At 36.7% G+C, this 67784-nt stretch overlaps 6 protein-coding genes across 9 annotated transcripts; 1 reads left to right on the forward strand and 5 right to left on the reverse strand.

Annotated features, from left to right (window-relative positions):
* On the forward strand, positions 7843 to 8710 carry LOC109725138 (putative ripening-related protein 4). The gene has a single exon (XM_020254223.1). The coding sequence runs from the start codon at positions 7916 to 7918 to the stop codon at positions 8522 to 8524; it is 609 nt and encodes a 202-aa protein (XP_020109812.1). The 5' UTR covers positions 7843 to 7915; the 3' UTR covers positions 8525 to 8710.
* Positions 26402 to 29197, reverse strand: LOC109724779 (wall-associated receptor kinase-like 20). Its single transcript, XM_020253709.1, has 2 exons — positions 28303 to 29197; positions 26402 to 26457 (listed from the first exon to the last, which is right to left on the reverse strand). The coding sequence occupies exons 1-2, from the start codon at positions 29177 to 29179 to the stop codon at positions 26402 to 26404; spliced, it is 933 nt and encodes a 310-aa protein (XP_020109298.1). The 5' UTR covers positions 29180 to 29197.
* LOC109724780 (probable prolyl 4-hydroxylase 6) lies at positions 32195 to 35081 on the reverse strand. The gene is made up of 8 exons (XM_020253710.1): positions 34969 to 35081; positions 34805 to 34879; positions 34044 to 34101; positions 33675 to 33779; positions 33186 to 33243; positions 32926 to 33098; positions 32776 to 32833; positions 32195 to 32613 (listed from the first exon to the last, which is right to left on the reverse strand). The coding sequence occupies exons 1-8, from the start codon at positions 35079 to 35081 to the stop codon at positions 32309 to 32311; spliced, it is 945 nt and encodes a 314-aa protein (XP_020109299.1). The 3' UTR covers positions 32195 to 32308.
* On the reverse strand, positions 35891 to 39272 carry LOC109724659 (protein UPSTREAM OF FLC-like). Of its 3 annotated transcripts, none has more exons than XM_020253546.1 (6): positions 38904 to 39272; positions 38734 to 38803; positions 38536 to 38651; positions 37582 to 38410; positions 36613 to 36903; positions 35891 to 36280 (listed from the first exon to the last, which is right to left on the reverse strand). In XM_020253546.1, exons 1-6 carry the CDS (start codon positions 39055 to 39057, stop codon positions 36205 to 36207), a joined length of 1536 nt encoding a protein of 511 aa, XP_020109135.1. In that variant the 5' UTR covers positions 39058 to 39272; the 3' UTR covers positions 35891 to 36204. The 3 variants fall into 3 exon arrangements, with proteins under 3 accessions (XP_020109135.1, XP_020109134.1, XP_020109136.1); XM_020253545.1 differs by having other exon boundaries at positions 36613 to 36912; positions 38904 to 39267; XM_020253547.1 differs by having other exon boundaries at positions 36613 to 36912; positions 38941 to 38962.
* LOC109724781 (hydroxyproline O-galactosyltransferase GALT6-like) lies at positions 45838 to 51922 on the reverse strand. Its single transcript, XM_020253711.1, has 8 exons — positions 51640 to 51922; positions 49948 to 50616; positions 49560 to 49792; positions 49155 to 49442; positions 48942 to 49070; positions 48647 to 48820; positions 46875 to 46982; positions 45838 to 46530 (listed from the first exon to the last, which is right to left on the reverse strand). The coding sequence occupies exons 1-8, from the start codon at positions 51920 to 51922 to the stop codon at positions 46324 to 46326; spliced, it is 2091 nt and encodes a 696-aa protein (XP_020109300.1). The 3' UTR covers positions 45838 to 46323.
* Positions 53007 to 59974, reverse strand: LOC109725168 (signal peptidase complex subunit 3B-like). Of its 2 annotated transcripts, XM_020254257.1 has the most exons (6): positions 59652 to 59970; positions 58114 to 58161; positions 56961 to 57023; positions 54782 to 54835; positions 53568 to 53654; positions 53007 to 53481 (listed from the first exon to the last, which is right to left on the reverse strand). In XM_020254257.1, the coding sequence occupies exons 1-6, from the start codon at positions 59775 to 59777 to the stop codon at positions 53356 to 53358; spliced, it is 504 nt and encodes a 167-aa protein (XP_020109846.1). In that variant the 5' UTR covers positions 59778 to 59970; the 3' UTR covers positions 53007 to 53355. The 2 variants fall into 2 exon arrangements, with proteins under 2 accessions (XP_020109846.1, XP_020109847.1); XM_020254258.1 differs by lacking the exon at positions 54782 to 54835 and having other exon boundaries at positions 59652 to 59974.

Here is a 67784-nt window from a genome sequence, read left to right on the forward strand (position 1 = left end):
TCTCGGATAAAATCATATAAACTTGATGTGAATTATGGTTAATTTTAATTTGGCCCAATCTTTTAAAATATTGATTATACAATCAAAATTTTAATTTGTTTAATTTGAGTAAATCAACAGTATCCTCACTTCAAAATTCAAAGGGGCTATTTATTTTTATAGTTTTAATTGGTATATTTTATATAACTGGCGCAATAACAAAATTATTAAAATAAATAAATAATTTCAATTTTAAAACTAAAATGCTTATTCAAAAATTTATATAGCTCACTCAAAATGGACCATAACCATAAGTAAATCCCTTACATTATTGTTAATTATTATTAATACTACTACTGGTTACCCTATATTACTGGTAGCATTTGTTAAAAACAGTTGTGAATCATATGTTCCATTCACTCTAAGGCTGAAAAAATAAATTTTGAAAAATTTTATTTATTCTTTTCCGAAAAAGTTCTAGAGCTTCTCATAATCTGGTACACACAAAAAAAAAAAAAAAAAAACTTCAAATACTGCTTTTGTGTTTTTATGCTTTCTCATTTTATATCTTGTGATTTTAAGTTATATCAATTTAGTATATGTGTTTTTTTTTTGAATTTTCTTCTATTAATCAATGAAAACTTAAATACTAAACAAGTATTAAACTAAATATTGGATAAGTTCTCGGTGGGTATTGAGCAGTTTTTACTATGAACTTAAGATGCTAACGGAGAAAGTTTGACGAAAAGAAAAAAAATCATAGAAAACTAAATGATACACTTTAACCATAGAGGCTACTAACAGCTGAAAAAGTGTGAAATTATATAATGATATTAAAGTTTACAAAACAAAAAAATATAAAAAAAACATTTCTAGAGGATAATTATGCCGGTCTTGCAGCCTTCCAGATCGCGTCTCCAAATTCCTCGATGCCTGTCGGCCCAAGATCGTCTCCGAATCGTCGAGCGGCCCGGACGCTCCCGAGGTCGGCCGCCGCCGCCGCGCCACCGCCGTCGTCACACAAATTCGCTCTCGCTCTCGCTCTGCTTGCCGCCGCTTCTTCTTCCCCTGCGAGGGGGACGCCTTCCTGTCCGCGGCCACGGCCTCTGCAGCGCTCGCAGGACGTCCGACCCTCAAACCCCCGTCCGTCGTCCACCCTCGCCTCGGCCTCGGCTGGCGCGGGCGAGGGCGGGGCAGCGGCGACGCGCAAAGTCCTCCTCGTCGGAGTGCCGCGTCGTGCGGCGGTTGAGGTGATACGCAGAGGAGGGATTTGCCGGCCGCCGCGCCGGATGTGGTGTGGTGGTGGTGGGAGCGGATCTCGCGGCGGCCGTAGTGCGACGCGGAGGGGCGCGGAGCGGAAGGCGCAGAAGGGAGACGTTCGGGAGGAGGAGGGAGAAGAGGGCGGTGTGGTTGGCGCCCCGCCGCCCGGGCAAGCATCTTTGCCTTAATTAGTGACGGGATTGAAGAGCAGTCCTCATTTGTTGCTTTCTTTCCTTTTTTTTTTTTTTTTCTTCTTTTTATTGTGTGTTTTCCAGGACCGTCGTCGAAAATAAATAATTATATTCAAAATTAAAAATTGGCTAAATTATATAAAATCTCCGGTCAAAATTTGATTTTTCACTTCCCTTTCCTGTCATTTAAAAATCTACATTTTGTTTCCTTATAAAATAAAAAATATTCGGTGTGTAAAATGATCATTTTGTCACTCACTATTGTTGTCTCCTTTATCATCTTCCTCAACCGCCGCCTCGATCGGCCACGATTCACACTTCGATCGGCTGCGATTTCTCTCCATTTTTTTTTCCATCTGCTCTTCCTGCACCTTCGCCGCCCCTCGATTTCGGCGATAGTATGGAGGAAATCGAGATGGGCGTTGATGGAGAGGTAGGAAAGAGCAACGAGGGCGAAGGCGAGGCGGCGGAGGAGGGCGAACGGATGTGGGCGAGTGCAGGGCGGTGGAGGAGGGCGAGGCGGCGAGGCGGCGGTAGGCGAAGCAACAGGGAAGAGGACGAAGGGGTATTTTTGGCATAAAAAAATATTTTATAACGGAACCCTAATGGTAGGGGGTGAAGTGCACATTTTTTATTTTACTAGTTAAGTGCACGTGCCACGCACGTCACACAAATACTAAAAAAAAAAATTTATAAATAAATATTATAGATTCGATAAATAATATTTAATCATTACTAAAATAAAATGATAGAAATAAAAAATAGAATTACAATATCATAAAAGAAAGAACACAAAATCTATCATGGTATCATTAAAAAAAAATACAAAATTCGTCACTAAACTAATTGAAAATGTCACCATTAGTTCCCCTTCCGTACAAATTGCATTGTAAGTAAGAAAAACAATAAAATAAATATTAGTAAATCATCAGAATAGATAAAATTAAAAAAAATGTAAATTTAATAAGAATTCATATAAGTAAAAAATTTAGCTTAATTTTATTTCTTGAGTTTTTGGAATAGGTGGATTAAGCACAATTTTACTTATAAAATTTTGCTAAATTGATCCTGATAAATAAATTTAAAATACCACAAAAAAATAAAATATTAAAAAGTACATTTATCCTAATTATCGATATTAAAGTGCACTATTTTTATACAACAACTGAATTGTTTACAATAGTGTCTCTCCAAATGCCAATGTGTGTTATAGCACTATCTTGTTCTAGAGTATGAATCTAATTCGATTCATGCTTCAATCCATCCAAATAATTAGTTATTAATAATTTTTTCATGCCAATGTGTGTTAGCATTATCTTGTCCTAGAAAATCAATCTAATTCAATTCATACTTCAATCCATCCAAATAATTAGTTCTTAATAATTTTATTCATGTGAAATGATAAAAAGAGAAATATTTTAAATTAAAATTCAAATTATCAAATTCGCGGGTATTAAATTTTGGCGGGCATTACAAATTTAAAATTTAATTTTGGTACTTAGATTGGTAGGTATTACGTTTGAGAAAAAAAATATTTGAGAAAATGTTTGGATATGTAATAAATTTAATTTTACATATTATGTGATTAGCGGAGATATTACGTGATTGGCGGGTAGGGCGTTAGATAAGAGATAAATTTAGTTTTACGTATTACATGATTGTTCGGTAGAAAAAAAATTTGAAAAAAGGATATTTTTGCCAACAAAAATAACAGATACTTTTATTTTTATTCGTTGGATGAGATCCAATGGCGAAAACTTAAGATCTATATTTGAGAATAAATTATTATTTGAAGATTTATTTAAAATAGATAAAATATATTTTATATTTGAGAACACGGAGAATATTTTGGTGTTGAATATTTTGGTAAAAATATTTAAAATTATATTTAATTAACGATTTTGTTTTGATTGGGCGGGTATTAATTTTTTTAAAAAATATTCTATGCTTTTACGACGCATTATTTAAATATTGAATATTTTGTTAAAAATATTTAAAATTATATTTAATTAACGATTTAGTTTTGATTTGGGGTATTAAAATATTTTTAACAATATTTAACGCTTTTATGGCGCGCCAAATTTTAATACTCGTCAAAATTAAATCTACTATTTTATTTAAGGAAAAACCTACTATCATAAATTAAAATTCAAATTATCAAATTCGCGGGTATTAAATTTATGCGGGCATTACAAATTTAAATTTTAATTTTGAATACTACATGTTGGCAGCAAATAAATTTAATTTTACGTATTACGTGATTAGCGAAGGTATTGCATGATTGGCGGGTATTACGTTAGATAAGAGATAAATTTAGTTTTACGTATGGTGGGTAGAAAAAAAAATATATGAGAAACGCGGCGTAGATAGGAGATAACGGATATAAAGGGTATTTTTGTCAACAAAAATGACAGATATTTTTATTTTTATTCGTTGGATGAGATCTAATGGCGAAAACTTAAGATTTATATTTAAGAATAAATTATTATTTAAAGATTTATTTAAAATGAGTGGTTGAAATTTACTGGACATGACAATATTAGTAAAAAAGATAGAGATATTTTTGGAAAGGAAAAAATTTCAAAACTCACGCTTTTATAAGTAGTATAGATAAGGAGGCAAAGTGTATGTTTTTAAATGACAGGGGAAAAGTGAAAAATTGGGTCTTGACAGAAGGGTTTTCTGTAATTTGGCCTTAAAAATTTATCAAAATATTATTATTTTTTTATTGTAGGATAAAAATGAGACGACAAATAATAGTAGAATACAAATTATACATATATAAAATATAAAAAAATTAATTTATCCCTTCATTATATATTTATGGTTAAAATTTTAAATATTATTTATATGATTTTGCACTTCTTATTTTATTGTCCTATGATTTAAAGTGTATTCATTTAATACCCTGTAATTTTATTTTATTTTATTTTTTTATTATTCATTCTATTATTTTTTTTCGTTAAATTAATAACAAAATTAAAACTAAAAAAATACTAAAAAGTAAATATTTAATAACCCTAGATAGAGTATCTGAAATTTTTTTTATATAATAATGAAGGAACTGAGGTAAAGAGAAAAATAAAACTATAGGATACTAACTTGATACATTTTAAATCACAGTATACAAAAGTGAGAAAATATAAAACCACAGAAATGATATTTGAAGTTTACTTATTTTTTTTAAAGCATAATTATCTAACTTTTGAAAGAAAATAATTTTTTAAATAATAAATTTAATAATTTAAATTTGGCCAATTTGTAGAAAAAATTCACAAGTTTTGAGCTTTTGCAAAACTATGTCGACTTTTTCGATTTTGCAAATTCAGTCAAAATTTTTAGTAAACTGACCAAAATATCATTATACCTTTTTCTCTCTCTTTTTTTTTTCTCGCGCTCTTTTTTTTTTTCAGTTGAAGAAGGCGACAGAGGCGAAGGCAAAAACGGTCCCCATCGTCTCTGCACTTCACGCCCTCACCCTCACCCGTGCACCCCTCGCCCTACTCAACTCCAACCTCGCTGAGACCGTGTTGCGACCCTCTTTTTTTTTTCTTTCCGACCCTCCTCCACCGCCTCCACGGCCATCTACAACGATAACAAAAATGGTAATGCGTTCTCTTCCTCCGCCTTGCCCTCTACCTCCACTGTAGCGGATTTTGCACCCACCAAACCCACTTCTGGGAACTTGCGTTCCCACCACCGCCACCGACGATAAAGAGAAAGTATTTCTCGGTGTCGAGAAGCTCGCCGGCGAGGGAGGGGGCACATAGCCCACCCGCCTGAGAGGGTGGCAGCGAGCGCGGCCTTGACTGTATCAGAGGCGAAAAGAGTGAGAAATGCATGGGATCATCTCTGTATTAGCAATTTTGTTTGTTTAAAACAAAAAAAAAAACTGAAAGACTAAAAAGTAGAGAATAATAAAGAAAACCAGAGAAAAAAAGAAGAAGAAGATGAATTTGCACTGTTAAGATTAAATTGCACTGTTTGAAAAGAACGTTGTACTATTATGGATGTAAGTTGTACTATTTTAAATGTAAACTGCACCATTTGAGATAAAAATTATATATACTTTTTAAACGAAATTTGCACTCTTTAAGAAATATTTACACTGTTCTTCTCTTGTTACACTCTTTGATGTGTAAACCGTACTTTTTAAAATAAAAGTTACACTCTTTAAACGAAAGTTGCACTCTTTAAGAGATATTTACACTATTTCTCATATTAAAGGGTGCAGTTTACACATCAATACATTAATGGTGCGTTTGCGTTTGGTTTGAGTTATCTTGGCAGGATTACAAGCAATCCTGCCAGGATTATTGTGTTTGGTTCATCTGTTATGTAATATAGTCGTTAATGTAGCATTACAAATCGAGCAGGATTATACCGAAAATATTAACGAGAGGGCGGTCGTGTATTTTGCATTACTAAAAATCGGCAATAATACATATTATATAAAATGACAAATTTATCCTCCAACACCCCTAAATCCAATTAACAATATTGTTTTCATCTCTCTCTCACGCCCTCCCCCTTCTCTCTCGCACGCCGCTCTCTCTCTCTCGCACGAACACCTATCATCTTCTGTTATTGTATGATTTTTAATTATGTATAATGATCTTTTTTTTATTTATTCTTTTATGGGTTGAAATTAATTTTTTGCAACATTAATTTTTTTTCATGTTTGATCTTTTTATTTTATTACTTATTAATATAATTAATTTACTAATGCAAATTATATTTTTAAAAAATATTATTCAAATGACCACAATAAGAGCAATTTTGGAAAAAACTATATTTTTATGTCAGAATTACTAAATTTTATAGACTGAACCAAACGTAGTAATACTATAAATACTGCAATCTAGTATTACATTACTGCATTAAACCAAACGCGATCAGCAACATCAGTAGTATCTCACACCGAAATTTAAGATACCTAGATATGTTGAGATACTCTGTAATATTACATAACTCGAACCAAACGCGCCATAAAGGGGAAATAGTTCAACAAGAGAAAAAATAGTGTAAATATCTCCTCATAAAGAGTACAACAAGAGTAGAAATAGTGTAAATATCTCTCAAAGAGTATAACTTTCGTTTAAAAAATGTAACTTTCATTTTAAAGGTGCAGTTTACATCTCAAAGAGTGCAACAAGAGTAGAAACAGTGTAAATATCTCTAAAAGGGTGCAACTTTCATTTAAAGAGTGTAATTTTCATCTTAACGGGTGCAGTTTACATTTAAAAGAGTGCAACTTACATCCATAATAGTGCAACGTTCTTTTAAAATAATGTAATTTAATTTTAATAGTGCAATTTCATCTTGTTCTTCTTTCTTCTTTAGTTTTCTTTATTATTCTCTAATTTTTGGATTTTTAGTTTTTTTTTTTGTTTTAAACAAACTGTTAATCCAGAGATGCTCCCATGCATTCCTCGCCCTCCTGGCCTTCGACACTGTCAAGGCCGCGTTGGCCGCCGCTCTCTGGGGTAGGCGTATGGGCCGCGTGCCCCCTCCTTCGCCGGCGAGTTTCTCTGTGTCGAGAAGTGCTTTCTCTTTATCGTCGGCGGCAGCGGTGGGGACGCGGGTTCCGAAAAGTGAGTTTGGTGCTTGCAAATCCGCTATCGCCGAAGTGTAACTATTTTTCTCCCTATTCCTTGCCGGCGTGCTTCTCGGCCTCGAGAAACACTTCCTCTTTGTCGCCGGCGGCGGCAGTGGAGACGGTGGGTTTATTTGGCGGGTAAAAAATTCACTGTAGTGGAGATGGAGGGCGAAGGCGGAGGAAAATGACGCGTTACCGTACTCGTTATCATCGCAGAGGGCCGCGGAGGTGGTGGAGAAGGATCGAAGAGAAAAAAAAAGAGGATCGTAGCGCGGCTTCGGCGGAATCGGAGGCGAGTAGGGCGAGGGGTGCGCTTGCGAGGGTGAGGGCGTGAGGTGCAGAGACAATGGGGGCCGTTTCTGTCTTCGCCTCCGTCGCCTTCTTCGGTGAGAAAAAAAAAACGCGAGAAAAAAAAGTAAAGAGAAAAATATATAAGGATATTTTCATCAGTTTACTAAAAATTTGGACTGAATCTGTAAAATCAAAAAAGACGGTTCAGTTTTGCAAAAGCTCAAAATTTATGAATTTTTTATACAAATTAACCTTTGTATTTTATAAATATATATATATATATATATTATTTAATATTTTTATACAGCGCCATATAAAATCATCCATCAATTATAATACTTTACATAGTTCCAAAGGGGCGCTTAGTAGCGAGTGGCAAAGGTGGCCCAGCCACTTCCAAATTTCCAATGCCGTGGCACAACACACTCAAAAAAAAAAAAAAAAAAACTTCGCTTTCACCCGCCTCGGTTCACACCAAACTGTGTCTATAAATTGATCCAAACAACACACAAAAAAAAAAAAAAAAAAACTTCGCTTTCACCCGCCTCGGTTCACACCAAACTGTGTCTATAAATTGATCCAAACAACACACACTATGCGTACGCACAGCTTGATCGATCGATCGATCGATCGATTAGCCATGGCGAATTCTTTTCTTGCATTCGCCACCACCCTACTACTTCTTCTATCTGCTGCTGCTGCCGTCGCGTCAGGACATCGGACCAGATCCTGCCGCGTGAGCGGCCGCTTACACGGCAAGTCCGGCAAGTGCAACCGCGAAAACTACTCGGACTGCTGCGTGCCGGGCAAGCTCTACCCGCAGTACCGCTGCTCCCCTCCGGTCACCGCGCGGACCCCCGCGACCATGACGCTGAACAGCTTCGCCAGGGGCGGGGACGGCGGGGGCCCGTCGGAGTGCGACAACAAGTACCACCCCGACCACGAGATGGTGGTCGCGCTGTCGACCGGCTGGTTCGACCGCTCCAGCCGCTGCCTCAAGAACATCCGCATCGCCGCCGCCAACGGCCGCTCCGTGCTCGCGAAGGTCGTCGACGAGTGCGACTCCGTGCACGGCTGCGACGAGGAGCACGACTTCCAGCCGCCGTGCCCGAACAACGTCGTGGACGCCTCGCCGGCTGTGTGGAAGGCGCTCGGGATCCCCAAGAAGGTCGGCGAGCATCGCATCACCTGGTCGGACGTTTGATCTCCCATTTGAAGTACATCGATCGACCGACGATAAGATTAATAATTGAAAAATAAAAAAAATGGGGAACGTTTACGTACGAGTTTAATATGCGCTATGTGTATGAGTGTGTCGCATGGATGCAAGATCAACGTCTGTGTTGTCACGTATGTGCATGCCGCAATTTAGTCTACCTTTCGAGGGCCAAATTACAATAAAAAGAATATTAATTAAGTGATAAATTGGCGGTTAATTAGAGTTTTTCTTTTTTTTTTTTTTTTGTTGCGCTGTTCAAATTCTACAACTTAAATTGAATCAATTGGTGATCAATTATCAAAAATTTATATGTTTATTAAAAAATTGAGCTTTTGTATTTTTAAACGTACCAAGCGGCATTCTAAAGTAGATTAGCGCTCACTAATAAATTTGCTGCAGCAATATTAAAGTGGAAGAAATAAAAATTTTCATTCAAAATTTGATTAATTACAAACTTATAATCAAATGACTTAAATAGAAAAAGAAAATTTAAGGTTTAGAAAAATCCAGCTCAAATACATATTCTCCCGCACATTCACCGGACATGTGCTCTTAAAAACTGGTTAGTATGAACTCCACAATATAACTCACTACTTACATAAATTAAGCTACAATATATTATTTACGTGACTTAGTCAATTTAGCCACTATTAGCACTACTTGACCCACCGCTGGCATAATAATAAAGACCACACTAAAATTATAAACAAATTTGCATCATTTTCCAACAAAACTGGCTCTCTCTTTTTTTTTCATAAGAATATGACTTTTTGGTGTTATTTTATCTAGTAAAATATTATTTCAATCAATTAACTATATTCCTTTCCAACTCATTGACTTATCGCAAGAAGAGATATATACACTTGATCTAAATTGTAAACATTTTTTAAGTGAAGTATATATGTTGATTTAGTAAACTTGGAAAGGGTTTTGTGGTGCCCCTCAATAGAATCGACAGGAATTATTCACTGGAGAATTTCTTGGACCAATGAAGGCCCAGATATGAGATTCAGCTTGTTGGTATCCCACTTGCCAGTTTAGAGAAGTGTCTGATACTTTGCTTTGTTAATGCCACCTAACTCTTTTATATCAACACGTTACGGTCACCATCAACATCTATTACATCTATTACATAATATGAATTCTCAATACTTTTGCCACGTGGCACCCCCGCCCTCACCCTTCTACTCCCATTCCCTTCTTTTCCCATTATTGCTAATTGTCACATCCAATAAATAAATAAATTTATTAATTTTTTAATTAAAATTAATAATCCTTCACTATCTATTTGGGGCATTTAGGGGGTGTTTGGCCTAGCTTTTAAAAAGCGCTTTTGGGCTGAAAAGTGATTTTCGGCTCAATAGAGCGTTTGGTAATTCACTTTTAAAATCTGATTCTGCTTTTTAGAATCAGAAAACTGATTTTGAAGGCCTCAGAATCAGAAGCAGAAAAAAACTGCTTCTTGAAAACTGATTCTGATTTTGGATTTAAACTTCAAAATTTTATTTTTATTTTAGTTTTAATATTTAAATTTAAATTTAATTTTAAATTTTAAATTTTAATTTTCAGATTCATTTTAAAATTTTTAAATTTTAACTTTTAAATTTTAAAATTTGAAATATAGATTTTAAATTTTAAATTTTAATTTTAAATTTCAAATCTCAAATTTTAGATTTTAAAATTTCACAAATTTATTTCAAATTTCAAATTTCGAATTCAAATTCAGATTTTAAAATTTCATATTTCAAATTTCAAATTTTAAATTTCAAATTTCAAATTTAAAATTTAAAATTTAAAATTTTAAATTTAAATTTCAATTTTAAATTTCAAATTTTAAATTTAAATTTCAAATTTGACAATTTAGATTTTAAATTTAAATGTAAAAATTTAAAATTTTTAAATTTTAAATTATAAATTTTAATCTTCAAATTATAAATTTCAAATTTTAAAATTAAAAATTTATAAATTTTAATCTTCAAATTATAAATTTAAAATTTTATAATTTAAAATTTAAATTTTAAGTTTAAATTTTAAATATTCAATTTTTAATTTTTAATTTTAAATATTCAAATTTTAAATTTTATATTTTAAATTCAAATTTTATATTTTTATTTTAAATTCATAATTATTTTAAATTTTAAATTTTAATTTTAAATTTTAAATTTAAATTTAAATTTTAAAGTTTAAAATTAAATATATTTTTAAATTAATATGCTTCAATAGCTTTCAAAATTTTAATTTTACAAACAGCTTTTAAAATCACTTCAGAAAAAATCACTTTATCTAAACTCCGCCAACGCTCTATAGCTTTTAAACAAAATCACTTCTCCAAACCAAAATCACTTTTTCAGAAATCACTTTTTTCAGAAGCTAGGCCAAACAGGCCTTATTTCCCTCATTTTTACCTCTTACGTTACATCCCTCCACTACCTATAATAAATAATTTACTAATTTTTTAATTAAAATTAACAATCCTCCACTACATATTTGAGACATTCATTTTCCTTCATTTTTACCCTTACCGTTACATCCCTCCACTACTTATTTGAGGCATTTATTTTCTTTCATTTTTATGCCTATATAATTAATTAAATGCCTACTTTCAATGAATGATCCTTCAATGTAATTGACACTTCTTCTCATATCTTGGTGATCCTTTTACTGTCTACAATTAGTTAGTATTTTGGGTTTCTTTTTAAGACTTCTAAAATTGAGTTTTTATTATTGTTGTAGTATGATAGTTGTTTATTAATTTACTTCTTTGTTATGTGAAATAACATATCTTCTATATATTGTTCTATTTTTGTTTATTGCTTCTGCTAATTTATAAAGGCAAATTTGTGACTTTATTATTTCCAGCATACCTAAATTTGAAATGTGTAGCTGTTATAGTATTGAGTTTAATCTTTAAGTAGTCTGGTTTTTCATTGTTATAAATTGAGATCTCTATATATTAGTTCAAATAGATTTACAATAATTACAAATTAATTCAAATTCCGCTTAGTTAGAGTCTTTTCTTATTTTTTGCGTCAGATTTGTTTCAGTGAAATTTCTTATTTAATAGGGACAACAGTTAAATTAGAGTTTTTCTTTATTTTTTGCAATAGAGTCTTTCCTTACAACTGAAAAATTAAAAAATTTTGAATTTCTTTAGTTAGTATCTTTCCTTAATTTTTGCATTAAAATTTCTTCAGTGGCATTTTTTATTTAGTATGGAAAATAATTTACTCTTGAGTGAAATATGAGGTTTATATCGTCTGTCCTTATAGACCATATACATCAGAAATATCTTTCTTAGAAAAACTGTCCCATAAAAATTTTGCCATATATTATATGATTAAGTGTATAGCATAAATGTTTGTTTAAATTTTTTTGAGATGTCAACATTTTATATTTTTCCACTGAGATGCTATATTAAATAAGATTTGATCTTCACATTTTTCAGTTTTTTTCACAAATAATTCAGAATATGAACTTCTCAAATGATTTTCAAGTTAGTGATATTTGGCTTGGTTTCTAAATAGTTTCTCTATTCATATATAGAAAGAAGAACAACATGTATCAAAAGATGTATAGTCAAATGAGATAATAAATCAGTACATATTTTACTCTATTAGTATATTATTCATTCTTTATTCTGCTGTAGCTGATAATATAATTAGATATGTAAAACTTTAATTGATTAATTTATACAGTTATATTGTAAGTAGTAAGTATAGAAAAATATTTGTTTTCTTATTGTAGAGACACAATAATTTGTAACAGAAAAGACTAAGAAAAATAATACTCTAGAGCTTACTAAGGAAAAAAAGAATAAATAAAAACTATAATTTTACTACAACAATAGCTACTCGCTACAACGTGCGAGTACCTGCACTATCTTAATTAATTTGGCGTTTCAAAGATTAATTAGCAGAGGATTTAGTTCTTGGAAAAATACCAGAAAGAAAAGACGGATATATCTATATAGGCATATAAAACTAAATAAATATCAATATCCAGAATCATTAATATATAGAATAGAAGTTAACTTATTATGGAACACTATATAGAAGAAATTTTTGATCAATTCGTGAAATTCTTGATTAATCTGCGGAAGCGAGAACCCCAGTAACAATATGAATGTTACCACCTTTTGTCTCATACACTTTTCTATATAATGCATATGAGAATGTGCCTAAACCAATATCTCTTTATATAGAGTCTGGATCGACTTTCCATAAAAGTCTGATTAAGATTCTAGCTAATTTAAATAGATGGGAAGGAGTTATGATATACCATATCAAGCAATTTTATATCTGCGAGCATTGACATTCTATTTATAGTAAATTTGGATTTGAATATAATTAACTGTGCCATATTCATGAAAATCCTAACAAAGACTACATAGTAAATAAAAAAGCATGGCTTCAAATTTTGTAAATCTCAGGTTGTTGTTTTCAAGTTAGGAAAAAACCTACAGAAGTTTTATTAAGGGTATTTTTTTGCATTTAGTCCCTTAATTAACAATTTTTTTTTTACAAATAGTCTTATAAAATTTATATTTGCAAAATTAATTGATTCTGTCTTTGCTATGTAAGCACCATGCAAGCGCCATATTGGTAGTCAAGTTTAAGTTAAATACGGCGAATCATTTACCATATTTAAACACAGTGAATAGTTTTTCGTGTTGAAGCATTATGTATAACTGCCCTTTCGCACGATCTCTCTGGACTAATTTTATAAATATAAATTTTATGAAGCTATTTGTTAAAATAAAAAATTTGTTAAGTACGTAGCTAAAGGCAAAAAAAACCTTTTTGTGAAGATACAAATTAATTAATAATAGTTATTATAGAGAATGACGAACAACTGTCAAAAAATAATAGGGAATAATATATATTGTGATAGAACTTACTGTAAAGTTTTTAAATTTACAAATTACAAATAAACACTTGGTATGACAAAATTTTGTACGTTATTTGGTTTATAGCTGTGGTTTTAAATTAGCTTAAACCAGTTCGGAATATTAGCGTCAAGTGCACATAAACTATATATAGTCATGATCCTTCTAATCTAATTTGTAACATTCTAATAAAACAAAAAATATATAACAATAAATAACAAAATAATAGGACAAATCAAATCAAATTAACTAATATGGATAAAAACCTGTATAACATAATTCTACTATTATGGATTCATATATACTTGTCTCCAAAATAACGAGACGCATATTTGGTTCAGCTCAGTTAACCAGTACCAAAAATTAGTTTTTCAAAATCAAATACAGGTGTGTTTTTTTTTTGGTTCAGTTAATCAATTTTTTGGCTCGATTTTCGTTTAGCGCGGTTTAATATTTGATTTTTTTTTTTTTTGATGCAGATTAACACCCCAATTAATGTAAAAATATAAGAGAAATGCTACTAGGAGTAAATTTTATATTTAACCCATTCAAAAGTTTAGAATTTTTTGGGGGGGATTTTGAGTATTAAAAGAAATAAAAATGTGATAAGATTAGATTAGTGTGGAAAAATAGTCCTTTGGATCGAGAGATGTAAAAGCTTCAAATACCGGATCCTATATTCTTTTTTCAATCCCAATTAACTCAAATGTAAATTAATTTAAAATAATTATTTTTCTCTAAAAATTTAAGTTGTTATAAGCTCCCAAAGTGTCATGTGATCACCATTTGGACAATCCCAAATTTAATTTTTATGTAGCTTAAAGCCAACTTTCCAGTAATGATTGTTTATAGTCAAATTCAAAAAATCTACGACAACTCATTAATTTAGGCTTCGTTTGATTCGGGATTAAATAAGAACTGTTTATTTCAGGAATATGTACAAATTCACGTATAAGCAAGAACTATGCTAATTTTACGTTTGTGTAAAAATTAAATTGTTTCCGAAAATAAAAATATAGCGTTAGGATAGTTAAAGCGGAATAGTGAAAATAAGAATAATTATAGTTTTAAAATAATAATATTTTATCTAATTAATTAACATAAAATATTAAATAAAAATATTTGATAAATTAGTAAATTTATTAGCTATGAATATTGCAATAAATTAATAAATATAAATATTAGTTAATTAATACATTAATTAATTAATTATAAAAAATAAGTTAGCTTCTTAATTAGTTAGTAAATTACTTTAGTAAGGTAATTAGTTAATAAGTTATGTAATTAATTAATATAAAATATTAATTAACTAATTAATTAATTAATAGTTAGATAGTTAGTTAATAAAATAATTAGATTGGTCAAATATTATTAGATTAATTAAAGAGCTAATACAATAATTAAAATTATATTTACTTTAATTAGCTTATTCTCAAGTTGGAACAAGCTTGTTCTTCAAAACGACCGGAACAATTTCTAATCTTATACCAGCTTATACCAACTTATTCTTTGAAATCGAGAACTGTTGTTCTCGAACTCTCCACATAGTATTTGGTTACAAGTGGGAGAATAAGAAGCTATTGGCCCACCTATTTTTCAACCAAATGCCCCAGTGTAATGTATTTTTTGACTTCACTTGATCCAAATTGGATCTAATTGGTCTTATCAGATCAAATCGAGAACTCAAACTCAATCCATACAAATATATAATTTGATGGTTTTTGAGAGCTTACGTGTCGGGCTCTTCTTAATTTCACTCCTCTGTTAAGCCTCTCTCTTTCCTAACTATATCTTTACCTTTTCACCTCTTCAAGAAGCCTTTTCACATTTTCAAGATGTAATAATTCTTCTCACCTTTCTAAGAGGTCTTTTCATCTTTCCAAAAATAATAATTCTTCTCTCATTCCCAATGAGCCTTTTTACCTTCCCAAGAGACTTCTTTATCTTCCCAAGATGTAATAATTCTTATCACTTTCCCAAGAGGCATTTTCACCTTTCTAAAGGTAATATTTCTTCTCACCTTTCTAAGAAGCTTTTTTACCTTCCCAAAAGACTTCTTCACCTTCCCAAGAGATAATAATTTTTCTCTTTGTATAACTCTCTCTTAGGCAATGACATTCTACATCTTCTTATAAACAATAATCCTATACCACACAGAATAATTACTGAGCTTTTAGAGTTTGGAGAAAGCTATTTCAAAAGCTTTGCTCAAGTTCTCTTCCTCCTTCTCCTTAGGTTAGCTGTCATGTTCCTTCCAGCTCTGATCGATTCAAAGTGTTGGTCATGGCTGGCCCAATCTACAACCACAGCACTGCAATCCTGTCCTACGATCAATTTATTTTTATTTAAATTAATATCCTTCCACATATTTCACTTAGTTTTTTTTTTTCCAGTTCATGGCAAAATGTCCAACAAAAATGCTTCAGAATATTATCTTTTTTTTTAATCTATATTTTTGATTCAAACAGTTAATTATTTTCTAAATGTATAAATATCTAATTGTTAGTATATTTATTTTATATTGATTTGTATAAAAAAAAAATTTATAGAGAATAAGAGTTGAACTACCTCATACTTACCTTTGCATTTATTATCGAAATGTTGATGAAATGCGGATTTTTATTTGACTTGAGAGATCCTTTCCGCTATAATATTTAACTATCATTTATTTAACTACCATGTAATTGATTACTAATGTGTAGTTTATGCAAAATTTTCAATAAAATATAATGTGAGATCCCTGGTGTTCAGCTGTAGAGGCTTGTCGGCAGCTCTGGAGAGTGTCGGGACAAGTTCGAGTCGCGTTGGCGTCAAATAGACGTAAAACGGACTCCGTGCGACGCGAGGGCAGCTTATAGCGAAGAAATTTGCAAAACTGCAGGTTTCTCTGCTTGCTGTACCGGTACAACCAGCGTGGCTGTACCGGTACAACCATCGCGCAGAGGCTTAACAGCTCTCGGGTTGGCTCTTGTATCGGTACAAGAGCCCGTGTACCGGTACTAGGAGGTAGGTAGAGGGCTAATTTAGTAATTCTCTCCCTCGTTTGTATCACCACTCCACCTACTTCTTTATATAGGCATAGAGAGCTTGAGAGGGAGTTCTATTGCTGCTCCTTCTTCCCCTCTCCCTCTCTAGCTTGGTTCGACCGTGGAGGAGTTCGGTTGGAGCTCGGATTCGACACCGACGTCGCGCCGCGAAACCGTTCGGGGATACGGTTGGGATCGTAGCGCTGCGAGGAAGCTAGGCGAGGGTGCGTTTTCGCCGTTCTCGACGCCGTGTCGCTGACCGATTAGCCGTTGAGGTGAGCGTTCCGTTGCGTTGCTTCAAGTATTGACATTTCGAGCTAGGTGCTGTTTGCTGATTCCTATCGTCGACCGTTAGTATTTCAGCTCGTTCTCGATGTAGGAGCATCGGATTGCGACGAGACTTGGTGCGTTGGATTCGGGACTCCGAGAGAAATCCACGAAGCCCTTACTTGCGAATTTTGGTGAAGGTTAGCTTGGTCGAAATCCTTCTCTTCTCTACTGCTGTGGATTTTGGACTGAATTGAGGAATTTTGATGTTTTTAGTTGAAGTTAGCTCGATTTCGAGGCTCGGGTGTTTTTGGTCGATCCAGCAGGTGGTGTCGCAGCCGAGGGGGTTCAGTGCTGCCAGGGATTAGCGTGCGAGGTGGGTTACATCGGTTTTGACTCCTAAGCTCATAATCGTCAACATGTATAGATCTCGATTTTGATAATTTAGTCTAGCTCGAATTCATGGATTATATGATAGAATGCAAATCTGAATTTGGAGCATGTGGTAATAAATTAAGTAGATTATATATGTTGGACTTGGAAACTGAATTAGGAGAAAACCTGCGATTTGGACCTGTCACTTGATTAAACTGTCTGATTTAGCTCTAGGAGCTGTTATTAAATTGTACTGTCGCAATATCTTCGAGACGAGTACTCCAGATAGTTTAGAATATATCTACACTCGTGCTGGTTCGCCGAGAGGATTTTACAGGGTCGTTCAGGCTGTTCCGGACTGTAGGGTGCCGCTGAGGTTGACGGTGGACCCGTATCGCCTTTTTGGCGTCTGATTGTGCCGAGGGCACGTTACTTGTTGGTTGTTAGACCAGTTAGAGTCGATTTCTTGACTTTGGCTTTTCAGAGCCTGTTTGAGCTCGACAGAGATACGCTGCATACTTGGTTGGGTAGCGCCCACGAGTGCCACTCCGGAGTCAGGCTTTGTGCTTTCGCGTTGGTGTCGCTCATGCCAGTTGGACATGCTCTCCACGGACCAGTTAGTGTGGATAGAGCTTGATAGTCGCAACGGGGCAGGGACGGGTGTATTCACAGTCCCGGGAACGGGTATGCTTACAGTCCCGAGTTGATTGGGTCAGAGTTGACATTTCCTACAGTTGGTTAGTGTAAAGCATGATAGTGTAGTGATCGATAGCGGTAGAGTTTATTTCCTGCTTTTCTGACTACTCTTGCTCCCTTCTGTAGACTTAGTGGGTGGACCGATGTTGTTTTGGGCGGTACCCACTGAGGACTACTTGCTTTTGCAGTAGTTCTCACGCCCAGTTGTTACCTATGTTTTTGCAGAGCCACAGGTTCCGGCTGCTGCACGGTCCGCGGACCAGGGTCGAGGTAAGGGCGTCGCGGGTTAGAGCCCTACCCGACGTGCTGAGCTAGAGGTGCCCCTACTACAGGTAGATGTTTTGTTTCGAGTCTATGTACATAGTTGACTTAACTCGCCAGTGCGAGTAGCTCAGTATTTTGGATTTGAACTATGTATATGAAACTCTGTTTGTTTAGCTTCTGTTTTCTCTAGCAGCTCTCTACTGCTGTTCGTAGTAGTGTTTGATTTACAGGTATAGCTGTCGCTTCGTATACAGGAAAAAATTTTTTGTATACTGCGGATTTGTCGGCGTGCCCGGGGAACGTGTAATCCGGGGCGTGACAATATAGTTATTTAATTTTATGGCGAATTTTTTTTTAGTGTAAACTTTTAATATTGAATTGATAAATGTTATGATATTGAAAAGAACAATATTAATATTTTTTCTAAATGGAACATGCGTTAAATTTTTAATTTTTAATTTTTAATAATTATATATTTTAATTTTTATTATCATTTTAAAATATATATTAAAATATTTCGTAATCATTTAAGGTAAAAATTACATATTGTCATTCCATATTTTTTTTCTCTTCTTTTCCTCCTTTTTCGTAATTATATATAATAATTCACATCAAAATATTAGCGTCAAAACTGGTTTAAAGTTTATATTAGAATATTAGCATCAAAATTGACCGCAACAAAGCGCGGTTGAACACTAGTTTGTGTTAATACTACACTACCAACACTACTTAAAAAGAGTTACTGATGTACAGTTAAAACTAATTATATAGAGGTGAGGATATTTGATAGATGACTCCTATAAGTTTTTTGAGAAGCATTGATATTCAGTTTCCTTCTAATATCTAAATTTTGTTCAAAACTAATAGTAGTTGGAAAATTAATTAACTCTATAGGAACAAAATATTTGCCTTTTCTACTGTGGAAATAGGCAGCAGAAAGCTTCCCCCATATGAATAGCTTTCAAAGCACAATGTGTAGAGATCTTCCCCTATATCAATAGCTTTCAAAAGCACAATGTGTTTCATGTCTGTCCTGTGATAACGTTTTGTATATAGTGTTCATAATTGTTGTGTGCACAAAATAACACAAAATGTGTGACTAAACCGCCAAGGACAAAAACTTGTTCTAGCCCTTTTTTTTAATTATTTTTATAAATTTTAAATTATTGTCCAATTACATTGACTGAGTTAAAACTTGACCCAAATCAATACATTGGGTCCATTCCAGTCCAAGTAATTGCTTGCAAATCAATTTGAGACATTATATCCTGTTCAAACAAAGTTAATCCAACCACACTCAAATACCATGCATATTTCACATGAGCTGTTTCTCCAACCCACTGTAAAGTTCAGAACAACAGTCAAAAAAAAAGAAAAAAAGAAAAATTATTGTGATAGAACTCACTGTAAAGTTCAGAACCGATAGTGAATTTACAAATTACAAATAAACACTTGGTATGACAAAATTTTGTTCATTATTCGGTTTATAGTTTGTGGTTTTAAATTAGTTTAAATCAGTTCAAAATATTAGTTAACTAGTTTTAGCGTCAAGTGCACGTAAACTATAGTAATGATCCTTTTAATCTAATTTATAACATTCTAATAAAAAGTTATATATATATAATAACAATAAATAACGAAATAATAAGACAAATCAAATCATACTATCTAATATGGATTAAAACATGTACAACATAATTCTATTATTAGATGGATCATATTTGACTCCAGAATATAATTCTATTATAAATGGATCATATTTGACTCCAGAATAAGGGCCTGATTGGCGTAACTTTTAGAAAAGTGATTTTTTCAGAAGTGATTTTAGTTTTGAGAATTGATTTTGGTGAAAAGCTATAGACTGTTTGGCTGACTTTAGATAAAAGTGATTTTTTTGAAGTGATTTTCTAAAACTGTTTGGCAAAAATTTTTTGAAGCTTACATATATTAATATTTTTACTAAAATTCATTTTAAAATAATTTAAATTTAAATTTGAATTTAAATTAAAATTTTAAATTTGAATTAAAGTACAATTTTTAAATTTCAAATTTGTAAAAAAATAAATTTGAAATTTTTCAAAATTTTTTTAAATTTAAAAATTGAATTTTTAAATCTAAATTTAAATATTTAATTTTCCAATCTAAAATTAAATTTTGAATTTGAAATTTAAAATTTAAAATTTGAATTTCAAATTTTAAATTTAAATTTTGAATTTCAAATTTCAAATATTAATTTAAAATTTAAAATTTAATATTTGGAATTTGAATTTCAAATTTCAAAATTTAAAATTTAATTTCAAAACTCAAATTTAAAATTTAAAATTTGAAATTCAAAATTTAAAATTAAATTTTGAATTTTGAATTTTAAAATTTAAATGTAAAATTAAAAATTTAAATATCAAATTTCAAATTTTAAAATTTGAAATTTAAAATTATAAGTTTGTAATTTGAAAATTAAAACTTGTAATTTTAAATTTTAAATTTTCAAAATTTTAAATTTAAGTTTTTAAAATCTGAAATGTCAAAATTTAAATTTTATCTTAAATTTAAAATTTTAAAATTTTAAAATTTTAAATTTTAAAATTTGAGATTTGAAACTTAAATTGAAAATTTAAAATCTAAATTTTAAATTTTAAATTTGAAAAGTTGAGGTTTAAAAAATCAAATATGAATTTAAAATTTTAAAATTTAAATTTAATATTAAATTTATACTTTGAATCTAAAATAAAAATAAAAATTTGAAGTTTCAGTCAAAAATCAGAATCAGTTTTGGAGAAGCAGTTTTTTTGTACTTCTGATTCTGGAGCCTTCAAAATCAATTTTTCTGATTCTGTAATACAGAATCAAAATTTTCATCTGTCGTTCCCAAACGCTATACTGAGCTCAAAAGTGATTTTGGGCTTAAAATTACTTCTGAGAAGCCTGGCCAAACACCCCCGCTCAATTAGCTGGTTTTTTTTTTTTTTTTTTTTTTTTGGTAGGTCAAAACTGTTACTGTACCAAAAAAGTGTTTTTCAACATCAATGAAAGGCCTCACCTACCTTTATCGTGGTGTCAACTGGCTGGGGTTATTCACACTTTTCGAAGAGCCAAGGCCCGATTGGAGGAGAGACTGGGCCCATTAATGGTTATTTATATTTTTTTAAGATCCAAGGTCCGGTTGGAGGAGAGATTAGGCCCGTTAATGATTCTCAGGGAGGGCCCGTCAGCCGCATGATGACAACTCCCTTTGGCCCGGGGCATGTTTGGAAGGTCCTTGCACGCATTGAAGGAGGGTGTCAACCTGGCCCACTCTGTTGGGTGCCCAGTGCTGGTTCGCTGCGGGGGCCCACCGACCTGAACCCATGCTGTGCTTGCAGATCGGGCCCCCTCGGATCTGACCAGTATTGGGGTCCCCATGTTCACGGCCCGATTGAAGGAGGCGAAGATCCAGGGCCCGACGCGACGTGGGCTGATGCTAACACCGAGAGGGGTTCGGGAGAAACCACTCTGGGGCCCTTCTTTTGCATCAATTCAGCCAACGAAGGCCCTGGCGGACCTCTTCGTTGTGCAGGCCATCCTCGGGTTTCCAACCGTCTCCTCGCGGACGGCGTGGAGCGCATCGCGATGAACCCCGGCGGACCTTTTCGTTGTGCTGGTCATCCTGGGGTTTTCAACCATCTCCTCGTGGACGACGTCGAGCTCAACGCGATGACCCTAGGACCCACTCACCAAGGCTCGCTCAACGGCTCAGGCCCCCATGAACCGTATCTGCACTCGGGACTCCCAGAGGGCCTCATGGGTCCAGATTTGTTTGTTGAAGGTGACGGCTGGGGGCCAGAGTCTCCATTGGCCGGTGCACCTCTCGGATCAGCTTCGAACGCCATACACAGTGGCCCCGGGAACATCCCAACCGTGGTCGGGGAAGCAGTGTTATCCCCGTGCGAGTTGAGGGGGCCGACTAGATTAAGTGCGCGCCTGCTGTCGTCGACAAAGGTCTCGGTGCTTGAGCGGGCGAAGCGCAGGAAAGCAACCCTCTTGGAAGGACAGGTATCTAGTTCGACGACCCTTGCTCGTAAATGGGATAGCAATAAGGTCAGGTCGAAAAGCGCTCGTTGTGGGGTGAAGCTCACGGCTACTGATGCCGAAGAACTTCACAAGTTCATGTTGCGTGGATGATCGGTTGTCCGACTGGTGTCGAGTTAATGTCGGCTTTTGTGTGTGTCGATTTAGCTCATGTTTAAGATATTTACTTGGAATGTTAGGGGTCTGAACGACCCGGTCAAGCGTCGTGGGGTCAAGTCTGTTGTTTCTAAACTTTTTGGTTCGATCGTATGTATCCAAGAATCGAAAGTAGACTCTGTTTCTCGTTCTTTCCTACGATCGTGTTGCGGTTCAAGTTTCGACAGATGCCACTTCATTCCTGCTATTGGGGCTTCTGGTGGTTTAATTACCTGTTGGAACTCCAAAAGTTTCTTATGTATGGAAGCCATTTTTCGTGAATACTCGCTCACCCTAAATATGAAGCATTCAGACAGCGGAAAGTGTTTTTACCTTACAAATGTTTACGGGCCACCGACATGGGACGGAAAAGAAGAGTTCTGTTCGGAAATCCTCTCTCTGAGCGAGATGTGTTCTAACAACTGGGTCATTTGCGGGGATTTCAATCTAACTAGGAATCAAGCTGAACGAGCTGAAAATCCGTGGAGTTCTAGAGCGATGTCAATGTTCGTAGACCTAATCTCGAACCTCGAAGTTATTGACCTGCCTATCTCCAACCAAAATTTCACCTGGTCAAATATGCAGCGTACACCGACCCAGGCCAAATTAGATAGATTTCTGGTATCAACGGAATGGGATCAAAACTACCCGCACTGCAAGGTCTCTGCGTTGCCAAGGATTACATCGGATCATACCCCATTAGTTCTTTCTACTGGGATCCGTCCCACTCCGAGGAGATTTCGGTTCGAGAGGGTCTGGCTCACTAAAGAGGATTTCTCTAACAAAGTACCAATTTGGTGGAATGAGGTCAATAATAAGAATTCGGCTATCCTCACTTTGACGGCAAAACTGAGACACTGTAGAGTCAGGATGAAGGAATGGTGTAAGACGAATTTCTATAGTATAGCCAACGCAATAAAGTGTATTCAGGAGGAAATCCAAAGGATTGATATTCAAGAGGAACGAAGCATCCTATCGCAGGAAATACGAGATAAACGGATAGACCTCAAATCTCAACTGCAGCTCATACTCAAAGAGGAAGAAATTCTTTGGAAAACGAGAGCGAAACAACACTGGCTGAAAGAAGGTGACAGAAATACGAAATTTTTCCACGCAGTGGCAAATGGACGGAAGCGGAGTAATATGATAGAGTTTATTGAAGACGATTCAGGTAGACAAATCTTCAACGACATTCAAAAGAGATCATATTTTTTTCAGTCCTACAAACGACAGTTTGGAAGGGAGAATGAAGGTCCTCCATCAAGGGGGGATTGGGGCGATCTATTTCGGCCGGACGTCTTATCAGACCCGGATGCCCTTACTGGTCCGTTTACAATAGAAGAGGTTAAGAAAGCCACCTTCCAACTGGGAGGTGATAAGGCACCTGGACCTGATGGATTTCCTATGATCTTTTTCCAACAGTTCTGGGAGACGGTTAAGGAGAGCATTTTTAATATATTCACAGACCTTTACAATAACGCGCTCCAAACGGCCCCGTCAGATTATACATACATTTGTCTCATTCCAAAAAAAGAAGAAGCGCGTAAAGTTAACGACTTCCGGCCAATTTGTCTCATTAATGGAATACAAAAGATCATATCTAAAGTGCTGGTGAACAGACTTGCATCCATTTTGCCGACGATAATATCTCCATCGCAATCGGCCTTTCTGAAAGGCCGTCTTCTAGCTGACTCTTTCGTTACTGCAAGTGAACTCCTCAATTGGTGCGTAAAAGTCGGTAAAGAGTGTGTAAGCATTAAGGTTGACTTCGAGAAAGCTTACGACAATGTGAGCTGGAACTTCCTACATAATGTTTTCAGATGGCTGGGTTTTAGTGAGAAGTGGTGGAACTGGATTGAACAGTGTATATGTAACACAAAAGTCGCCGTATTGGTAAACGGATCGCCGACGACGTGGATAAAAACAAGAAAGGGGCTCAGGCAGGGAGACCCACTTTCCCCCTACCTATTCATCTTGGTGGCTGACTGCCTTGCCAGGATAACGGAAGCAGCAAGGAACAATAACTTGATTCAGGGGATTGGCCCAACCACAAACTGTCAGGCAGTACTTCTTCAGTATGCGGATGACACTTTATTCTTCTCAGAGCCTAAGAAGTCTGCAATGCGAAATATGCTGTTCCTCTGGAAGATGTTTGAATGGGCTTCAGGACTTAAGATAAATACGAATAAAACGGAATTACTCTACTTGGGCCCTAACGTAGGTAGAGCTAACAGACTTGCTGATATTTTGGGTTGTAAAGTGGGTAGGCTTCCATTTCGATACCTTGGGTTGACACTCCACACCAGAGCACTGCGGAAGGAAGATTGGGCTCCGATTGTGAACCATATTGAGGCATGCATTGAAGGTTGGAAGGCAAAACTACTCTCTCAGGGGGGTAGACTTACTCTGGTAAACTCGGTGCTGTCGAATATACCGTTATTCTACTTTGCAATATTCAAGGCGCCGCAATGGGTTCTGAACCGTATAGAAGCCTTGAGAAGATCCTTCTTCTGGAAAGGATGGCCCAAAATTTCAGGGGGTTCATGTCTAGTCGGATGGAAATCGATATGTAAAAGCAAAAAGGAAGGGGGATTGGGGATCAAGGAGATGGAAGCAATGAATACGGCTCTATTAACCAAATGGTGGTGGCGTTTCTTCAAAGAGCCGCAGCTGCTTTGGGGGAGGTTGATTAAATCGTTATACTATACTAGAAGACGGCCGTTACACGAGGGAAGAGCCTTCAGACCATATTCCCAGTGGTGGAGAAGTGTGATGAGATGTCGAGAGGTATTCAAATGTGGCGTTTCGTATGTGCTCGGTGACGGGAAAAACATCAAACTGTGGTCAGATATTTGGATTGAAGAAACCCCACTGAGTACTCAGTTCCCTGAACTCCATTCCAATATTGTCAATAAGGAGCTCACAATTTCACAAAGCTGGAATGAAAAAGGGTGGAGATGGCGATTGATAACCAGAAGCCTCGATATAAATACCGCTAGGGACAATCGCCACCAAATGATGTTGTTCAAAAACCTACTCCCTCGATATTGTCCATCGGACACACCAGACACAATCAAATGGAGATGGACTGCGAATCAAATGTTTACGGTTAAATCCCTTTACGATTTCATCACCGATGCAGGTCAGAGAGACTCTATGTACGTCCACCTCTGGAAGCTCAAGATTCCGGACAAAATCAGAATATTCATTTGGATCCTCCTTCGTAAGAGATTGCTTACCGCGGACAGATTAATCCGACAAGGCCGCAATGTCGAACAGTATTGTAACTTTTGTGCACTATTAGCTGAAACATGTGATCACCTATTTCGGGATTGTGTTTTCGTCAGATACCTTTTATTCAGTACGGGATTGGCAGATATAAGCGATTCGGAATCAGGGGATGTCCGCCGGCTTTGGTCAGAGATAGGGTACATCCGCAATGCCGTGCTGCGAGAGAAAAATCTAATCCGTTTGGTGGCAATCTGGTGGGTGGTCTGGACGGAGCGAAACAACATTATCTTTCGGGACGTGAGTCCCAACGCTACCAAGGCGCTCGAACGAGTCAACTCCTTGAATAGAGACTGGACTAGAGACTGGACTGAGATTCCTTGAATAGAGACTGAACGCTTTTTTTTTTTTTTTTTTTTTTTTTTTTTTTCAGTTTATCGGTCTTTCTTGTATCCATTCGGACCTTTTAGGAGACCCTAGCTGTCTCCAACTTGTACGCTTAGTTCATTTCACTTAATGAATGAAGCAGGTAGCTTGCTACCTTATTCTCAAAAAAAAAAAAAAAAAAAAAAAGATTTGCATTTATGGATCATGGAACCTTGATTCCCTATTTTAAGCAAAAGCAAAGATGGTGGCTAATAACAGCATGGAACTTTATTCTATTATTATTCTTTTACTTTTGAGCTTATAACTAAATTATTTATGAACATAACTTTTGGCCTAACTACAAAAAGGATCACTGTTTATAATTAATCTTCTCATTATGAGAAAATCAAATTAACTAAACAACAATAATATGCTCATAAAAGAACATAAAGTAGATGAAAGAGAATATATAGGAGAGAAATTAAAGAAAAGCCAAATGAATTAATTACCTGAAATTTTTTTAAAAGTTATCTGGTTTATAATACACATTATGATTTAGAATTGCAATTGGGTCCATGCTATTGCCAACCATATACATGTCAACCAAAGCCCTGCATGAAATAGATTATAAAAAAATCATTTATTAGCTACAATTTATGATAGAATTTTGGTAAAAATGTATGAAGACCCATCAACTTTATGCCGTTCTGAAATGGCCCCTTGAACTATGATTTTCTGATTGAACCCCCTCTCAACTTTTGATTTTTTTTTACCAAGTTAATTAACAAGAACTGTGATTTTTTTATTGAGACCCCCTCAATAGAATCGAGTGATTTTAGCTAAATAAATTAAAAATTTACGAAAGTGATCGCTAATTTTATCAAATTTAATAGTTTAAACTAATTTGTAGCGAATAAAACTAGATTATATAATGCTTATAACTAATTCAGTCATGAAATTCAACAAAAATGTTTAACTAAATTGACTATAGAAGCTCAAACTAAAATGACCCAGAAATTAAAGTGTCAATCAAAACAATTAAACTTGGAAGCTGTATTTCAGATTGCCATATAGTTGAGGGGTCTCCAAACATTTCCACTGAGAATTTAATAAAATAAAATGCTGAAAAGCCATTTTAAGGCTATTAGTATTTAACCCAATTTTGTCAGATTCTGAGTCTGGAAAGTTCTGAAAATAAAATAAAAAATATCTTAAAAAATATTAAAAAGGCCAAAATGGTTTTAAGTGTGTGTGTGTATATATATATATATATATATAGAGAGAGAGAGAGAGAGAGAGAGAGAGAGAGAGAGAGCGCTAGGCTGCTATAGTATCGATAGTACGGACGCTTCCGTGCTACCAAATTGTTTTCAATGATGCCGCTTCCAAATCGACGATCGGCTTCGTTAGACTTGATCTACACTATTGAAAGTATTTGGAAACTAAATTTCATAATTTTTCGGTATCATTTACCTATCAAACGAGTAGTCTAAAAATGAACGGCTGAAAATAAAAATTTCATAAAAATGATGATAAAAGACTTGAATTTAAGATTAGAGCTACTGATCTTACTCTAAATAGTAAAAAAAAATTTCTATAAAAATTTCATCTGATTTGGATTGTTTTACACCGTTAAATTTACAAATGCATCACATCTACCATTAAAATTGTCAATTTTGAGATCTTTTGATCACTAGCCAAATAATGTCGAAAAATTTTGAGATTTAGTTTCCAAATACTTTCAATAATGTAGATCAAGTCTAACGGAGCCGATCATTGATTTGGAAGCCACATCATGAAAAACAACTTAATAGCACGGAAGGCTCAATTTGAAGTCCAGCTCAAAGGAAGGCTCAATTTGAAGTGATCAAGAATTAGCAAATAAGAGCTAATATAGAGAAATATGCCACGAGTTATACACATATAATAGATTAGAAATTTGACATGGCTCAAAAGTTTAGAGTCCCAAAAAAAAATATTGGAAAATTCAGTTAATAAAATAAAATTAGAATGAACTAATTAAGAGCATATAAAAGTACAAAATTAATTCTCAGACGCAATTATTCAGATTTTTATTAAATTAAGTACGAATGTGAAATTGGTAGGTAAAACATGATATGAAATGGTGATTTAACCCATGTGAAATGTGACACCACCTTACAGTCGGTTGGGGATTAAGAATTTATGACTTCAGTACAAGAAATATTTATTAGTAATTAAGTATTGATAACTAATTTATGTAACTATTCTGGATAATCAAATATTTGCGAACTATTTGTGAATTTTAATTTTTGTTAAAAAAAAATTGAAAAAATTTTGTTACTATAGTATATCTTGAATATAAAATATAAAAATACTATTATTTAATAACAGCATAAATTATTAAAATATAATAATTATTTTACATAATTTAATGTAATATCGGAGTAGAAAGTTCTGAATTAGTAAGCTCTTACCGAGCGGCAAAATACGGCGGCGAGCGCCACCGCTGCTCCACGAGGCGGCGGAGGCGGCGAAGTAGCAATTCGTGGACGAGTTCATGCCGTTGCCGCAGCTGCAGGCGAACGAGTTGTACACCGCGGCGGTGGCGGTGGCGGTGGCGGTGGCGGCGGTGGCGTAGCCGCACATGCCGCCGCTCTTCTCGCAGTCGGCGCAGGCGCTGGGGAAGCCGTCGTCGGCGCTGAACCTGTACTTGAGCGCGATCCCGAAGTCCCACTCGTCCGGCCTCGTCTCGGCGCCGTTGAAGCCGCGCACGGCCGCGTAGGACGCGCAGCGGAGCTGGGTCAGGTCGACGTCGAACGCGGGGCCGAGGCTCGCGGGCGCGTAGACGCAGCAGGTGGACACGGGGGCGCCGAGCGCGGCGACGGCGGGGCACGTGTAGAGGAGCCCGCATATGGAGGAGGAGGAGGAGGTGTCGCAGAGGGTGGCGTTGAGGGTGGGGGTAGGGAAGCAGTCGAGGAGGGCGAAGACGTTGCGGGCGTCGGCGAAGGCGAAGGGGGCGTCCCAGTCGAGGGAGAAGCCGCGGGAGGGGTTGGTAGCGGAGCAGGTGGACATGGAGGGGTCGGAGACGTAGAGGATTTGGTTGGCGTAGTCGACGGCGTCGACGGGGTAGGAGCCGGAGCGGGTGGTGAAGGTGAGCTGGTCCTGGTGGCCGCCGCCGGCGCAGGCGACGTGGGGGTGGAAGAGGGGGCTGCCGCAGCCGGGGCCGGTGCCGAAGGGGTAGTGGATCGGGATGGCGCCGCAGGAGGGCTTGCACGCGTAGTCGGCGGACGAAGAGGAGGCGGCGCCGAGCAGGACAAGGAGGAGGAATTTGGTGAGAGAGGGTGGAGCCATGGCAGTGTTTCTTTTTTGCATGGGGGGGTGACAAGAGGGATATATATGCATTATGAAGGGGAAGGGGAAGGGGAAGGGGAGAGGGGAGTATGTTATATGTATGCGCTTGTGTAATAGTTTGATGTGCATTTGTTTGCTATTTTTCTCTACGTGCTAAAATACAGAAACTTTTATAGAAAAACTTCAAAATATTACTCTTGTAGTTTAGCATTTCTCCGCTTTACTATTTTGTGATTTAAAGTGTGTCATTTTAGTACTTGTGATTTTATTTTTTTCTTTCCATCAACACATTAACTCTTTATTAAAATATATATAAAAAACTTCAGAAATGCTTACCAAATATTAACTTTAATACTTTGTGATTTACGAAATTTTTACTTTACTATCTTATAATTTTAACTTTCTCACTAATTTAAAAAAAAAAAATTAACAGAGTGGATAAAAACAAAACAACATAATACTAATTAAAATAATACAATTTAAACCATAGGGTAACAAAGAAAGAAAGTACCGAACCACAAGGATGGTATTTGAAGTTTTTGCATACTCCCCTTTCCCTTCCCTATGTAATATATACATTTGAAGTATGTTCTTTTTGCATGTGGATTATCAAATATTCACTTTAATACTCTGTAATTTACGAAATTTTTATTTACTATCCTATAATTTTAACTTTCCCACTAATTTAAGAAAAAAATTAACAGAGTGGATAAAAACAAAACAGCATAGTACTAATTAAAGTAATACAGTTTAAACCATAGGATAACAAAGGAAGAAAGTGCTGAACCACAAGGATGGTATTTGAAGTTTTTTTTTTTTTTAACAAATATTCGTGTTTTCACTTTTTTTTACTTTCAAGAATTTATATTTTTTATTTAAAAGTTTATAAATGCTTTCATAAGATTACAGTGTTAATGGAGGGCGTGAAATAATCAAATTAATTACCCTTACTTATTCTATAAAAGAATAAATGATTTTTTAATATATTTTTGTTATTTATTAGAATATTAATTTTTGGTATAAATTATAAGAAATGTATATAATAGTAACATAATTATGAAGAGGGGGGGAGCTAAATGCATTATTTTAAAATTTTGAGGGAATAAAATATAAAATTTTGAAAGTGAGAGAGAAAAAGTAAGAGAATGTGAGAGAATGTGAGGAATTCATGGATGGATTTTTATTTTTTAGGCTAAATTACATAAAATTTTTCTGTCAAAATTCGATTTTTTACTTTTTCTCCCTATCATTTAAAAACCTACACTTTGTCCCTTTATAAAATGAAAAATATTTACAGGAGGATACGGTGTGGACTGTGATGATAAAATGACCATTTTGCCCCTCACCATTTTCATCTTCTCCCTCATCTTCCTCAACATCAGTCTCGATCGGCTGCGATTTCTCCGCGGTTCACGCATCATCTTCCTCCTGCACCCTCGCCGCCCCTCGATTTCGGCGACAGTAAGGTGGAAATTGAGGTGGGGGTGGATGGAGAGGTGGGTAATGACAACGAGGGCGAAGGCGAGGCGGCGGAGGAGGGAGAAGGGGTGTTTGTGGGTACGGACGGGGATGTTGGCGAGGGCGAGGCAGTAGAGGAGGGCGAGGCGGAGGAAGGTGAAGCAACAGGAAAAAAAAGCGGAGGGGCATTTTGGGCATAAAAAAATATTTTATAACGGATCACTAACGGTTGGGGCGAAGTGCACATTTTTCATTTTACAAGGAGGCAAAATGTAGGTTTTTAAATGACAGGATAGATAGTGAAAAATCGCGTTTTGACGAATTTTTTTTATAATTTAGCCTATTTTTTAAGCCATTATTCTAGCTCTTTACCGAAGAGCTAGTTAATTAGCTAGTTATCTGCACCACAGATATGAAGAAATTATTTTTTTACGATCTCTGGAAACTAAAGGAGGTTGAGGCTAAATCTGATATTATATAATCAAAAAATAGTTAAATAGAAAACAATCAAAAAATTTATCTTACTAATAAAATTATATATAATACGTTCTCTAATTGCCGATCAAGGCGTTACTCAAAATATATATATGTACGCGCGGAAATTGCACACAAATGCACACAAATCGTAACGGTGAGATCTGTACCATTAATTAAGTTAATTATTCGTGTCAAAACATGTTGCACCCACATGCATGCAAATTAGTGGTCACCTCCCCTAGAACAGCACGTTTATTAAAGCCAATCATAGCGTATATATATTCCTACTCCCGTGTACGTAGTCCCGTCCCCTCTTCCTCCTCTCTCTCTCTCTCTCTCTCTCTCTCTCTCTCTCTCTCTCTCTTGTTTTAAGATTGTTAAAATTATATACGTGAGTTGTTGATGATTTTTTGGTTATAAGAATTGTATATAGGTAGCCGTGGAAATAGAGATATAATTTTTTTTTTTTTTTTTTAGATTAGTAAACAAAAAGTCCGGGGAATCTGTTCCTCTCTTGTTCCTCTCCTATGTTTGGTATGAATTGAAAAGGACTTTTATTATTGTTTTTTAAATTTATTTTAAAATAAATGTAGATTCGATGAGTCAAATTGACTTACGGAGAGTTCTAGTCTAACCCAGACCTATATATGGTTTAAAGATGTGCTGTATCTAATAAAGTTCATCCCATCTAAAGTGTATATAAATAATTTACTCCCTGATTAATTATTCAACGTGAGTAGCAATTCATATATGAAATCCTAGCAAACAAAATCCACGAAAATAGCAAAATGAAATCTACACTCTTTGATTTCTAGAGGGATATAATATTCATTAATTTCAACTGCTTGATGAAACCTCACAAGCCAAAGTTTTAAAAACTAATCATTAATGGCTGTTTTAGTGGTTTCACTAACATGGAATTAGTCTACTAAACCCGGTCTTAAGCCCTTTGAAGCTCGCGAGGTAGTGTTTACAGTACCGCCATTTTTGCGGTATGGATGCATAGCCCATCTGATCTCCGCTACGCGCACATAAGCAGATATGTTAAGACTATTCCGAGACAATTTTCTATCAGATTAATTTGGAATTATCTTTTAGCGAAACTAGTGAGATTAGATGATAACTAATCTTTCTCTTAAATGTCTTTGGAATTCAATAAAAACCATCACACCAAGCCAAACTTCTTTGATCTACTCAAGAACACACCTTGCAACTCTTCCTGCAGTAACCCTGAGACTCCTCAGTGCCTACCATGTACTCAGGATTCTTCTCACACTCGCCTTTCGCGGCCCATCGCGCGCAGGACTCGTTCTCATCTTCACATTCCTTGCTCCGTCTACTCGACGAGAGAAAACTGAAGGGTGTCAAATGGATCCACTTCGTCGCAGTCCATTTCTCCCCTGCTATTACTGGGCAGCTCCCATGCATACTTGATCCATCCAAAGTGCCGTTCGGATGCAGGCTGAAGAATAACACGGCATCGCCTTTCTTCGGTTTCACTGAAATAAGCTCATCAAACACTATCTCAATACGATTTCAAAATAAAAGTTTCTGAACTTCGATGAACTTAAACAAGTTATTTAGTACTGGAAAAGTTTTAACACAGTTGCATTCTTCGTAGTTTAGTGGTTGGTAATAGAATTTGCTCGTAAATTCTTCACCTGAAAAACCTGTTGAAGCACAGAAAGCGAGAGAATCACCTTTCCTTTGTCGATTCGCCTGCAAAAAAATGCGCGGAGAAAATTTTAGAAAATGGTTTAGATGAGGATGATAGCCTGATTAGTTCTTTACTAGAAGATCACCTTCTGTACCGCTGCTTTCGTGAAGACTGTCTCCCCGCCTTGTGTAACATTAGCTAGGTACATGAGTACTGTCGCGACTCGATTTCCCTTTTTGTTCCCTTTTACATCTTTAAAGTAATCGACGTGCGGCACAAACAGTTGGCCCTTCTCGTAACGGAGTATTTGTATGGCCTCGCCGTTCTCTAGCACGGGGAGTATAAAGGTTTTGTTATCAAGCAACAAAACAATTACAAACTTGTTTAATTGAATACATGCTGTAATAAATTTACCTACTGGGAGGAAGGTCCAAGCAGCGACTCTGCTCTCGACTCGACGAACAATTTCATCCTTGGAAATGCAGAGGAAAATGATGATAGTCTACACCTTAGACATGGTAAATTCGCAAGCTACTTGCTGCTCTTGATAATCACATTATAAAATGGCTCATCGACGTGGCGAAGAACACGAAATACAGGATTGAATGATGAGAGATTATGGATTCACTAGCAAATGCTTTATATATCCAGCTGACGAAATCGATGTTTTGGTTACGAGATCAGTGCATTAGGCATTCTAAAGGGCGCAGAACATGAATGATATACCGGCATTCGGTTAGCCGATAACAACCATGTTCGTGATGAGAAATAGCACGAGCGCCATCTAAGTGTATCTTTGGCGACCAATGAAAACACTATTTGCTTACAGAAAAGGAAAAAACAACCAAAATGATGTAAACAATGGATCATTATGACATCGGAGAAATTGAGCTAGTAATTTACCTGACCTGGCTTCAGGAACATGTCCCAACTAGTTCGCGCGGTGCTAAGCTTGCTCTCACCACCGTAGCCCTCTATGACTGTAGATTTTTTAAGTTTACCCTTCGACTGCTCTCGGAAAGCAAACATAACACAATCGAAAGTGAAATTCAAAATAAGATAAAGAATAATTTCAAAGGGGTCTTGGTTCTTTCAAATGGCGATTTAAGAGGGTGTAATTTGCTGATGCATGGTAGTAGTAAAATGGTAATAGTACTACATAGATTTTCCTGAGATATCTAGTATAAATAGTTGGGTAGTTTGTGGGTATGCTGATATGTAATCATTGAAATCTTATGAAAAATTTAGCAATATAAAAGGGAACTTTTCTACCAGGGAGATGAGGTGATCGCATTCCTCGTCGGAGAGAAAGCCCTCATAGAGAAAAATCCTGCACCAAAATGGCAAATGAATTATCAACTTACATAAAGTGCGAAACGAAAAAATGCGTGGAGAGGGTTAAATTAGGTGATCTTTTAGTTGTTAAACTTTCCAATTTAAGTTCTGAAGTAAGCCTACAATATGAATTACGCAAATCGGAAGCCCAAGCTTAAGATTTCTTCCTTTTTTTTTCTTTTTGACTGTAAGATGCAAGGTGATTTCATATGTCATTCATGTAATCAATCCAAATTAGCCCGAAAGAGATATAGATCGATAGTAGATAGATAGATAGATACAGAATAAATCTTCTAAGTAATACAGCTTAATTTCAACCAAAATAGGATTACTTTTTGCATATCCAGGGTCATCTTTATTCTTTTGATTCTGAGCATAAGCTTTTCTTTTTTGATAATACTGTAAAAATGCCTTTTGCCAGAGTATAAGAAAAAAGATACAGAGGTATGATGGAAAAAAGGTTTGTAATGCAAGTTTTTGCTTACAAATTACAAACAATTAGCAAATAAGGCTTTTGCTTGGCCTATTTACTGGGAGATTTTTTAGCTATGTTCTATGTACCGCCAATCGACACTTTCGTCAAAATCTATTGAAATATATTGAATGCCAATTTAGTTTTTAGCTGAACCTTTTAACTGATGGTTTTGTCAATTTTGCGGCAAAATACGGAAGCAAATGAACAATCAAACTTATCTAACCTTGGTTGCCATGAGAGTTGGGTGATAGATCTTGGCTCTATGACATTGTGATCCCTTCTTTCACCAGTGCCAATCCTAAAGGTAATTGAATATTCACAGAAAAAGAAGATAAACAAAGGTGTATATTATAAAAGAGCAGCACAATTAGAGGTATTGTAACATACACCAAATTGACTCCTATTCCTTCAAACAGTTTAAGCCTGAGAGGAGTTGGTGGCAGAGAGAAGAACAGAAGGAAGAGAAAGATGGAAGGGAGAAGAGAAAGTTTGAAACCCATTTTTGATTAATTAGAAGAGGAGGGTACATCACAAAGGAGCCAATTAAGTTTTTTTTTTTTTTTCTACATTATCTTCCTAATTAATGCCATTTAGAAGGTTAAAGAGCTACTAGGAGGTTTCAAATGAGTTCCTTTAATTCTTTAATTGTGGTATCATTAACTCCATCAATAAAAGCAAACAGGAAATTTCTTATATGAAAAGTTGATGCTGTATTCTTAGTTTTATATTTTCAAAATATGATTCTGCATGTGAGTATTTTGTATGTGGAAATTGAATTGCGCATTGGCCCAAGTCACACACATTCTTATGATTGCTTATTTCTTCTGGAATCTTAAGATTGAGACATTATTTTTAAGAAAAAGAAACCTGCTGTTGACTCCATTGTGAATATGTTTTCAGACACATTAATGCTACTGTATATCAACTCCCTCTGTCTTACTAAGTTCTTGGTTAGTTTGTTAGTCAGTTTCAAAGGCAGCAACAATTAACATTCCATTGGTTCAAATTGCTGGAAATGGGTTGGAACAATAAGAACTCTTCCACATTAGCAGCAAAAAGAACCACAAGAAACCTCATGCATGACGCAATATGCGAAGATCAGATGAAACAGGGTTTTTTTTTTCTACCAGTGCCCGGTATGGATTGGAGACATTTAACTGTAAAATCGATGGTTACCATTTGTTTTAACACTGCAAATTGTTCTGCAAATTAACTCAGGTTTTATTGTTGCTAGATACAAGTGACGCGGCGGAACAAGAAACTTAGCCAGCTCCTGCAATGGAATTGTACATATTCCTGGTAAACAATATAACAAAATATCTCTCTTTTTCTGAGAAAAACATTTAAGAGTTTTATCAAAACAACCTGCTTATGGCTAACGAAAGATTCGTCTTTCACCGACCAATTTGTAGAGAACAAAGGAAGCAACAAACCAGAAGTTGACCACATTAGTAGTTTTCCGTTTTCAAGAAAGCAATCAAACTTAACATGCATGTTCGAGAAAGATAACAACATTTGATTTGTAACAACTCTTCAAATCATATAATGCTTCCTTTTAACCTAAACCTTCCAAGGAGATTGACGAAGAAAGGATATACTATAAGCATCAGAAGATCATGCTTATCAGGTGTCAGAGCCGTCTGCACTATCATCGCATGGAATTCTTGACCGGATAATAACTCGGGCTCCCGACGTAAGCCTGCAGGAGAAAAGAACGAATGGCAACACCCTATCAAGATGTGTACACTGTATTAAAATATAACAAAAGTGTTTATTAGGCCTAGCATCTAAAACAGCTTCTTTACTCCAAAAAGTTGAAGATACAAGTAATCAGCCACCTGGCTCTTGAAGAACCAAGAACTTTTGCTGTAGCTAAAATGATCTTTTGGATTCGAAAAGCAGACTCAAATTTGAAATATATGCTTCTGGTACAGCACGAAGTTGGTTAGGAGATTCAACAAAGTGTTGTTAGTACTTCTTCGAACATTTCTGCTTAAACAACAATTCTTTGAAGCCAAAGAATGGACTTAACTTTCCTCGATCCTGATAAGCTTCTCCTTTTCTTCTTTCAAGGATTCTAACCTCATGGATGATCCATGAACTGAGGCAGCATGAGTGATACTTCTGCTGCTTTCTCCTATTGAGGAGCGGTCACACTCGGGCCCAACAGACGAGCACCTCGGGCAATCGGAAATAGGAGAAGTAATTTTTTCATTTTTGGGCTGCTTTGGAGGTGTAAGTTTGATAGCTCGAGGGAGGCATCTTGCAACTGATGTGTCCTCAATCTCTTCCCCGTGCCTTCTGGACTCCAATTTGCACTTCCTGCACTTTCTTGATGTATTAACTGTTAATATGTAACAGAGCACCTCAAAGAAGTTTAAAAAGATAGAGAACATGGCAATAGGAATGACACAGTAAATAAGAGATCTGTAAAGGACACACAAAAAGGAAGAAATACTGAAGAACAACTTCAGCATAATAAATGATTATCATTTAAATGATGCTTAGGAGAACACTAGCGTCGGCACTTATCAGCACAATCGTGGCAAGCATTTAGTTAATTGCATTATTCTCTAAATTAGAACATAGGCACTTCATGAACCAACTCGATTTACGCTCATAACGATGAAGCATCCAAATCTGCATAAATTGCAATCATAGTAGAGCTACGTGAGGAAGCACGAATAGCTTTCTCATTAGAATTTTACTGCAGCTTCCCGCTGCAGAACAAGCAGAAGTTTTAAACTGAAGCTTCTGTTTGTTACCCAAAAGTTCATTTTAGCTTCTACCACAGCAAAATTTCCAGCCTAGTTATCAACCAAACACCCAGTTTCTGAATGCTTGTGCCTTCCAGATTAGAGAAGCCATTCTCAAAACCAGGCAGAACTAGCAAAAAATTACAGTGTTATGTGGTACTACATATTCAGATAGGCAAAGAGTAAGACCTTACTGAGTGAGCGGCAAATGTAGGATGTAATATGATATAAAGACGAGGCTCACCTTTCGGCATTGTAGGAGGAAGATCGTTTCAGAACGGGCATCCTTTCCCCTATATCCTCCCGATGCTTCTTAGTTTCAATCAAGCTACCACTAAAATACTCCTTATCTTCCAATTTCAATCCCATTAATCTTGGATCTTTCGAAAGGCAATCAAGCTCTCCAAGCATACTCGAGCGAGCAAATACCGATGATTGGAACTTCATGTGCGAGAAACTTGGCTGGTAATTTGAGACGATACCATAGCTTTCGTGATCCTTCACGGTGAAAGACCCGCAAGTGATCAGCTGCATTAAGATATTACCAGGCTTCATCTTCGGCCCGGTGGGAATTAGCACTTCCTCCTCTTTGAGTCTTCTAAAGATGTTCTTGTTTCTAGCATCCGCCCTAAGCAAAGACTCTAAAGTCTCTGACCTGCTACCATTCGAAAGTCGAGCATGATTATTGATAGAATCAAGAGTCGTCGAGCCATTGTCAGTAGAAACAACCGTAGTGAGATTCTCGTTCTCCTTATCGTGGTGATCACTTTTTTTATTTTCGTCGTCAGTTTGAGTTGCTGCGTCCGAAGAACCAATTGGCCTGTATACTCTATACTCCGCCGAACCCGAAGAGACGTACTCTTGAGACGACACTTCTTCTTCTTCTTCTTCTTCGTCCTCTTTTTCATCTTCTTGAGGAGAAGGCGGAGGGTTGGATTCTCTAACGACAACAGTAGGAGGAGAGGAGGAAGCAAAAGGAGCTTCTTTGGATCTAGAAAATTTGGGTGATTCTTGCTGGGGGGGTTGCTTTGGGTTTTTCGGTTTTGGGTTCCCGTTGTTCGGATGAATCCGATCTAAACGAACATGAAACGAAAGAAAACACATTTGGATTGTTTAGCTCCAAACCTCTCTTCCTTATTACTATCAACATTGAATCAAAGGGAACAACACATGTTACTTTACACAATTTTTGGATTACCTGAAGAGGGTTGATCTAAGAGTTCAGAACCTTTGAGAACATACTCATCTCCGTTGGCGGGGAGGACGAGATCGTCGTGGGAGAGATCGTGCCACACGAATCCGTTCTTGTAGCTCCTGCATTGATCAAATTCATCGTTTTCACACCCAAAACACCATAAAAAAGGGATTTTTATCATTTGGGCGCTCTCCATTTTACCTCTTGCACGACCACGAATACATGGTGGGCATTCCCTTTCCCCTCACCAAATTAAGGCGATTAATCACATCTAAGAAAAAAAAAAAAAAAACCAATTGCGATAACAAGACAACAATCTCTAATCCGCATTTCAAAACTATGAAGAGCCAAACAATTCGATCCCCACAAACCTCCGAGATACAACCCTTCAGGGGAGGAGAGGGGCACCTCAATGAAATGCGGGTGCTCGATGCGTCGATTCCGACACAAGTAATACACAACGGGGATCTTCTTCTTCTTCTTCTTCTTCTTCTCCTCCTCCTCCTCCTCCTCGGGCGCTTCCATTTCCCGTCTCAAAAATCTCAAAACCCTGATGCAATGGGACGAGGAATGGCGAATAAGGGTGGAGAGAGGAAGCAGAGTGTTGTAGGTAGTACTGCTACTGCCACTGCAACTGCTGCTGCTGCTGCTGCTGCTGCTACTACTTTGCCGTGGAAAAAGGGGAATTAGAAGGAGTATATTAAATTAAATTCAATTGATTGAGGGGGGAGTGGGGGGGAGGAGAGTACGGTTTCGTTGGAGGGAGTGGGGGAAGCATTGAATTGCTTACGGGCAAAGGGAGAAAGAGAAGGAGGTGGGTGGGAGTGGACCGAGAATGCCACAAAACATTGCCTGCACCGGATGTATATAAGCACGCCCCGAATACACACAAAACAGTCTAAAATAGATCAGTTATATTGCTGATACTGTATTCCTAATCAATCAGATTATTTCTCTTGCATTCGCCCATCCAATCATGATTATTAAAAAAAATATATTTTTATTATACTTTCCTTTTGAAAAAAGAGATATGATTGGCTGATTATTGATGATATAGTATAAATTTTATATGATAGATGTATCTAAGGCATATTAAGTGAGCCAACTTTGCTATAAGCCCGGTGCTTATGGTGTTCATTTTTTTCCCATCAGCCATGCCAGCTCAGTTGACTCGTGTTTTTTTTTTCAATTGTATTATTTTTTTCTCAGTTGTAATCCTATTTCTCAGTTGTAATTCTATTTTTCCGAGGCCGCGTTGCATCAAGAGTCAAGTCCTGTAGCTAAATTCATCTGCTAAATGAATGAAGCGGGTAGCGTGCTATCTTTCTCTCAAAAAAAAAAATAATAATAAAATAAAATAAAATAAAATATTTTTTGTATATGCCAATTTACAGGATTTATCGTGTGTCATTTTTTCAATTCTTGATCGTTAGCTGTTTGCGAATTTATGCATCAGGACGGTTTAGCTGGCTTAATATGTGGGTGACCGACAAACACTACGAACTTTTTGTCAAAAAAGTATTAGCCGTGTAACAAGTGCAAACTATACAATGAAAAAAGTGAGTCTAAATCTTACACTCTATCAATCTAACGGCTAATATATATTTTTAATATTAAAAATTGAAAAGAGTGTTCAATTAGAAAGATAAAGACTTTAAAACAAAATTCTAAGGCTCGTTTGGTATTGTTGCTGATTTTTTTTTTATTTTGTAAAATAAACATTTTATTGTGTAAAAAGAAAAAGGTGAATTGTTTTTATCTTTCCTTGACTTCTAAATTATTTTAAAAATATCTTAGAAGTAAACTAACTAATCATAATAATAAGAAATTTGTATTTATACAAGTTTATCAAGAATTAATATTTAAAATAAAAAAAATTAAAGGCAACGATGCCTGACTTGGCCTAAAATAAACTTCAATTTTTCCGTGTTGGTTTAGTGCATTTTTATTTTACCATTTTATGATTTCAAAATTGTATTTAAATACTTTGTGATTTTATTTTTATTTTACAGTAAGTATCTAGCATTTCAAAATATGGTAAAATAATATTTTTTTTTTGCAAACAACAAGATAGTACAAATAGTATTTTATTATTCTTTAATCTACACTTTTATCATTTGTTATTTGCAATATTATCCTATTTTTTAACACTAAATCCTTCCAGTAAACTAAAAATAAAACCTCAGAGTTATTAAATAAAATTTATTTAAGGCATAGGATGGCAAAGTGAATATGCGCTAAACTACAAAAAAGAAAATTGAAGTTTATCCAAAATTTAAATCGATGATGTGCCTAAAAAAATTCAAAAGGGCTGCATATAAAAGGCAAAAAAAAAAAACTAAATTTTGGACATTAATTTCTTGCAAATTGAACCATAATCATTTTTTTTTAATTGTCGATTATTGAGACTATTTGACACTTTAATAATATATTATTTAATGGAAGACCTTTTAATATATGACACGAAGTGTATCTACCTAATTGATTTTAGAAAAAACTTCAAATATCATTTCTGTTTTTTCGTATTTTTTTATTTTAGTACTATATGGTTTAAAGTGTATCAATTTAGTACCCTGTAGTTTCGTTTTTCTCTTTTTATTATTCCATTTATTATTTTTTTTTGCTAAATCAGTGACAAAGTTAAAACCAAAATGTACTAAAGTGAATATTCGATAAATCTAGACGGGGTATCTGAAGTTTTTTATATATAATTTAACAAAATATTAGCAAAAAAGCTGTCAAAAACAAAAAAATAAAATTGATATACCTTAACTACAGAATATAAAAATGAGAAAATGTGGGGTGGTATTTAAAGTTTACCCTTGATTTTTAATTAATTTTGAGACACTCACACCTATCATGCAAAATTCAGAGTGGTGCATGAGGTGTACGGATACACCGGGTGCAGGAAATAATTTTCCCGGCAATAGGGAGGAGCAGCAGCGCGAGATCGTGGCGTTTGCGCGCTTTCCACGCTACATTAAACGGGCCTGCAAAAAGATGGTAATAAGGTAAAAATGCACAGGGACTCCCTCAACTATAACCAATTCTCTAAAACGCCCCTCAACTCTAAATTTTTTTTAAAATTGAGATTCTTTAACTTTTGATTTTTTTTTTGGAATTGAATGAATTTAACCAAATAAATTTGTATATTAAAAATTAATTAATACTAATATAGAGAGAGAGAGAGAGAGAGAGTAAAACTAGGTTGAATCAATTTCTAATAGATAATTAAGCCATAAAAATATGCCAATTAAAAAAAAAAATGAAGGTTTAGGGCTCCATTTGAGAATAGTTGAGGGGGTTTCCAGACATATTTACGTACCTTAAAATATCGGTGCGTTCCGTACAAGTAGTTATATGCGTGTAAAGGTGGAGAAGAGGATGAAGACACGGAGGAGACACAGTTTCCGTTACAGTAAAGTAGTTGACAACGACTGGAGATTGCGTAGAATTACGAGGACTTCAATTTAATGATAAAAAAATTTTAAAAAAATAATATTATTACTATACATATATATTTATATATATTTCATATCAAAATATATTTCGTAGAAAACCCCGCCAAGGAACACTATAGTTTGGTTTTAAATTTGTCTCTTTTAATTTTAATAATAATTGACTCATTAAACGTTATCAAGCAATTAAACATTTTTTTTTCTCAACTAAAATTGCTAATGATATTGTAGTTTATATTGCACATCTTGCAAAATAATTTTGTGTGATTTTAAAATGTAAGATTTTTTTTTTTTTTTTTTGAGAATAGGTAGTTTGCTATCTATTATTATATTCATAAAGCACATAAACTGAGCCATGGAGCTGAGGCAACTAGACCTCAAGAGCGAAAATGCTACTACGAAACTCGGTTTTCTTCCCAAATCTTTCTTAGCCATCTAATATCTTGCGACAGTTGTCTTGTATCTACTCTCTGCCTGCGGAAGATCCTTTGGTTTCTCTCGAGCCATAGGATCCCACCATGTAGCAGCAACTGTTGGTAGCTCCTTCCTCATTATTCGCCCCACCTTTGCTCAGAATGTCTACTGAGGATTGTCCATAGTAAGTGTGAGATGTGTCTAGAAGAAATTATGAATAAAAATTTAAAGACCAAAAGCTCTAATAATAATAATAACTATACTTAAACATTTTGTGTCGGTAGTTTGGGCTCAACAAGTTATTAGTACTAATGGATTGGGACAATACAGATTTGACTAAGAACTTCTATCAAGAGATCCATCTCTATTTAATTGCTACATATTTGACTAAGAACTTTTGTAAAGAAATCCACCTCCATTTGATCTAGTCCTATCGATAGTTCCCACTATTAATTAGTCGGTACACAGTTTGCAAGAAAAGCTTTGAATTCTTAGACCATATCTCTCTCCGGCTCGAATGTAGGAAAAAAATCTTGTCAATATCAAGTTCCAATTCCACCCTCTTTTTTATGGTTTCGAACCAATAAGTTATTAGTGCTAACGGATTGGGTTACTATACATTTGACTAAGAACTTTTGTAAAGAGATCCATCTCCATTTGATATCGCCCTATCTATTGTTCTCACTATTGGTCGCTACACAGCTTGCAAGAAAAGCTTTGAATTTCTAAACCATATCTCTCTCCCACATTTCTACAGACGGCCTTCCATTGCATTAGGCAGTGTCCCTCACTAAGAGTTACGTCTCTCTTCTCAAAGAATGCTCTTCTCAAGGCTTCAATAGATTGTATATATGGCCCATCTCATAGCCTTGTACAGTGAGAAGTAATAGAGGGGTAGGTTTGAAAGCACCTATCTTCAATTGTTGTTGCTTCTTTTACAGGTTACAATAAAAGATTTTTCTTTTTGTGTGTGTTTTAAAGTTTTACAAGATTGTATGCTAGACCTATATCCAAAAAGACTATTTATTTAGTAACTTTAGTTGAACAGAGAGGGCTTGAAGTATTAATAAAGTTTACGGCGTCTAATTTCTAAAATTGAATTTTTAAGAGTTTGTTTAAAAAGAGCTTTAATTCAGAGGGTTTTTGTTTGGTTTTTTCCTTTATTATTTAGGCATCAATGTTTATAAATTACGTTGAAATCGTCACTTCTTTAATTGCCGTCAACTTTTAGCTGATAAATCAATGAAATTTTATTGAAGATAAAATGTAAACAATAAACTTTTAATAGTAGGTTAGACATTTTAAAAATAATTGATTATTTTACATGGTATTAAAGCAGTAGATTCTAAAATTAAACAGGCTTCTAAATTACATCCACTGTAACCTCTAATCTGAGGACTGTGAAGTAGATGGAAAATAGGTTCCGCACAAACTATAGGAGAAATTCTAAGCTTAGAAGAGCATAAATTAAAATGCACTTGGACTAATTTCGAGCTTAAAATCATCAAATAGATTGCGACATGCTTCAAAAGTAGACATGAACCAAAGAAATTGAAGTCAAAGAAAGCCAAACAATTGGTGAGTACATATCCATAAATTGACATAAAATTTATCCGGAATAATATTAACACCTTCATTTACCAGCATAGTGAAATTAACATAAGCGCAGCCCATGACTATCTAATGTTGAAATTGAACTCACCAAACACAATCTATCAATTATCAAACTCTGAAATTGAAACCACGATCTCACAGAACTTAAAAAGGCTGATATCTAAAAGGACTCATACCGGCTAGCCTACCATGTTGCCTATGAAATTGTTTATTAGTTGAATCAAATTCGGATTCTCCTTTGTAATCATAATATCTTCTGTTCACAAGGCTATTTATATCATATTGTAAAAAGAATAATCAAAGAGCTTTTCTATATTATATATGCTGCATAGTCACCTTTCCAGCTTCATCATCAATCAATGAGTTACCACATACCCTTTTTTCTTTTGAGAACGATGGGATGCTACTATTTCTTTTATTTTTTTTAAAAAAAATAAATTTAGTTGAAAATATGAAACAATTAAATTCCAAATTTAATACCTCGAGTATCGGTCATCAAGCCCTTCGTCACTTATCTCATTAAGTAAACAAAAGAGATGCCAAAGACATGCACCGAAACAAATCCTAATAAATAAAGGGGATAATTACCTGCATGCTCCTTAAAGACTTTTATGTTCACTCCTAAAAGTGATAAAATCAACCCCTCTAGGATGCTTTTGGTTTAAAGTCGGAATCAGAATTAGAATCGGAATCGAAATAAGCTGGAATCGGAATCGCTAATTTTGTTTGGTTCATTACCTGAATCGAAATCGAAATAAATCATTCCCATTGTCGGTGTTTGGTTTAGGTAGATATAAAAAACGTAATCAAATTAATATACTAACTTTATCTTTACAATATATTAATTTAAATTCAAATTGAAAATTAAATATTAAAAATTTACATTAAAATTTGAAATAATGTCAAAATTTTAAATCAATTTTTCTTTAAAAAAAATTTAAACTTTGAAGTTGAGTGGATAATTCAAAATATAAAATTAAAATTCGATTTATTCAAATTCAAACTTAAAATTACAATTTAAATTTTAATTTGAATCCATAAATTTAATTTAAGTTTTAAATAAAATTTGAATAAATTTTATATAAATTAAAATTTAATTTAAATTCAAATTTATAAGTTAGATTCAAAATACTTAATTAAATTTTAATTTTTAAATCAAATTCAAAATTCAAATTTAAAATTATAAATTTAATTTTTAAATTTAAACTCATATTTTAATTAAAAAAATTAAAAAAATAAATTTAATCCGAATAAATATCCATTTCGTCGGAATTCAACTTTCAATCCGGACTCCTAGGCCGGATTGAAAAAATAGATGATTGAAAATTTTCTATTCCACTCGGGAATCAGAATCGGAAGATAAGTCCCGCATATCAAACAGGGATTCATCCATTTCAATTCCAATTCCATGATCGTTATTTTTATATTTCTTTTCAGTTACTATACGTCGAAGACCCCAGGGAGACAGAAACGATGACAACCAGCCCTTTGCCCCCACCCTCGTCGCCAATCTCCAGAGGGTCCTCACTAGAAGAAAGGACGGTGACGGCAGCACCACCAGTAATATAAAGCCATATTAGAAAAACATATTTAAAAGCACAAATGAGTTTTTTTACAACTAATTTCACCAGTAGACAAAATTTTAGAGGAGAGTCACCACACTTACCTTTTTAGGAGTAAATATTGAAGTCGAGTACTTTTGCGGAGTACTTAAAGCAGCACCAGCCCGTAAAAATAAATGTGATAGTGAATGGCCCACAAGAGAGAAAAATTCCAACAAAATAATTTGCACCAGAATACAGCGTAGGAAGAGCAAGGAAAACCATAAAACCAAGCTATTCATTTTATAACCTATAGAACCGAAGCATTGCATTACAAAATTTCTGAGAAAAGAGTATCTATACTGCCCTTCTAAACCTGATCTGATGGGTTGTTCCTAACCATCACAACAACCATCAGAATCTCAGTTAAAAGCACCAAAGAGAGAGAAAGAGAGATTCTCTTTGCTCTTCTACATTCTATAGAGAGAGAGAGAGAGAGAGAGAGAGAAAATTCCTTCACCAGCCCACCAGCCCACCTATCCTGTTTCCCAAGAACCCAACCAAAAATAAAAAGAGAGAGAGAGAGAGAGAGAGAGAGAGAGAGAAGGGAAAAAAAGAAAAAAAAAAAAAAAGAAAAGAAAATTAATGAATGAATCTTGATGGCACCATTAAATGTACACGGCTGCTAAAGCTGGAAAAGTTTTTTAAAAAAAGAAAAAAAAAAAAAAAAAACTAGTCAATTTGTGCCGCTGCCCCCTTTGATATCATCTCATATTGCAGCACTGAGGTCTCCCAGCCTGCAACTTATCCCACATGCACATCATCTGCCTCGGGGATTGGTAGTGCGCGGTGTAGTAATCATCTATGCAGCCGAATTGGCAAAACTTGATGCTGTGGACGTACTCCACGGCTCTCGAGCTGTTGAACTGCTCCACCCACATGCCCATGCTCACATCTTCCATCTTAAACAGCTGCGTTATATGCCACTTTCATAGTCAACTTCCAACTACAAGTGATCTATCCGACTACTTAATAAGTGTGCGTATGAAAAGTCCGGCCATTTTTCACATATTTTGAATGGTTTAAGTTTTTTGAGAAAATTTAAGATAATTGAGTAGTTGTAGACAGCAATAACATGCAATGCTCTTAGCAGTTGATTAGCTAATAAAAAGAGGCCTTTTTTTAAAGGAAAAAAACTCCAGACGGATGCCAAAAAACCTAATTAGAAACTGACGAGATTACAAACTGCTAGTGAAACTCTGGTGATTTTAACTTTTCCCAAGTGTACGAAACGTAAAATGCAAGATATGCTTACTCTTAATTTATGTTTCTCAAATTCCGATACAATGAAGTGTGCGATGTCAGAGGATACAACATAGCCAGGACCATTTGCATAGGGTGGATAATCTTCTTCCGGCCATTCCTGAAAATAGGGAAGGCCAAATTAATTCAATAAGCAAAAAGTGGAGGCATTCATGTCATAGACTCAATAGCAGTTGTTATCATCAGAATGTTGAAGTTAATTGACATTAAATTTCACTAACAACCAACAGAAAAAACAAGAAGAGGTCCCATTAAATCGATAATTAAGTGCAATAACAAACTATAACAAAAGAGTTCTCTAGTGAGATGCAGTGCACATTCCAACAATCAATTCTCTGAATAAAAAACTGGTAAAATACATTTGCAACTACAAATATAACTACAAATAAGCAGCGGTCTTACGTTGTTCCTCAAATGAAAATGTCGAGCCGTGTGAAAGCTTATTAAAGAAAACTCTAGCATACCAGAACCAACAAATGCCGGGTGTAAGAAAGCAGGGTATACGAAACCATATCCTGTTACGGACCTAGTTTTTTCTGTGGCCTGAACGACAAAAACGTGATAATTTTTTTGCAAGCTGTTAACCACTACATGACGCGAACAGCTCGTTTGACAACAATGAAAGAATAGAAATACTTGACGAAGTTCAATGCTTTGCTACTTTAAATAAATGCTCGTGAATGGAAGTAAAAAAAATATAAAGCAGAAATTACTAGTAGAAATATCTAGAGAGAAGCAGCAATTAACTAAAAGCATGCAACCGGCCTCCCTAAATTCATTCAGACTCGAGAGTTGCCTACAACATTATAATCAGCTGACCTAGTGTTCCTATATATAATAAATCACCTTCCCAAGGAGATATTAGAAACTTTTAACATTACATCTACAAGATATAGATGCTACAGTTGAGGGCTCTCCTCTCCTAAAATAGCATGATTATTACATCATTGAACTGGTATAGCTACCACTACCCAACACTACATAATTGTGCAACGGTATTCCATGTGAACCTTGTTAGGATAGACCAACATGATCTCTAAGTTGAGCAATCAACCGCAATAAAAAATATTCGGATGATATTCAGCTTTACTTTTTAAGTGGACGTGCAAAAGTTATGCCTACTCCCATTCCAACCATGTATCACATCAAGGCATTATCCTTTTCTCAATTAAACAGTTCAAAATCCCACATCCAGATCCTTTGAAACCCATGGCAGAACCAACCTGCCCAATACTTTAGACAGGAGTACATTGCTCAAAATGGAAGGCCAGTACTAACAAAGTACATAAAACACAGAAATAATGGAAGATCATCATAATAACATAGCAGAAAATCGGTAGCAATTCCAAATATCATAACAAGTAAACACAAACCACTTGTCATAAATCAGAATGCTAAGAGCTTGTTTGGCCCAGCATCTATTATTACAGCTGCCCTTAGAGCCAAACTAGACTGTTTGGCCTGGCAGCTTGAAGCGCGGTGGTGGCCCACAACTATATAAATATTCGGGTCTGCAAAAGCACCAACCTAATGCTTTCCTCCCGTTCCACAGTGCAGTAAAGGATCCAACCATGCAGCCAGGCCAAACAATCCCAAATCAAAAAAAAAAAAAAAAAGAAACCTCAACAGAAGATGCATGTCAACACCCAATTAGGTAATAGTAAACACAATATTGACGTCCATTATCTGTTGCATATACCTGAAGATTCGCAAATAATACCTTGTAACCAAATGAAAAGAAAAAAAAAAAATTTGCTTCATTACCTCATACGTGACTGCCCATTTCCCTTCTCGCAATGGTTTGTGGTAGTAATTCATGTTTCCCACATACAAGCTTTTATCATTTGGTATTTTCCTGACTTCAGCCAACACTGCACCAAGCCTAACAAAGGTATCATCATCACACTTCATCACATACTGCGCAGAAACTGCACGAACCTGGGTGAACATAATTTTAAAAAACGGAAGATTATTGCCAAGAATATGATCAAAACTATTAAATGGAAAGTTTTCAAAGGCATCTCGATTCGCTCATATAGCAGATTCTAGCATTGCATACCCCATACTCGCAAATGGCAACAGTCTTCAGAACAACAAGATCGTAGCTATCCAGAAAAGGCACGATAACAATATCACCAAAAAACGCTGCCTCTTTCTTCAACTCCGCATTCACTTCCTTTCGTCCATGCTGTTCAGAAACAAATCGCACATTTTGAGTTCTTGATCACGTAATAAAGTAGTTAAATTGAAGCATTACAGATCTAGAAATTACCAGGGCAACAAAAAAACGAGCCACAATATTGGATGATTTTCTAACAGCTGACATCCACGACTTCCTGACAGCCATACGTTCTGCAAAGTGGTTGCCCGCCGATAATATGCCAATGAACAACTCAACAGGTCCATCAGGAATAGGTGGGGCCTTCCATTCCGTGGACATCTCTAAATGCCTTTGCGGAGCGAAGCTAGGATGTGATGTGGGCAAAGAGCCGGCAAATATCGACTGGATTTCAAGGTCCCCATTCAACGACAAACCAGTAGCATCCTCAAGAATAAATCCCTGTCAATTGCAACCCCCCCCACCCCAAAAAAAAAAAAAAATTGTGAATTGAAGAGTGCTAAAACCAAAAGAAGAAACACTTAAACATAAGTAGGTAATTTTGAAGGTGCCACTCACCGTGCGGTAAGGGAAAGAAGTGACATGCCTTCCGTCGACATTGACATGGTAACCTTCCAAGCCAGCACTTAGAGTGAGAACAAAAAGTTTGTCTTCGACGAAAGGATACGGCCAATCGATAGAAACCTTCTTCGTCCGACCGATCAAACGGTTCAACCACCACGTCGTCTTCGACTCCTCCGACCGGTCGTCATCATCCCGAATCCATTTCTCACACTTAACTAGCCCATCAACTATATTGCAACCAGCGACCAATGCGTACAAAATCAAACTCCAAAAACAATGGGCATTTCGAAAAAGTTTTCTTAAATTAACAAACAGAAGTAACGTCACTACTCATTAGAAATGAAAGGACTTTAACGCAACCAGTTGGAAAGGGGAAGCTTACTAGTCTCTTCATCAGCTCTGGATTTCCAACCCTCGCAGCGGAGGGCGGAGCCCCACTGCATGCGGTAGCAAGTGTTCTGCTCGATCACCGGCTTGCCGCTCCAATCGCCCTTCAACCGGGGGTTGAAGTGGAGGATCCTGGGCGGATCCTCGCCGTCGACCGTCTTGAGCCCTTGCAGCTCCATCATGAACTGCGAAACCATGATCGCCTGATCCCCTTCCTTCAAAATCGTGATCTTGGGGTCGTATTCGGGGTGCGCCGGGTAGGGTTTCGCCACGAGCGTGAGGTGGGAGCCGAGGGTGAGGCCGCAGGGGAGCACCATCAGCCTCCCCCGCTCCCGAAACTCCGCCCCGGTCATGATGATCGAGTGGGGGCACTTCTCCTCCTCCGTCCGATTCGACAACGCCGCCGCCGAGGCGGGGGACGGCAGCGGGGAGGCCCGCAGCTCCTCGAAGAGCTTCCGCCCCACCTCCCACGCGTCCCGCGCCGCCCTGTGGAGCTCCGAGAAGGGGCCGCCGCGCCCGGTGGCGTTCAGCTGCCGGAAATCGAGCCCGGAGACGATCCCGGCGCGGCCGCGCCGCCGCAGGATATCGGGGAGCGGCGGCGGCGAGGACGCCGACGACGTGAGGATCCGGTAGGACTGCTTCGAGGGGCNGTTTTGATTAATATCTCAAATTTAACATTAATATTGCACTAATTTAAACATTAATTTAAAGATTTGATTGACATCCCAAATTTAGGCATTAAATTTGCACTAATTTCGGCATTAATTTTAGAATTTTAGAATTCTTCTAATTTAAGCATTAATTTGAAATTTAGAAATAGTAATATTTCTAAATATGTTGAATTTAAATATTTAATATTTTAATTTAAAATTTAAATTTAAATAATGGGAATTTTGTATTACTATTTTAAACAAATTTAATGTCGATAATAATGAATTCAACATTTTTAGTTTGTTTAAGAAGCTTTAAATTACTCTAATTTAGATATTAATTTTGTGTCACAACCTTAAATAAATTTGAAGGTAGGTAAATTTTTTTTTTTAAATTCAACGTATTTAATATGTTGTAATATTTTGTAGCACTATTTAAATTCAGCACATTTAATATGTTGTAATCTTAGAATTTTTCTACTCTAGACATTAATTTTGTACCACTATTTAAAAGAACTTGTAATGTTGGTAAATGTTTAAATTCAACTAGTTTCGACATTAATTTTGTATAACTAATTTAAGCATATTTGATTGTGAGTAAATATTTAAATTCAACATATTTAATATGTTTAAAAAAATTTAAAATTTTTTAAATTTAGACATTAATTGTGTATTTGTTTAATGTGGTGATTAGGAATATTGGGTATAATTCGAATTTATTCTTAGAATAAAATTGAGCAGGCTAAAAAATTTAAATTTGATGTATTTAATATTTTTAAAAAAATTTAGAATTTTTTTACTTTAGACATTAATTTTGTATTATTATTTAAAAAAATTGTAATATTGGTTAATATTTAAATTGTCCAATTTGCATAAAAAATTCACAAATTTTGAGTTTTTGCAAAACTGGGTTGCATTTTTCGATTTTGCAAATTCGATCCGAATTTTCAATAAACTGACAAAAATATTCTTATTATTTTTTCTCTTTCCTCTTTTTTTCTCTCGTTATCCTTATGTCCTCGCCCTCGCCCGCGCACCCCCCGCCTTCCTCGTCACCGACCCTGCCCTCGCCCTCGCCCGTGCACCCCCAGCCTTCCTTATGCCCTCGCCCTCGCCCGCGCACCCGCCGCCTTCCTCGCCACCGACCCTGCCCTCGCCCTTGCCTGCGCACCCCACTGCCTTCCTCGCCACCAACCCTGCTGAGACCGCGGCCCGCGCACCCGCTGCCTTCCTCGCCACCGACCCTGCCCTCGCCCTTGCCCGCGCACCCCCCGCCTTCCTCGTCACCAACCCTGTCGCCGAGACCACACCGCGACTCATTTTTTTCTCCACTTCGTAAATTCCGTCTGATGCTTTCCTTCCTTTGGAGCTCTCCTAACTTGCCATGGTTCTTGATCCTTTATTCTCTCTAACGAGCTATTAATTTATTCTACTAAAGCTCTGCTACTCTACTTTTTGTTATCAGGTTATTACAAATATCTTGAAGGATGTCCAGGTAAAACTACTTCTACAAAAGTTATAATTGATAAATGACTGCTATAAGTTTTTCAAAATATGTTGATATTCAGTTTCCTTCTAATATCTAAATTTTGTTTAAAAAGTATTATTGTTGGAAAATTAATATTATAAACTCTATTAGGCAGTATTGATTTTCCTCTATATGAATAGCTTGACATCTTTCCCTATATGAATAGCTTTTAAAGCATAATGTGTAGGTATCACTCCGAGATCTTCCCTCTATATCAATAGCTTTCAAAAGCACAACACGTTTGGTGCTTGACATATGATAAAGTTCTGTATATGGTGTTCATAATTATTGTGTGCACAAAATAACAGAAGTGTAACCAAACCTCCAAGGACAAAAACTTGTTGTAGCTTTTTGTTAATTATTTTTAATTTTTAAATTATTGTCCAATTACATTGTCTGAAGTAAATCTTGAGCCATTGAAAGTTAAAACTTGGCCCAAATCAATACATTGAATCCACTCTCGTCTTAAACCGTGTGATTGCTTGTAAATCAATTGAAACATTAGATCTTTGTTCAAACAAAGTTAATCAAACCACTCAAATACCATGCATATTTACATGAGCTGTTTGTCCAACCCACTCTAAAAACCCTTAGTTAATGTTGGCATTTCTAATACAGATATGGGTGCGTGTTTGGAAGAACGGAAAGAAATGTCTATAAATGCATTAACTCAAAACCTATGTCACTATACGTAGAATCTTGATTTAGACGATCTTGCAATAGACTGAACATCTAACTTAAATTGCAATTACAAAAGAGAATCTCTGACTGCTCAATTTAACACTGGATAACTTGTTTCGACATCAAGCAAACACTGATTTTACAACAATTCCGCACTGACTAATAGCTTCGCAATCAAAATACACATGGAAAATCTTAGTAACAACACATAAAGATCAATGCTCCATGTTTTTGGCTTTTTAGGAAGTTCCAATGCCAGAATTTATGCAACATATAGGATCTTTGTAGGGATTAGTCCATAAAATTCTCCATTTGCAACAATAATGAACTTAGTAAGAAACACAACAGTTAGTTTCTCTGCAAAATGTTGCTCTCGCTTTCGTTCAATCTCAGAAGTATGAATCGTAAAACAACAACAACAAGACGACAAAGTCTCCAGCTAGATTAAAGAACAAACACAAAACTATCATCAGTGACCTCATTGAATACATGTTCTAGGATCTGACCTATTCCTTTAGACTGGCAAGGCGGACTGACGGGAATTTTATCTATACTCCTCAGGGAGGCGATACCCCGTCATAACTATTTTATCAGCAAACATCTTGCCGGTCTTTGGCATGACGTGCCAGTGCAATGTCAAGTTGAATTCTTTGCCCCTGAGATTGCTTCCCTGTACGCAAAAAGAACATAGAATAATAATCCAAATTAAAGAAAAGGTAGCTTGCTAGGAATGGTACAATGTTGCAATTGGCTTGCCTGGTCAATGAGCCGGTATTTATTTGTGGTGTGAATCCAAAATTTCGCGTGGTCTTTTGAGGGTATAATTCCATCCCATAGAGAAACCTGTTATGTTGAAGCAACAGAAAAGGTAAGTCTCTAACAAAAGGTACATGTCAAACTAAAAGCAAATAGCAGTATGCACAAAACCGCAGATAGAAGATGCCCAGAAACAAAAATATCCATGCTAATTCTATCATCAGCAACTAAATTTAGTTTTAGTTACTGAAATTCTGGTTCAATCCGACAAACTATGATACTCAAGAGGATAATGCAGTCTTGCATCCTTTACCTCTACAAGAAGTCAATAACATAGTTAGGTATTGCAAACTATAGAGATTAAAGCAGTTTATATTCATAAAAGGTTTGTAAATAAGTGTGAAATTACAATCAGTTGTGCTAAGCCGCCTGTGAAGCAATCATCTCCTACAAAATTTCCGAATCACATCCTATCCAAACCTAATCAACACAAGCCTTTCAAAAATAATATATTGCCGTGACAGAAGACACTATGATCAAAATCGATGTTCACAAAGAGCAGATTGTGCTGGCTTAATTGTCACACAAATGGATGAGAGCTACTTAACAATATGCGCGTCTGTGTGTGCATGATCTGATTTCCAAACCATACAAACTCCATTGATTCTAAATAAAAAAGGCATCATAGTGCTCAGTCACATCTCTAACTGCCGATAGAAACCATACTCTATCATCTATCAATTTTAGTGTCTTCAACCACAACACTGGGTAGAACATTCTTTGTCACCTAGTTTCCAAATTGCTCCTTTTGTGCTCATTGTGTTTATATACCATCACCACTACCATTCAAATTCTATATCAGAATCCAATTTTCCATTCAGCTCTGTTTGTGGTAAGACTTCCGATCAAACCAAGTGTTACATCTAATTTGATGCTACTTTCAATAATGTTAATTATGATCTACCCCTTTCTCTTAAAGCACCTTCTAACAAAAACCTAGATGTTTTTGTGTTTATAAATATATTCCTTGCCACCCAATTTTCTCCTTAGTCTCTTACACAACTTTGCATGCCTTTAAATTTAGGTGTATGCACGAATGCCAATTTCAGAAGGAATTCATGCCCCATTTGACAAACATAAGGAAACCCATTTTATTATGCTAGAATCTCATCATTGCGAGGCAAGAATAGAATTGATTTATATGTCACACTCACCTGATTCAGGGCATTCTGAGGGGTCTCATACTCAGCTGCTATGAAAACAAACACCTGCAATCACATGGCTACAACAATATGAGAGAAAATTGCATAGATTTTTAGTATTTATAAATCATCAAAACAATCTGAAATGCCAAAAATGTGCGGCAAATTCTCAGTAGTTTTGCACGATTATAATCCTTAAATCCTTCCATATTGTTGGAGAGACACCACTATATTTCGGTTCATTTTAGGAGCTAAAGAAATTCATTTTCAAAATGATTAGGTATCTGTAATACATGCCAAGTTAAACCACCAATCAAAGCAGCAGTACGATCATTCAGATAGAAAAAAGTAACAAATAATTTAGGGCTTACATATGGATAGAATAGCTCACAACAAACACTAACTAGAACTTCCATTTCTTCAAACTAGAGTACAAAAGATACTCCCTCGGCCACAAGCCATTTCAAATTCTCTTAGCTAAAAAGTTAGGGCGTGTTTGGTCTGCCCCCTTTTCACCTAGTTAATCAGAATCAAAATGGGCAAATCCATTTGTGGGTGTTTGGTATGCAGGAGTTCCATTCCGATTCCGATTCCTGGGTGAATGGGAATCCTGCAATCACCCCTTTCTCCGGTCCGACTTAGGAAGCCAGATTGGAAGTTAAATCCATGCGGACTGAATGCACTTTATTAAAAATATCTCAATTACATTTTATATTTTTATTTAAAATTATTTTTAATTTTTTGAATTTATTTTTAATTAAAATATAAATATAAATTTATAAATTAAAATTTTAATTCTAGATTTTGATTTAGAAATTAAATTTAAAATATAAATTCGATCAAGCATTTTAAATTTGATCTATAAACTTAAATTTAAATGTAGTGGTAAGTTTGAATTTGAATCAAATCAAAAATTAGTTTTATATTTTGAATTGTCCACTCAATTTTGAATTTTAATTTTTTTAAAAAATTACATTTAAAATTTTGGCTTATTATTTCAATATTTTGATGTAAATTTTAAATATTTAAATTTTAGTTTGAATTCAAATTATAAATTTAATTTTATGCTTTGAGGTGCAAACTAAATTTTAAATTATTTTTATATTTTGTATTTTAATTTTAATTTTAATTTTTTATAATAAAAATTATTTAAATATTGAAAGCACGAATCAACCATACCGATTCTGCTTGTTATTCTGAACCAAACATATTAGGAGGTTTTATTACCCCGTTTTTAATTCCTGTCCATTCCGATTTCCATTCCGATTCTATTTCCCATTTTGAACCAAATGCGCCCTGAGTTTCTTTCTAATCATATGCCTTCGGACCTTCATCTCAAACAAACTTTTTCTCAATTGACTAACAATTGTACCTCTTTGTTGTCCTCCACACCATTTGGAGAGGGAAACAGAGTGACACTTTTTTGTTCATCTCTTGTTTAAAGAATTGAACCCAAGGCAGTGGGAGTTAATAAATTACAAACTGTAAATAAAATTAAAACTTTAAAAGAAAAACCAAATCCTATTCCGTATCCTATTTAGATAAGTATAAAAAAAATTTCTTACTGTAAATACAAGCATATTCATCACATGCCAACAAGTGAAATGGCTATAGAANACTTGTTTTTTCACAGTGAGACAAAGGGAGAGGTTTACCACACCTCCTGTTGTTTCTCCATGTTAACAATCAGTTAACTCTTTTTCAAACAAACTCTACTTCCAGGCTTCCGTATACTAATCTTTCTTTGAGTCCCGCGTAAACCAAGTTTTACCCTTTATCTTAGCCTTACCTTTAGCCTTACCTGTCCTTAATTTTTGCCCCATTATTTTGGAGGATTATACAAACCAAGTCTTATTGTTCGTCTTAGCCATTCTCTTGTTTAAAGAATTGAACCCAAGGCAGTGGGAGTTAATAAATTACAAACTGTAAATAAAATTAAAACTTTAAAAGAAAAACCAAATCCTATTCCGTATCCTATTTAGATAAGTATAAAAAAAATTTCTTACTGTAAATACAAGCATATTCATCACATGCCAACAAGTGAAATGGCTATAGAAACAAAGTTTTTGGATCATCAATCAAGAAAAAGACACCAGAGGTAGTAGGAAGGGACAATAAGAGAAGATCAAATCACTGCACAAATTAGTGCTTAAGAAAATGGATGAAACATGAAAAGACAACATATCTCAACCTGTTTGGTGTTCCAAGTGAACAGGGATGAAAGGTCTGCTGATATGTTCAACGTCAAGCTGACCTACAAAAAATACAAAACAAAGAGACCATTAAAACTCAAAGCGAAAACAAAAGACATTCTTTGAACAAGCAGAATCTACATGAACCTGAATGTAGATGCTTTCTATACAAGAAAATATCACAGTGACATTATGTTATCTATTCTGGAGAATCTGGAGTCATTTATGTAGACAAGTCTGAGTTGGTTTAGAATCCTAGTTCTACAACCCCTATTTTTTTTTCAGTGGTTACTAGGAACTCTTGTTGCATTACACTAAGATAATCTACGTTATAAACACATCACTTGGTAATACTCTATATAAGGGTCCAGTGCATAAAAAAGAAGAAACTTCTCACTAAACCATTTCTAATTACCAATTTACATATCCTTGTACTTCTAAAAATAACCTTAACATGACGATTGTAAAAAGTACATCTCAGAACATAAAGCATAGCAACAAAAGGTCTACATCACGTATAATGAAATATCGAAGCATCAAACATTTTTGAAAATAAAGGATTAAGAATTTAATAATGCAGGTCTGAGACCATCAGATCATGCATGGAAAACCTAGAACTGTTTTATATTTTCTAAAATGCTCAAACAATCAACATTATCCAAAATTAGAAAACAGCCAAGACAAGACAATTGGAAGAAATGATCAGGCTCATAACTTCGCCTGCAAAAGCTTCTTTGATGGTCTCTGACACTTGACTTCAAATTTACACAAAAGAAATCGACAATCCTAATGGCATGATGTCATTTTCTGCGCAACCAATTATTATGGGTCAATTTGAAGGTATGTTACTAGCGTTCCTAATGGCCAATTGAAATAGCAAGCTCAGAGCATCAAAGTGTTCCGGCGAAAAGCAAGATAGGAAAGTGGAATCAGTTAAAACCAGTCAGCAATAACACACTAATGCACAATACCTTTTTGCAAAATGCACAATTGCACAATGACAGAGAAAACTTAGTGCTTAACAGTCAATTTCAGTTTTGGAAGAAGAAAATTGTAGAAAACACTATTTAACAATCAACTACGATGGAAATATTACTGTATTGGATGCCCAAAATGCTTGAAGTAGGTAAAGCTGGAAGACCAGGGCATTACCTCATCATTTCCGTTTGCTTGCTTTTGGAACCAGTTGATATTCAGGACCTGCAATGGCATGATTATTGAACACACTAGCAAAATACTGATATAGCTAAGGAAAAAAAAAAAAAAGAGGGACGAGGGTAAAACGCAACATTATCCAAGTCAACTAGCTTTCATGGAGGACATTGTCCATTTTAAAAGTGTGGGAAACCAGCCTAACCAAATACTTAACCATCCAATCAACTATAAAATTCATCCAATCAACTATACAAGTATACATTAAAAAATAGTCTCCACCTTTTATGGAGGATCAAGTGTGACCCAAACTTCACACCAAATAGTGTGATGGGACAAGATACCCACGCTTCCATTTGCATGTGATATATGTTGATGAACAGAGAAAGAATATACAGTGCTTATCCCAGCGAGCAACGAATTTGGCAATTCCCTACCGTGTTTGATCACTAATGGTCGCATCTTCTTAGTTGTACAAAACCCCTAAAATCTTACAAGTTAAATAATGAGCTATAGAAGTACAGAGTTATATGGGAATTGCAAAGAACTAATACAACCCCTCAAATTTCGAAGTCAAATGACAAGCTACCATAAATGAGAAACAGCAAAAAGAAGGAAGCAAAGAGAAAAAGCAGAGGACTGAACTAAAAACAAAAAAAAAAAGAAGGAAAAAAGGGGTCTCTGATATGTTTACAAAATTAATGTTTTCCTCCTTAGGTATCCCAAGGAAGTTTATAATCTATAATTAACGCTTAGGAAGGAAATTCAAGCTTTTCACATCAAGGTTGCACATCCTCTTAGGAAATTCAAGCTTTTCACATCAAGGTTGTACATCCTCCAAAAGAACGAAGGTTACAACCCACCCCATCCCTCCCGCTAATTTCAATGAAATTAGTACAAGATGCAATCCACTAAAGAAACCACTCAATGTCGCGAAAAAGAATAGGAACCATAGCAAACCTGTTACACCAATTTGGGAGAAGGTGATTCCTTTACAACACCTTATTCCTGATAATTTGAGTTGGAATCAAGTGACATTGTTGCACTTCAATTTGGGAGAAATACTTAGCAAATATTGCCCTCTATCTTAATATCTAAAAAGATAACCCCCGCAGACAAATGAACCCCACTTCGACTCATAACCTTTCCTTCTAATCCCTTCACTGATGCTTAAAAATTAAAAAACCACCCACCCCTATTTGCTTCTGTCCCACTCTTACAAAATCATAACTTCGCCATCGTTTAAATTAGCAATTTAAATTAGTAAGGACCATTTCTCCTAAACCCAATCTTCCCCAAAAAGATAGCTTAAAACTTAGAAACCTTACATCCTCTGCAAACATCTCAGATACACAATCCCGCATCTACATCCCAACAAAACCAAACTGAATTTGATCAAGTTACTTTTTAAGCAGAAATTAACACTACATAAGATGGTTTCACCTCCCAAAACCAGATTTCCGAGAACGAGGAACCGAATCAGCGCACCGATCCACATGAAAAATTAGGGTTTTGGAACAGAGCGGGGATCGATTTACCTTGACCTCGGCGGTGGGGGAAGGGACGTTAAAGTTGTCGGAGAGGGAGGCCATGGAGCACATCACGGCGAGGATCGTCACCGCGAGCGTCACCACCGCGTTCGCGCGGTACCCGAACGAATGCATCGCCGCGAAAATCTCCGCCCCTTTCGCTCCACCGTGAAAGAGCACACCGCCACACCACGAGATAACCTCTCCTCCTCCTCCTCCTCTTCCTCCTTCTCCGTCGTCGGAGCTCGGAGCCCTAGCTTCGTCCTCTTCTCCTCTCTCTCTCTCTCTCTCTCTCTCTCTCTCTCGCGCTCGCGTTGGAGTGGCGTCGCTAAGGAGCGTGGTATATAACCGTTACAAAGTATCCCATTGTCCTTTTTTTAACGGGTCTAAGTGAGAACTAAACAAAGCATTTCCTGAACAGTGTGCATCATATTGTCTATGAACCGTGAAGCTCGGTATAAGGAATTGCGGAAAATTATTAGGTGGTTCGCGAATGAAGTGGTGAACTGAGTTCAACGAAAATTTCATTACTGAGGAAGTCTCGTTCAAAGATAAACCATGTTCACAATATTATCTATGGACCGTGAAGTTACCATTTAGGTGTAGGTCTTTCGATAGATTAATAGAGGTCCACGAATGACGTGGTGAGCCGAGTTTAGGGAAATGGATATCGAACAGGAATTCTATTGGCGGTAAAACGAGTCCACCACATTGTCTATGGCCCGTGGAAGCTAAATGGAAATATCAGTTGCTTTTCAGACGGTCCACCAATGACGTGAGGACCAAGTTCACAGAAGTGTTTCCCAAACATGACTCCTACTCGACGGTAAACCGTCTTCGCTATATGGCCTATGGCCCGTGAAGCTAGTAGAACAAATTCTTGTGGGGTTTTCAACGGTTCACAAATGACATGGTGAACAATGTTTACGAAATTTTTTTGAGCGGGCACTTGTTCGGAGGACACGTGGTGAGTATTCATTGGATGAGTTACGTGTGAGGGACCATGACGTGTGCAGTATTAACCGTTATATGCCCTATTTGGATGCCAGTAAATTATGCTTCACCAGTAGAAAAATTATTCCGTGATAAATTTTGAGCTTTTGTAAACTTGGACCATTTTTTTTGATTTTGTAGAGTCGGGACTAGGTTTTTAGAAAACTGGACAAAATATCTTTATTTCTTTCTCTCTTTCTCTTTTTTCTTTCGTTCTTTTTTTTCCCATTCCGAAGAGAGAGGCTGAGGCAGCCCGCCTCGCCTCTGCCCCTGCGCCTTCGCCCATGTCTGTGCACCATCCGCCCTCCTCGCCTTTGACCCCACCAAGGCTATGCTCCCCGCCGCCCTTTGAGATGCCCCTCCTCGCCTCTGTCCGATACCCCCTCATCTGTGTTCGCTTATACCCCACCCTCTTCGCCTCCGTTCCTGCCGAGACTGTGTTGTAATCCTCTTTTTTCTTCTTTCTGAACCTCCTCCACCGTCTCTATAGCCCTTCACAACCCGCCTCCATCTCTACCTCCACTGTAGCAAATTTTTTACCCACCAAACACACTTCTGAGATCACGTCGTCCTCACCACTACCGACGACGACGAAAAGGAAGCACTTCTCGGCATCAAGAAGCTCACTGGTAAGGGAGAGGGCACGTGACCCGCCGCGCCAATCCGGCGCCCACGACGAGCGAGGTGGAGATANATTTTTAGAAAACTGGACAAAACACCTTTATTTCTTTCTCTCTCTCTCTCTCTTTTTTCTCTCGTTCTTTTTTTTCCCATTCCGAAGAGAGAGGCTGAGGCAGCCCGCCTCGCCTCTGCACCGCTACCCTCGCCCATGTCCGCGCACTACCCGCCTTCCTTACCTCCGACCCCACCAAGGCTGTGCTCCCCGCCGCTCTTTGAGATGCCCCTCCTCGCTTCTTTCCCATGCCCCATCGCCTGTGTTCGCTTGTATCCCATCCTCCTCGCTTCCGATCCTGCCGAGAGTGTGTTGTAATCATCTTTTTTCTTCTCTCTGAACCTCCTCCATCGTCTCTGTGGCCCTTCACAACCCACTTCCATTTCTACCTCCACTCCACTGCAACAAATTTTTCACCAACCAAACACACTTCTGAGAACACGCGTCCTCACCACTACCGACGACGACGAAAATGAAGCGCTTCTTGGCATCAAGAAGCTCGCTGGTAAGGGAGGGGGCACGTGACCCGCCGCGCCAATCCGGTGCCCATGACGAGCAAGGTGGAGATAGAGGAGAGTGTGACGACCCCGGAGAAGAGGGCGCAGTAGCGACGAGCGTGGTGTCCCAGAGGGTAGGTCGAGTGTGGCCTCGGCAGGGTTGAAGGTGGGGACAGCGGGAGGTGCACGGGAGCATCTCTCATAAATCATTTTTGTTTACTTAAAATAAAAAAAAAAACTAAAAATAAAGAACTAGAAAAGAAGAAAGAAGAAGATGAAATTGCACTGTTAAAATAAAATTATACTGTTTTAGAAGAACATGTAAGTTGCACTCTTTAAGATATAAATTGTACCCTTTAAGATAAAAGTTACACTTTTTAAATGAAAAATACACTTATTGAGAGGAGAAACATTATAACTATCTTCCAAATATTGCAACTTTTGTTTAAAAAGTATAATTTTTTTCTTAAAGGGTGTTTTTTGGGAGAAAAAATAGTGTAACTATCTTTCAATAGTGCAACTTTTATTTAAAGAGTGTAATTTTTATCTTAAAGGATACTCTTTGGGAGAAAAAATTAATTATCTTCCAAATAGTGCAATTTTTATTTAAAGAGTGTAACTTTCATATTAAATTGTGTAATTTATATCTCAAAGAGTGCAACTTACGTCTCTAATAGTATAATTTTCTTTTAAAATAGTGTAACTGTATTTTAACAGTGCAACTTTATCTTATTCTTCCTTCTTCTCTAATTCTTTTTCCTTACTCTCTAGTTTGTGATTTTTAAGTTATTTTTTTTTATTTTAAGCAAACAAAAATGATTGACCAGAGATGCTTCCGTGCATCCCCTGCCTTCCTCGCCTCCGACCCTGCCGAGGCCGCGCTCGCCGTTGCTCTCTGGGACACCACGCTCGCCACCTCCCCGTCCTTTTCTTTGATGTCATCATGCTCTCCTTTGTTTCCACTTCGCTCGTCGGCGGCGCAGGAAGGGCACGGTGGGTCGCGTGCCCCCTCCCCACCAATGAGCTCTTTGGCGTCGAGAAGCACTTCTTTTTCGTCGTTGTTGACGGTGGTGAGGATGGCGGGTTTCCAGAAGTGGGTTTGGTGGGTGAAAAATTTGCTGCAGTGGAGATGGAGGTGGAGGTGGGTCGCGAAAGGCCATGGAGGCGGTGGAGGAGGTTCGGAGAGAAAAAAAAAAGAGAATCACGGCATATCCTCGGCGGGGTCGAAGGCGAGAAGGGCGGGGGTAAGCAGGCGAGGGCGCATGGGGCAGATACGAGGGGGGGTCCCACAGGGCAGTAATGAGCGCAACCTTGGTGGGGCCGGAGATGAGGAAGGCGGGTGGTGCATGGACGCGGGCGAGGGCGCGGGGGGAAGAGGCGAGGTGGGCCGCCGCCGCCTCCGCCTCCGCCTCTCTCTTCGGAGAGTAAAAAAAAGAACAAGAGAAAAAAAAAAGAAGAGAGAGAAAGGAATAAGGGTATTTTGATCAGTTTTCTGAAATTCCGACCTAAATCTACCAATCGAAAAAAGCGACCCAGTTTTGCAAAAGCTCAAAACTTATGAATTTTTTTTATGCAAATTGACTTTAATTTTTATAATTTTTAAAATTAATTTTTTTTGATTTTAGAGATTCAAAATAAAAAAAATCTAGATTCAGGCAAACGCTCCATAATATTTAATCAAAATAAATTTTCAAAATTAAAATTAATTCTGTAAAAATTATTTTTCCTAATATTTAGGCCAAACACCCCAAAATATATGTTTGTTTTTTATAGATTTCAGAATTTGAACCTATAATTTAGAAAAAACGATATTTGTTTCAAAGCCGAAGTTATGTTATCACCTAAATTTTCACTCACTATTTCGTTATTGTATAAAGATCAGTCTGTTGGTAACCGAAATCTCAAATCCCTGACCCGGTCAAAAATCCTCCTCGGGGAGCGCGTCGGGATGTGAAACGGCTGTAAATAGTGACCCTCGAAGTTTGCGCCCTTTGATTGATCAAGCAATTCGGCTGACGAGGGATCGGGTCAGCTGGGTTCGAAACCTCTACAGCAATTTCGGTTCGGCTGGATGAGCCGAATGAACAAAAAAAGTCAAAATTTCAGCCAAGAAATGAGCCGAATGGCTGATACAGCACAGGAACTGGTCGGCTTGAAGAGCCGGACACTGCCTTCTATTGAAGGAGAATGGAGAAAGTACAGGAAAGAGGGTTTTAGTCTACAGCGGAGTGATGCCTAAAGGGCAGACAGATTGCAGGATGCTAAGTTACAGGAACTACTCCTAGAAAAAGCAATAAATGCAAGAAAGAAATATGCAGGGAAAATAAGGTTGATTTTTTATGCGCAAGGGCCAAGACCTCTTTTTAGGGTATTATTATCCTATTTATAGATAGCCCCCTCTGTCAGTTATTGTTCTTACACGATCGGCCACTATCTCCTCATATTCTGGACCACTTATAGCCGATTGGAACCACATGTAACTGCTTGCGGTTACCGTAACTTCTTTCAATTGGCGCGATACACTTTTCCGGTGCTCCCGATGCACGACCGAGTAAATGCTTTTGAAGAGAATATTCGCACCGATCCTATCCGCGCCTAATTGGCGCAACACAGTCTTTCGACGTCCACAGGGTCGAGGGCTTAGTCGAATTTCCGACCAGGAAAGAGAACCCTAAGCCCTGTACATGGTACAACTTCGGTCTAGTTTCGGTTCTTTGAAAAACCTAAAACCAAAAATTTCGATTCGGTTCGAACGTGACGTTAAAGCCGGCGGAACCGGGCGGGTTCTCAACCCGACTCAAACCGGATCCGTATTCAGATTAGAATCCAATAACACGAGTTAAACTGTTAATACATCTATACAATCTAACTATTTGGGACTCTATCCGATCCTACGTGTCGCTTCTACATTTGTTTCATTCATCCGAGCCTCTCTCTCTCTCCCTCTTCTCCTACCGAGCCTCTCCCTTCGCTGCCAGCTGGCCCTCTCTCTTCACACCCCCCTCTCTCTCTCTCTCTCTCTCTCTCTCTCTCTCTCTCTCACCCCCTGTCTCTCTTTTTCGGTCTTTCCCCCTCTCTCTTCACATCCTCTCTCTCTCTTCCTCCCTCTCTCTCACTTCCCCCTCTCTCTATCTCTCTCTCTCCCCCCCTCTCTCTCTCTCTCTCTCTTCCTCCCTCTCCTACACTTTCTCTCTCTCCACACCCACCCCTCCTCTTTCCCTCTCCACTCGGCCTCTCTATTTTCCCCACTCTCTAGATCCCCTCTCACCCTTCTCCTCGCGGGCGCGGGCGCGGGGCTTGAGCGAGGGCGGGCGCTGGCGCGAGCCGGAGCCCGAGCGAGTGGGCGCAAGCCGAGAGGCCGAGGTGCGGGCCTCGGGGGCCGGCGCGGGCACGCGGCGGGAGCGGGTGGTTGCGCGGGTCGAAGCAGAGCGAGGCGAGCCGCCGCGGACGCGGGCGCAGGTCGCGAGAGGGCGGGGCCGCTAGCCGGCGCGGGCGCTTGCGCGCAGGTGCACCCAGTGTGGGTGGTCCGGCTCGGGGCGCGGGCGCGGGCGCGGCGTGGGCAAGGGTGGGCGATGGCGCGGGCGGGCACGAGCGGAGGGGCGGCGGCGCGGGACGCGGGCACCTCTCTCCCCCTCTCCCCAGTTCGAGGGGCATGGCGCAGAGCGGTCGGCACGGGAGTGGGAGGCCGGCTCCGCGTGGGGCGCGCTAGGCGGGACGTCCGGTTCGACTCTATATATATATTATATATATTATATATATAATTATATATATATATATTATAATATAATATAATATTAATTAATGAAGTGAGGCTACTTATGGGCTATCCGAAGCACGACCTTCCGTGCTCCACTTCGTTTTCAAATGTTCCGACTTCGACAATCGTCGATCGCAGTGCCGTTAAACCTTGATCTAGAGTATTTAAGTATCCTAAAAATACAATTTTATTATTTTTACAATATCATTTGCCTAGTGATACGAATGAGAATCAAAAATCAACGGCTAAAATAAAAATCTTACAAAAGTAAATAATATGACATTAAAATTTTATATCAAAGATATTTGATCCTATTTTTATATAGCAATATACAGAATTTGTTTCTATCAAAAATTTTTACGGTGATTTTGATATATTCTACACCGTTAAACTGCAAACGCTCACTACGCCCAATTGAAATTCCATTTCGATCACTAGGCAAATCATATATCGAAAAATAATAAATTTATTAATCTAGGCTATCACCAAATACCTAGAATCAAGTTTAACGAGTGCCGATCACGATCGAAGTCCAATATCGAAAACGACTGGAAGCAAAAAACGAAGCTACGTGCTTCGATAAAACATCAAAGCCTCACTCCTATATATATATATAAAATATATAATTATATATATATATACTATTATGATACTCTTTTTTGCTAAATTTAATACTCATAGAGAAGAGAGAGAGAGAGAGAGAGTGATGACAACCGAGAGAGAAAGAGTGGAAATAAAGTTGAGAATGGGTTAGAGGAAGGGAGAGGAGGAGAGGAGGCCGCATATGAGATCTCCACAAGCAAAGGATGCTGCAGCTCGGGCATCTCTGTTCGGTTCATGCAAGAGGTCGGTAAAGCACCTCTCACTCTCATCTATTTTCTCTTTCTTTTTTTTTCTTTTTTTTTTCAAACAACAGTAACTTAAGTCTCAAACCTTTTATAGTTTTAACGCAATAATTAATGGAGTTTTTTGTTAGGAAATTAAACAAATTATCAAAATATTTTTTTTGTCATTGTTTTTAGAGTTTTGATTGCGAGCTCAAATTGTGCGGGTTATGTACATCTCTCTCTCTCTCTCTCTCTCTCTCTCTGTATTTGATGAAATATTAGCCAAAATTTTTATATATATGTTAAACTGCTAATTATTATATATGCTAATATATATGGTGGCATCTATGAAATACTATCTATATATTTCTGTGTAAAATTGTTGTGCTATCGAAAGTATAAGGCGGTCGGTATTTTCAACTTTTTAATTATTGGATAAAAAATTATGAGATCAGATAATAATAGTTCCTTTCAAATTTGATTGGTCCTGAATAGTAATAGTTTACGAAAGCCCAAAATAAGAGCAAAATTACTATTTTTTTTAATGTAAAATTAACTTTTTTTCTAATTTTTTTGTATTTTTTTTGTTTCTTTCTTTAATTATTTTCTCTTAATTTATGGAATAAAAAAATGCAGGAGCGTGAGGCGGCCCACGGTGTGGCGCGGACACGCTGGAGCGCAGGGCGGGGCGTGGCACGGACAATGCTCTTTTTGTTTTTTTCCCTCTCTGCTCTCTTCAATTTTTAAATTATTTTTTATTACTCTCTATTTAAATAATTTTTTTTATTTTTTTTAGCTCTTTAATTTTTTAAAGTTTAAAATTTAAAATTAAATTTAAAAATTAAAAAAATTAAATTTAAATTTTTAAAAATAAATGATAACAACATAAATATAAAAATATATTAGTTTGTTTAAAATATTTTAAAAAATACATAAATTTTCCGCAGCAAAGCGCGGACCTTCACTAATATGTTAATAAGTCGCCGCTGCAAGAAGACGAGTAGGTAGTTGTGTGTGCTTTTTGGAATTGTGCGTAAACAGAATATTATTCTCTCTCCTCCATCGGAGTCGACGCTTCTTCGATTCCCCTCTTCGTTTGCCCCACCGCGCGCCTCGAACCCTCCTCCTCTCCTCCTCCCCCGATCCAATCCCTAATTTCGGCGGCGAATCCCCGATCGATCCACGCGTTTCGATCGATCCCTCTCGCTTCCGATCCCCTCCGAGGTGTTCGATCTCGTTTGATCTCCGAGTATAGGCCACGGCGATGCCGAGGAATAGCCCTCCGAAGCATCGCCATGATGGGACCTCGCCGCTGCCCCTGGGAATGGATTGGAGCCCTCCGCCGAAGCGATGGGTGAGTGTGTGGTCTCAGATTGTGCTGATGCTTCGTAGTTG

Source organism: Ananas comosus, linkage group 19, assembly GCF_001540865.1.
Source record: "Ananas comosus cultivar F153 linkage group 19, ASM154086v1, whole genome shotgun sequence".
NCBI classification, from domain to species: Eukaryota; Viridiplantae; Streptophyta; class Magnoliopsida; order Poales; family Bromeliaceae; genus Ananas; species Ananas comosus.

Excerpts from the sequence above, each read along its gene's own strand:
- LOC109725168 (XM_020254257.1), bottom strand. The coding sequence starts at position 59,777 with ATGCATTCGTTCGGGTACCGCGCGAACGCGGTGGTGACGCTCGCGGTG. Across the intron at positions 57,024-58,113 it reads AAGCAAACGGAAATGATGAG|GTCAGCTTGACGTTGAACAT; the intron begins GTAATGCCCTGG and ends TATTTTTTGTAG. Across the intron at positions 53,655-54,781 it reads CTCAGAATGCCCTGAATCAG|GTTTCTCTATGGGATGGAAT; the intron begins GTGAGTGTGACA and ends TCAACATAACAG.
- LOC109725138 (XM_020254223.1), top strand. The coding sequence starts at position 7,916 with ATGCGTACGCACAGCTTGATCGATCGATCGATCGATCGATTAGCCATG.
- LOC109724780 (XM_020253710.1), bottom strand. The coding sequence starts at position 35,081 with ATGGGTTTCAAACTTTCTCTTCTCCCTTCCATCTTTCTCTTCCTTCTG. Across the intron at positions 33,099-33,185 it reads TTGGACCTTCCTCCCAGTAG|AGAACGGCGAGGCCATACAA; the intron begins GTAAATTTATTA and ends TCCCCGTGCTAG. Across the intron at positions 32,614-32,775 it reads TGCTTCAACAGGTTTTTCAG|TGAAACCGAAGAAAGGCGAT; the intron begins GTGAAGAATTTA and ends AGCTTATTTCAG.
- LOC109724659 (XM_020253545.1), bottom strand. The coding sequence starts at position 39,057 with ATGGAAGCGCCCGAGGAGGAGGAGGAGGAGGAGAAGAAGAAGAAGAAG. Across the intron at positions 38,804-38,903 it reads TGAAGGGTTGTATCTCGGAG|ATGTGATTAATCGCCTTAAT; the intron begins GTTTGTGGGGAT and ends TTTTTTTCTTAG. Across the intron at positions 36,281-36,612 it reads CTTATCAGGATCGAGGAAAG|GCTTACGTCGGGAGCCCGAG; the intron begins TTAAGTCCATTC and ends TTTCTCCTGCAG.
- LOC109724779 (XM_020253709.1), bottom strand. The coding sequence starts at position 29,179 with ATGGCTCCACCCTCTCTCACCAAATTCCTCCTCCTTGTCCTGCTCGGC. Across the intron at positions 26,458-28,302 it reads CCGCCGTATTTTGCCGCTCG|GGCTTTGGTTGACATGTATA; the intron begins GTAAGAGCTTAC and ends TATTTCATGCAG.